The following is a 72,089-nucleotide window of genomic DNA, read 5'->3' on the forward strand; positions in this document are numbered from 1 at the left end:
GGTAAGGTTTGAGACACTTAGTCTCTTTTGAGGAAGCTTAAGTTGGAAAAGTCAATCGGATGTTGACTTATGTGTTAGAGGGCTCGGATGTGAATTCCAATGGTTCTGATAGCTTTGGGAGGTGATTTGGGACTTAGGAGCGTGATCAGAGTGTGTTTTGGAGGTCCGAAGTAGATTTAGGCTTGAATTGGCGAAATTGGATTTTTGACGTTTTCCGGTTGATAGGTGAGATTTTGATATAGGGGGCAGAATGGAATTTTGGGAGTTGCAGTAGCTTCGTTGGGTCATTTGGGATGTTTGTGCAAAATTTCAGGTCATTCGGACGTGGTTTGGTATACTTTTTGATCAAAAGCATAATTTGGAAGATTTTAGAAACTTAGGCTTGAATCCGATGTGTTTTGGTCGATCGATGTTGTTTGAGGTGTTTTGAAGATTGGTATAAGTTTGGATGGTGGTATATGATGCGTTTGTGCTTTGGGTTGAGGTCCCGGGGGGCCTCGGGGTGATTTCGGATGGTTGGCGGAAAGATTTGGAGTTGGCTATGATAGCTGAAGTTTCCCATTGCTGTCATAACCGCACATGCGGCGAGGGGACCGCAGGTGTGGTTTCGCAGAAGCGAGATTGTAGTCGCAGAAGCGGAAAGGAGCTAGGAGAGATGGAACCCTAGAAGCGGTCAAGGAGCCGCACCTGCGATGGCGCAGGTGCGGATTTAGCATCGCAGATGCGGATCTGGGCGACTTAAGTGAGGACCGCAGATACGGTTCAAGGACCGCAAAACAGGTACCGCAGAAGTGGTAGAAGGGGGCTGCAGATGTGAAATGCCTGGGCCAGAAGGTATAAATTATTTCCTTCGCGATTTTTGAGCTATTCCACCATTTCAAACTCGGCTTTTGGAGCTTTTTGGGCGATTTGAAGAAGGATTTCAAGGGAACTTCATTGAGGTAAGAATTTTGGACCTGAAACTCGTTCCTATAGTATTATTTCACATATTAGAGCTATAATTAATGGAATTTAAGGGTCAAAATTGGGGAAAACTAGGGCATGGTATTGGAGACCTAGACTTGAGGATTTGAGGGACCATTTGTGGTAGGATTTTGGTACTTTTGATATGTATGAACTCGTGGGGAGATAATGAATCTATTGATGTGAATTTTATCAAATTTCGAGATGTGGGCCCGGGGGTTAGGTTTTGGTAATTTCGGGATTTATGCTGTCAATTGATTATTTTTGCATGGGCTTCGTTCCCTTAGCATATTTTGACATCGTGATTCTGATTTTGGATAGATTTGATGCGAGTTGAGGCCGATTCGAGGGGAAAAGGCGTCGCGGGCTAGAGTTTGGACCGGATTGACGTGAGTAATAATTGTAAATGTTGTCCTGAATGTCCGGATTGCACATCGTTGTGCTATATTGAAGTGATGCACATGCTAGATGATGAGTGTGGGGTCATGCACTCTGTGAAATTGTGACTTAGTCTGTCCCGAATGACTATTTTACCGCGTATTTGTCTGAAAGCTATTTGCTATCATCATGTTTTGGGCTGAATGCCGTATTTGGGCCTCGTGCTAACTATTTGAACCCTTAGGAGATTTTTACTGATATTTCCTCAATGTTTTGACTTTATACTTGTACTCAGTCATGCTATAATCTATTGTTTTCATAACTCAGCCATGTTTACTCCGCTTTAACACTTAAATGATATTTTGGGTTAAGCATCATGTTTTAATATTGCCCGAGTGGCTTGTGAGAATTTTGACTGAGTATAGCCGAGGGCGTATGTTGTGAGGAAACACCTGATTATGATTATGAGGACTAGGACCTGAGATTTGTATGCCACGAGGTGGCTTGTTGATATGAGGCCGAGAGCCTAGTTATGATGCCACGAGATGGCTTGATATTGTGCTTGGGCCGTAAGGGCCCCTCCGGGAGTCTGCACACCCCCGGTGAGCGTGGGTACCCATTGTGATGTGAGATGTAGCCCGAGGGGCTGGTGTTGTTCTATGATATTGCCCGAAGGGCAGATTTTGTTGACATTGTGCCCGAGGGGCGATCCTTTATGTATTTATCATTTCTAGTTGACTGTCATTTACTTGCTTAATTGATAAAAAGGCATTTTATGAAGTTTAAATTGAACTAAAATGACTTTACATATTTTCACTGTTTCACTATTTTTACTGGCTTTTACTGCTTTCTTATAGCCTGTGATGTGCCTTACGTGATTTCATATTTCTCAATCTTTATTTATGATTATTACTCACTGAGTTGGAGTACTCACTTTACTCCCTGTAACCCATGTGCAGATTAAGGCATTGCTGATCCTGCTTGCGAGGGTTGAGAGCTCCCAGTAGATTTCGGAGTTCATGAGGTAGCTACTCGGCGTTCGCAGCCCCGTGCTTCTCCCCCTTTATCTCATTTCTTTTCTCTTGTTAGTGATTCTGTAATAGATTGGTAGACTCTTCATACTTGTAGTATATTGATAGATGCTCATGACTGGTGACACCCCGGTATCGGGCTGTGTTGGTTTTAAATTCCGCAAATTGTATTGTTCACTACTTATTTTGGGATTTTATCATGTTTAAGGCTTAATACTTAGTATTTTAATTGCTTAAAAATTAAAATGGAAATGTGTCGGCTGGACTTGTCTTCACGAGAGGCGCTATCATGACCGGATCCGGGTTTAGGGTCGTGACAATAGGATAGGTACAAGACAAATGTTTGGGATCTAACTCTAGATTGTTGATACCCAATTTTGCCCTCATATATTTTAAAAATATATATATACTTTCAAAACATCATTTTTTGCATTATTATTTAGTTTACAAATCTATACAAGCATTTTTTGTAATTTTCTATAATTTTTAGAGCTTTTAAATTGATTTTCCTGCATTTAAATTTCTTGAATAGTTATTAATTACTCCTTCAAATTACTTTGTGATGACTTAATCATCCAAAATTACTATTTTTGCATCCTCATATATGTTTCATAATATTTTTTACTTTATTTCGTTTAGTTATGTTTGTATTTTTAGGCTATTTACCTAATTTTGCAATAACAGCCTATATTCATATATAATTGCTTTTTATCTATATTATTTGTGTCAAAATAGCCTTCCATATTTTTATAGTGCTAAATTATTATTTATAATCATTTTAGTGCATAAAAAATATTTTTTACTTATTTATTAATTATTTTATAAATTACTTTGCTAAATTGTATGTGTTTAAAAGGGCAAGCCCAATTTTCAGTGATTTTTCGGACCAAATTGGCCCAACACTGTAGCCAAAAACCCCATCCCAAAGTCAAACGACCCCTGTCTAATACCCGATTGGTACCCATTTTATTTAACCCGCCCCGTTCATTTTTAAATCTAGTCGTTGATCTTTCAAGATCAACAACCCTCATTTTTCCCCGTCTTAATTAACCTAACCAACACCTAAACCCTAGAGACCATTGTCTCCGCCCAGCCGCCTCTGTATCCGCTCTTCTCTTCTCTTTCACGAACCCAAGCCGCCTCCCCTCAATCCCTCTCCAAATTCCACTGATAATGGGATTCGATTACTATTCTCTTGCCATATTTGAACCCTTTTGGTACTGGTTGTCCGTTTCTGGTGTTACCTAGGCGCTTGCCTAAACATAGCAAGCAATATCTTCTGAAATCGAACCTGTCATGACCCCAAATAACCTGGTCGTGATGGCGCGTATCACAGTACTAGGCAAGCCAACCTAACAAGTGACCACAGTGAATTCTCTTTGTAAAACTTTTTTTCTAAAACTGATTAAATCTCGAATTTTCATAAGAAATATATATAGCAACTGAAATGTGCGGAAAACGGTATAAAAATATACCAACATAGCCCAACAATCTGATTGTCACAAGTCAAGAGCCTCTAAATACATCCCAAACTGATTGAATAATACATCATAAGTCTAAAATAACAAAAAACTAAGATAGGAAGTAGGAAAGCCGTGCAGGTACCTTGCAGTCTCTAATAAGCTTTGAAAATGCTGGGGACCCTCACTTTGCCACCCGGGGCACCTGGATCTGCACACAAGGTGCAGGGAGTAACGTGAGTACGCCAACTCAGTAAGTAACTAGAGTAAATAAGGTCTGAGTGCACTGACGAGTAGTTAAAAATCATATATAAGAGTATACAATAGAATATCAAGTCAAACTCAATAGTTTAAAAGCCAATTACTTCGTAAAACTTCAGTTTCAATTGAAATACTTTGAAATTATTTACTTAGCAGTTTTTCAACAGAGGCTCATTATAAAAGAAGAGTGAAATCAGCAAAAATGTTACAAAATGGGCCCCTCGGGCAAGGTATCACTCATAAATATAGCCTCTCGGGCAAGCCTCTCAGTTACTCATGACTCAGCTCTCGTCACACAGTACTCACGCTCAGCACTCCGGCTCAATAATATCTCATAATTGTAATAATCATAATAACTGTTGCGGCGTGTAGCCCGATCCATAATTTATAGTCGACTACGCTCACTAGGGGTGTATAGACTATGGAGGGGCTCCTACAGCCCAAGCGTCATATCGCCGCGGTGCGCAGCTCAGTCCAATATATATCGCTGCAGCGTGCAGCCCGATCCATATGTATATCGCTGCGGCATGAAGCCTAATCCACGTGCAGCCCGATCCATATAATAATATCGCTACGGTGTGCATCCCGATCCATAATAGATATATAATCCTCACCATTAGGTCCTAAACTTCTCTCAGTCCTCAACCTCACGGCCACTCGGGTGTATCAGTAAAAAAAAGTCAGGGAACTCAGCCCAACAGTTTCATATATAGAGATAGAGTGATAAAACTGGTTTTTGAACAAATAACAGGTAAAACATGATTGAGGATACGCTTTCAAATCAAACAGAGTGAGGAAAAATAGTAAAAATACCCCTAAGAGTCTAAGCAGGTCGGCACAAGGCCTCAAACATGGCATACAACCCAAAATATAGTATCAATCTCTAAAACAGGGAATATCATATGATTTCAAATCAAATACGCGGCTTAATAGCCGCTACGAGACGGACCAAGTCACAATCCCTATCGGTGCACGCCCACACGCTCGTCACCTACCATGAGTGTCACCTCATTTATCAAAAACAATATGAAATACTGGGGTTTCATACCCTCAGTTCAAGATTTACAATGGTTGCTTACCTCAAACCGGATGAAATACTACTCCGCGATGCCTTTGCCTCTCGCCTCGGCCTCAACTCGCCCCGAATCTACCCAAATCAAAATCATAACATGAGAATATGATAAGGGAACGAAGCCCATGCAAAAATAATCAAATTATACTAAAAATCCTGAATTGGCCAAACCCGACCCCCAGACCCATGTCTCGAAATTCCATAAAAATCATATCAATAGAGTCCTTATCCTCCCACGAGTCTATTTATACCAAAAGCATCGAAATCGGACATCAAATGGCCCCTAAAATTCCCACTCAAAGCTCTCCAATACCAATCCCTAAACCTTCAATTTTCTTCCTTAATTTCAACTAATATCATGATTAAACAATGGAAAAATGGTCATAAACACAAGCAATGAAGCTTAGGTAGCTTACCCAACTGATAATCTTCGATTTCCCCTTGAAAATCACTACCCTAGCTCACTTCCCGTCTTCAAAAATGGAGAACTTAGCGAAAATTCGCGAAGGAAACCTTATATACCTTTTGACCTAGGGATTTCGCACCTGTGGTCCCTTTTTACGCTTTTGCGCTACTGCTTTTGCGGTCAAGCTACCGCTTCTGTGGTTTTCACTTAACTTCCTGGAACTGCACCTGCGCCCTATCTTCTGCATCTGCGGTCTCGCAGGTGCGCTCAAGATTTTGCACCTGCAACTTCTGGTCCTCTAGCCCGTGGCTTCTTCTGCGGCATACCCAACGCTTCTGCGATCACACACATGCAGTCCATAATCAACAAGTGCGGTTATGATAGGGGCAGCAACTTTAGCTACTCATTTCCACAGCCAAACTTTCCGAAAATCTTCTGAATTCATCCTGAGGCCCCCGGGACCTCAACCAAAAGTACGAACAAGTCACATAAGAATATACAAACTTATACCCACCTTCAGAACACCCAAAACAACATCGAATCACCAAAACACCCTCGGATTCAAGCCTAGGGATTCCAAAACTTTCAAATTCCGCTTTCGATCAAAATGTCTATCAAACCTCGTCCGAATGACCTACAATTTTGCACACACGTCACAAATGACACAATGGGCCTACTCCAACTTCCGAAATTCCATTCCGACCTCTATATCCAAATCTCACCTATCGACCGGAAAATGCCAAAATTCCAATTTCACCAATTCAAGCCTAAATCTACTTCGGACCTCCAAAACACATTTCGATCATGCTACTAAGTCCCAAATCACCTCCCAAAGCTATCCGAACCATCAGAATTTGCATCCGAATCCTTTTTCACATAAGTCAACATCCGGTTGACTTTTCCAACTTAAACTTATTCAAAAGAGACTAAGTGTCTCAAGCATTACCAAAACCTCTCCGAACCCAAACCAATCAACCCGATAACATATAATACAGCTGAACACAACAATAAGAAGCAAAAAATGGGGGAAACGGAGTGGTAACTCATGAAACGACCAACCGAGTCGTTACATCCTCCCCCTCTTAAACAAATGTTCGTCCTCGAACGAGTCAAAAAACATACCTGAAACCTCAAACAGGTGAGGATATCTGCTCCGGATCTCCCGCTCGGTCTCTATGGTAGCCTCCTCCACGGGCCAACCTCTCCACTGCACTTTCATTGAAGTTATATCCTTTGACCTTAACTTTCGAACCTGACGCTCCAAAATGGCTACTGGCTCCACATCATAAGTCAAATCACCATCTAACTAGACCGTGCTGAAATCCAAAACATGAGACGGATCACCAATATATTTTCGGAGCATAGAAACATGGAATACCGGATGCACACTTGATAAGCTGGGTGGCAAAGCAAGCTCATAAGCCACCTCTCTAATCCTCCGAAGCACCTCAAAAGGCCCAATGAATCGAGGACTCAATTTACCATTCTTCCCAAATCTCATAACACCCTTCATGGGTGAAACCTTCAATAAAACCTTCTCACCAACCATGTAGGACACATCCCGAACCTTCTTATCAGCATAACTCTTTTGTCTCGACTGCGCTGTATGAAGCCTCTCCTGAATCACCTTCACCTTGTCCAAAGCATCCTGTACCACAATGTCTTTCTTCATTCTCTTCCACCAATAATGATGTTTTAGGTCCTAATACATCTTCGCGGCACCCGGATGAATGGAATATCGTGAGCTTTGGGCCTCTTCCAGAATCAACTCTCGAAACCCATCCACATTGGGCACGCATATCCGGCCCTGCATCCTTAATACTCCATCATCACCAATAGTCACATCTCTAGCATTATCGTGCTGAACTCTATCCTTTAGGACAAGCGAATGAGGATCACCACACTGGCGCTCTCTGATGCGATCAAATAAGGAAGACCGGAAAATCACACAAGCCAATACCCGACTAGGCTCCGAAATATCCAACCTCACGAACCGATTGGCCAAGGCCTGAACATCAACTGCAAGAGGTCTCTCCCCAAGTGGAATATATGCCAAAATCTCCATATTCACCGCCTTTCTACTCAAAGCATCGGCCACCCCATTGGCCTTCCCCCGATTGTACAAAATAGTAATATCATAATCCTTTAGCAACTCCAACCATCTCCGCTGCCTCAAATTGAGATCCTTCTACTTGAACAAGTGCTGGAGGCTACGATTATCAGTAAACACCTCACAAGACACAACGTACAAATAATGCCTCCAAATCTTCAACGCATGAACAATGGAAGCCAACTCCAAATCATGAACAGGGTAGTTCTTTTCATGGGGCTTCAACTGAAGAAAAGAATAAGCAATAACTCTACCCTTCTGCATCAACACACACCCAATACCAACTCTTGAAGCATCACAATACACGGTATATGAACCTGAAGTTGATGGCAAAACTAACACTAGAATGGTGGTCAAGGCAGTCTTAAGCCTCTGAAAGCTCTCCTCACACTCATCCGACCACCTGAATGGAGCACCCTTTTGAGTCAACTTGGTCAAGGGCTATGCGATAGATGAAAATCCCTGAATAAACCGGCGGTAATAACCCGCCAAACCAAGAAAACTGCGAATCTCTGTGGCTGAGGACAGTCTGGGCTAACTCTAAACCGTCTCTATCTTCTTTGGATCAACTTGAATACCCTCGTTGGACACCACGTGCCCAAAGAAAGCCACTGAACTGAGCGAAAACTCACACTTGGAGAACTTTGGATACAACTTCTCCTCTCACAATCTCTACAACACAACTCTCAAATGCTCTGCATGCTCCTCTTGACTACGCGAATACATCAGAATATCATCAATGAAAACGATCACGAACGAGTCGAGATAATGCCGAAACACACTATTCATCAAATGCATGAATGTTGTTGGGGCATTGGTCAGCCCAAAAGACATCATCAAGAACTCATAATGACCATATCGGGTCCTAAAAGCCGTCTTAAGAATATCTGAGTCCCTGATCTTCAACTGGTGATAACCTAAATGGAGATCAATCTTGGAGAACACTCTCGCTCCCTGAAGCTGGTCAAACAAATCATCGATATGAGGTAAAGGATACTTGTTCTTGATTGTTACTTTGTTCAACTACCTATAATCAATACACATCCTCATCGTGCCATCCTTCTTCTTCACAAATAGAATAGGTGCACCCCAAGGCGACACACTAGGCCAAATAAACCCCTTATCAAGGAGTTCCTAAAACTGCTCCTTTAACTCCGCTGGTGCTATACGATATGGTGGAACAGAGATGGGTTGAGTGCCCGACACCAGATCAATACCAAAATCAATATCCATATCTGTTGGCATGCCCGACAGGTCTGCAGAAAACACTCGGAAAATCCCTCACAATAGGAACAGAATAAATACTAGGAGTCTCTGCACCGACATCCCTCACAAAGGCTAAGTATGAAAGGCAACCCTTCCCAACCATCCGCTAGGCCTTCAGAAATGAAATCACCCTACTCGGGACAAAATCAGTAGAACCTCTCTACTCAATCCGTGGCACACCCAGCATAGCCAATGTCACTGTCTTAGCATGACAGCCCAATATAGCACAACACGGAGATAGCCAATCCATGCCCAATATCAAATCAAAGTCCACTATTTAAAGCAACAATAGATTAATTTGGGTCTCCAGACCCCCAATAGTCACCACACATGACGGTGAGCACACATGATTTTTGCCCTATATGAATTACTCCCATAGATCCAAGAAAATAATTTTCTCCCTTTATTTGCAATTTCGTAGATTTTTGTAGCATTTTTTGTTAATTGTTTGCATTTGTCTGCGCGTGTTAATTTTGTTTAATTAATGAAAAATACAAAAAAATAATGTTGCATTTGCATTTAGGATTTAATTTTACATTTTATTAGACTAATTAGCAAATTAGTTGTCCTATAGAAATGGGAAAATTACAAAAATTAGTTTATTTTTTGCACTTTCAACTTTAGTTTTGAATTTTAGTTGTTTTTCTTTAATTTGATTTTTAATTAATTGTGGTAATTATTAATTAGAGTTAATTAAGTTAATGTGTTAGCATAATTTGATTAAGGAATTAATTTAGGCTATTTTTAGTTTTAATTTGAAAGAATTTAAAAAAAAAGTGAAAAGAAAAGAGAAGCAAAAGAGGATTAGATTTTTGGGCTGTGCTTAATTCCTAGTCTTTAAGCCCAAACCAAATGCCCTTGTACCCATCCAAATACCCGCAACCCAGGCCCAAAACCCGCTCAATACCCGGTACCCTCATTTAACCAAACGGCCCCGTTTCTCTTAGCTTTAATCACAACCATTGAATTTCAATTATCCAACGGCTCAGAACGCATCATCTATTTACTATAAAAGTGTCCGAAATCCTCAACCCCCCCTCTCTCAGTCGTCTCCCTCACCTTGTCTCTTCAGAGATAACCTCCTAACCCTAACCCGCCGCCCTCGTTCTCCACCGCTTTAGGGTGGCAGCGCCACCTCCAAACACCATCAAAATCACACCCCAAACCCCCCTCACTCCCCTCTTTCCGAATCCTCACTCTGTTCCCCTCGAATAGGGCCAGAACCTCTCGAATCTTAAAATCTAGGGTTCAAGCCTTAGAGGTCAAAGTCAACTTTATCCATGCAAGATCATCCCTCCATGTTTCTCCGAGTGTTCAAAGTCTGGTTCACCTCAGAATGGTGTTATTCGTGTGTTCTTGACAAAGAATAGGCGATTTACACCATTTTGAGGGTTAAATCAGAACTATCCGGTAATTTCGAGTTTAAATCGGTAAGTCTCTTTTCTTTCTTCACCTTTTGTTCGTCTTTCTGCCTCGCCTTTTATTTTTCTTTTTTCTCTAGCATGCCCTGACTGAAATTAGTTTCGAGCCTAGTTTCCCGTTTCGGGACAGTTTGTTTTCGTGTGTGTTTGTGTATTTATTCCCGTTTTATTTCTTTAGTTTTTCTTTTCAAAATCTTAACCAATATCCTCTATTTTCTTCTTGGTTTTATGACAATTTTTCTGATAAATAGCTTAGGTTATATTGTTAATAAATTGGTAATTTAGTATTAATTCCAATTTGGTATTCTAGCTTAAGGAACATTATCACTTGTTAGTTCAATTTCTGAGTTTTGAAATCACTCGAATATTTCTCTTTTCTGCTCATCATTAAGTTGGTTGTATTTCTGACCCCTTTTTGGTTTGGGCTTTAAGTTCATCTGATTCATTTAGTTGGATTTGAGCCTTTGGGTCATTGACCCATGACCCATTTGTGGTTCAGGGGTAATAACATGGTCATGGGGGGGAGGTAGTCTAGGAAATTGGCCTAGGGAGTCTTGAGTGTAACATATTAGGAAGTTTCTAAGAAGCTGGGTTGGGGGATTAATATGAAAATCTGGTATTTGGCTAAAAGGTCTTTAAGCTAAAACAAAAATTCCAAAAGGGCTCAAATGCAAATTTGATTTCTTTTAGGCTGCCCTAATGGCTTGCCTATAAAGGTGTCACGACCCAATCCTCGAACCCGGTCGTGATGGCGCCTCTCGCGGAGACAAGTCCAGCCAGACCAAAACGGAACACCTCTATTAAACAGTTAATCATTATAAACAATAGTAACATATAATATAATATTCATAAATTGCGGAATTTAACGATAATAATAGCAAGAACCATCCCGACACAGCCCAAACCGGGGTGTCACATGTCATGAGCTACTACAGAATCTGCTATAGGTCTACAAAGTACGGAATCCGATACAACAGTTTGAAGAAAACATAAATGATAGAGGATAAGAGAGACAAGGGGCTGCGGACGTCAACAACTACCTCGTAACTCCAAATCACTGCCTAGCTTGGAAGGAATCAGCGCTCAGGTGCGGACTCTGCTATACCTGAATCTGCACACACGGTGCAGGGAGTAATGTGAGTACTCCGACTCAGTGAGTAATAATTACAAATAATGGTTGAAAGTATGAAAACACGTAAAGGCACAAAACAATTCCATATCAAGCAGTAAAATCACTTAAAACAGTAAATCAGTGAAGGAATCAAATGATATTTCTTTTTAAAACAAGTAAAACAGGTAGTTTAACAGGTAATTAACAAGTAGAAATCCGCTCCTCGGGCACAGTATCAATCGCTCAGCATAGTATCCGCCCCTCGGGCTCACTCTCAGTACAGTATCAGCCCCTCGGGTTACCTCACAATCACTCAACATAATGGTCAGACATTGTTACCTGACCAAATTACATCATACAGTGTCATTGTTACCACTATTTTAAATCACATGAGTACCCGCGCTCACTGTGGGTGTGCAGACTCCGGAGGGGCCCCTTATGGCACAAGCACTATATCAAGTCACCTCGTGGCATCATCACTCAGCATATCCTCACATCACTCAAGCCACAGCATGGCATAAATAGTATCTCAGATCCTCGGCCTCATATCACTCAACATATCCTCACATATGGCCCTCGGCCTCACTCAGTCCAGAAATCATCATATGCCCCTTGGGCATTAGTAAAACAGTAGTTCTCAGCCCAAAACATGATGTAGAACTATCATTTAAGTTTCAAATCTGAGTAAAAGTGGCTGAGTTTGTAAAACAGTAGATATCAACAGGACTGAGTTCAAATAATAAGTCAAGCAGTAAGGAAACAGTGATAAAAATCTCTGAAGGGTTCAAATAGTTGGCACGAAGCCCAAATATGGCAATCAACCCAAATCATGATGATAACAAATGAATTTCAGTCAAATATTCAGTAAAGTCATCAATCGGGATGGACCAAGTCACAATCCCCAGTAGTGAAAGACCCCACACTCATCATCCAGCGTGTATCTAGCCTCAATATAGCACTACGATATGCAATCCGGGGTTTTAAACCCTTAGGACATCATTTAGAACCATTACTCACCTCGAACTGGCTAATTCTCTAGCTCGCGACGCCCTTTGCCCCTCGAATTGGCCTCCACGCGCGTCGAATCTATCTAAAATCAGAACAAATACGTCACAATATGCTAAGGGAACAAAGCCCAAGCGAAAACATTCGAAAAAATATCAAAAATCCCGAAATAACAAAACCCGAGCCTTGGGCCCACGTCTCGGAATCGAGTAAAATTTACATTTTCAGAATCCTCATACCCTCATGAGTCTAACCATACCAAAATTATCCAATTCTGATACCATTTGGTCCTTCAAATCATCATTTTACATTTTTAAAAGGTTTCACAATTTTCTTCCCAAATTCCATCTCAAATCACAAATTAAATGATGAATTCAGTGATAGATTCATGTATTCTAGCCAAATCTGAGTTAAAATCACTTACCCCGATGAATTTCTTGAAAAACCTTTGAAAAATCGCCAAAATCCGAGCTCTCTAGGTCAAAATATTAAATAAAACCCAAAACCTCGTATTTATAGGTACCCCTCAGGTTTTAGCTACCGCGAGCAGCACCAAAACAATCGCGGTCCGCGCAAGCCAGTGCGGTCCGCGCAAAGGCAACCGCGGCCGCATAGGCCTCCCTCTGCAGTGACAGGATTTAGTGTTTTAGCCATAACGTTTGCTACAGATGTCCAAATTGCAATATTTTTACCTTTCTGGAAACTAAACACGAAGGGCTACAACTTTCGTTTTTGAATCAACTCAAAATTCCTTTTAGTTCAAAGGATATGAGCTTCCGAAGTAGGACTAGCGGGAGGGTTCTTCACCGCGGCCACGCCCACTTTTGTGCGGTCCGTGCGACGCCTACCGCGCCCGTGCCCGCTTTTGTGCAGTCCGCACAGCACTCACCGCAGGTGCACTCATTTTTGTGCGGACCGCGTGAGTGAGTTTCGGGGCCTGCACCCCCTGTAGACCTGCTACAGCTATGATTTTTGCACTAAAACATCCCGGAACTCCCGGAACTTCAAACCAATTGTACCAACACATCTCATGACATCGTTCAAACTTGCTCAAAACTTTGGAACGCTCACAACAACATCAAATCACCAATTTAACATAGGATTCAGGCCTAAGAACTCCAAGAACTCTTAAATTATGCTTCCGATCAAAAGGTCTATCAAATCTCGTCCGAATGACCTAAAATTTTTGCACACACATCCCAAATGACACAATGAAGCTACTGCAACTCTCGGAATTCCATTCCGACCCCTATATCAAAATCTCGCCTATCAACCGGAATTTGCCAAAATATCAATTTCGCCAATTCAAGCCTAAATCTTCTCTACAACTCTAAAACCTATTCCGATCGCGCTCCTAAGTCACAAATCACCTCCCGAAGCTAGCTGAACCATCGAAACTCACTTCCGAGCCTTCTAACACATAAGTCAATATCCGGTTGACTTTTCCAACTTAAGCCTTCTTAAAAGAGACTAAGTGTCTCATTTCTTACCAAATCCTCTCCGAACTCGAACTAATAAACTCGATCACATAAAACACGGATAACGAAGCGTAAAGAAGCTGAAATGGGGGAAATAGAGCGGTAACTCATGAGATGACTGGCCAGGTCGTCACAAAAGGCATTGTTACTTGGGGTGGAAGTCAGATTTTGAAGGCATAAAATTCAGGAAAAAAAATCAAAAAACAGCAAACAATTTCATAAAAATCACTGTTCCATTAAAACTTCTTCTGTGATTCTGGAGGTTCTTAATTTCTGAAGCAAAATTCTGATTCGTTTGGGTTTGAAATGGGTTGAATCTGGGTTTGTAAAAGTTTGGTTTGAATTTTACTAAGCTACTGTTCGATTGAAACTGGTTGTGGATTGTTGTACATCATCTTTCTTGGTCTGAAATCGATTTTGCTAGGTATTTTACTGTTGCTGGGGTTCTGCTTTGTTGCTGCTTGGCTGATTCCCCACTCTTTTGTTTATATTTCTCTTTTTTCAGGTACATATCCCTGATCTTAAGCATGCAAAGAAATGGTTCATGAAGTATTGTGAAGAAAGAAGAAGATTTATGTTTTCCTTTATCAGATGTTCATTTTCTTTATTTTCTTTCTTAGCTTGCTATGTCAATTTCTTTATCTTAGCATGTTTAAAGTGAGGTTGTGCTTAGAACCTTGAGTCTTATATTGAAACTGTAATGGGGTTGTTGTTTAGTAGTTATTGATTTCCATTTGTTTAAATATCTAGGTTTGTTATTGATAGAAGTGTCAATTGATTTTTAGATCCATGATATGTGTGTGAGTCCAGATTACATGAGCATTTTGTTAATTGCAAAGTTAATATAATCAGAGTTGAGCATGCTAGGGGTTTGGATCTAAATAATCTGTTTGCATGAAGTTTTTTTTGGCACTTCTGGTAAGGGATGCTGAATCCATGTGGTAATTTGCTCATTGCATTTACCAGTTGGTTGTTTTCTTCAAATAAACCAAGGTTTTGGGTTAAATATATGTGGAGGTTAGTATAATATGGGAGTCCTGAATGACAAAGGTGTTGGGTTTCTGTTAAATCAAGCTGATGTTCGAATCTTTTGGTTTCTAGTAGAATGCCTTTGTTAAAATAATTTTTTGGTTTCAATTTCAATGTTATACATGTAGGTTTAATTTAAATAGATCTTGTGTGGAGTCTTCTGTTAAATCGACAGTCTCATTGATGCATTCGTGTATGGGTTATGTTCGATTGATGTCCATTAGCCAATTAGTAAAATCTGAAATTTAATCGTTTATATATGGTTTGCCAAGTTTGGGGCTCGATGTCAGGCCAAAAGGGACAACCTCCCTTCTCATTGGCGAGTGATTGATCCTCGTTTGAGGAATGGGCTTACTTTCGAGCCCAGTATTGTGAACCTTCTGTTTTTCCTATTTAGCTGTTGCTTAACTTATTTCTGATTTGGGTAATCAATTCTTCAACTGCCTCACCATATGATTATAACTAGGTCTTAGATTAAATTTCAGGATTTGATTAATTTCATAATTGGATTAAGCTAGAACTCTACATCTTCCCAATGGGAATAATCAATTAGTTGAGGTGTGTCATATTAGCCGAATGTATAATTTATGGCCATCGCAAGCTTAGCTAAAATTTCCTTTTAAAATTGAAAATCGAGGTGTGTGGTGCCAAACAAAATCTTGAATTGCATGGCCCTCATTGAATTATTTCTTTTAAACCCTTAGAAATCGAGGCGCGCCATTTAGTGAATTTTCTGTGGCCCTCGCAAAGTTGCAAACGCGTAGTTGCTTCAGGCACGTTATTTTAATAATTTACCTTCCTAAACTCGGGTGCGCATTTATGTGACCCAAATACAAATCTCAATAATGTTAGATAGAATATGTCGAGAGCCTCGGGTGCATTTATGTGACGTAGTTCAAGATGTGTTTTAAATGACGTTGCAATTTTTTTCTTAAAATTAAATAAAAGCGGTTATAAAGTTTAAAATTGCACTATAGGCTAAAACATGTATTAAAATCGGATAATAGGCCAATTATAACAGTTGAGCGACCGTGCTAGAACCACAGAATCCGGGAATGCCTAACACCTTCTCCACCACAGAATTCGGGAATGCCTAACACCTTCTCCCGGATTAACGGAATTCCTTACCCGGATTTCTATGTTCGCGGACTGTAAAATAGAGTCAATCTTTTCCTCGATTCAGGATTTGAACCGGTGACTTGGGAAACCATAAATTATCCCAAGTGGCGACTTTGAATTTTGAATAAAATAATCCCGTTTCGATTGTCACTTTAAGTTGGAAAAAACTCTCTTATATACCCTTTTACGGGGGTGTAGGTAAAAGGGAGGTGTGACAATGATCGATACACATAGCCTACAATAATAGTATCTCCCACCGGAGTAGATACACAAACAGATGAAACAAGAGACTCACAGGGCGTATCCAAATAATGAGCAAAGTATGATGACATATATGAATAAGAGGAACCGGGATCAAATAATACATAGGCGTCTCTACGGTAGACTGAGACAATACATGTAATCACAACATCTGAAGCAATAACATCTGGTCTGGCTGGAAGTGCATAGAAACGGTCCTCACCACCACCTGATCGACCTCCCCCTCTGGGGGACCCCTAGCTGACTGACCTCCACCCCTAGCTGCCTGAGCGGGTGATGAAGTAACTGGAGTTGAAGTCGAGGGCTGACCCCTCGGTTGAGATGGACCCTCAAGAAGACGAGGACACTGCCTCCTCATATGCCCAAACTCTCCACACTCGTAACAACTCCCCAGTGCTGGAGACGGGGACTTAAGGGAACCCTTGGCACCGGAATAACCAGTAGAAGGACCTGGCATGAAAGAACCCTGAACTGATGGAGCGTGGGACGAACTCTGGGCTGGAAGGGCACTGAGTAATGAATGACCCTAATGAGAACTATGAGAACCATGACCTGATGTTGCCCCACGATAACTTGGGTGAGCTGACTGAGCCTGTCTGAATGGATGACCTCACCGTGCTGAAACTGACCCCTCAAAGGAGCACTACCAAAGCTACTAGATCCTCGATGCCTCTTGGCCTCCCTCACCTCTCGCTCCTGGCGACGAACTGACTCAATCTCGCGGGAGATGTCAACAGCCTCCTCAAAAGTAACACCTGGAACCCTCTCCTTAGTAATGAGAATCTGAAGCTGATATGTGAGGCCATCAATGAACCTCCAAATCCTATCTCGATCTGTGAGAACCAACCAGACCGCATGCCGAGATAACTCAAAGAACCTCATTTCATACTGTGTCATAGTCATATCTCCCTGACGCAACTGCTTGAACTGTGGAACATATTTCTCTAGAAAGAGAGCGGAGAACTACTGCTAGGTAAGGGCCGCTGCACCAACATGCCTACACCTCTCATAAGCCTCCCACCAAGTAAATGCATCTCCAGAAAATTGAAAAGTAGTAAATGCTACACCACTAGTCTACAGAATACCCGTTGTACGAACAATCCTCTAACACTTGTTCAAGAAACCCTAGGCATCCTCGCCCTCTGTACCACTAAAAGTCGGAGGCTGAAGTCTACCAAACCTCTCCAATCAACATTGCTCATCGTCAGGCATAACTGGCACCACATACTCCTAAGCTTGTGCAACCAACTGGGCTGGAGGTGCCCCCGGTGTCTGAAGTCCCTGCACAACCTTCTCAGGTGTCCGAGCAACGGGAGTCTGAGTACCTCCATCAGCCTGAGAAGTAGTTGCGACCGTAGTAATAGAGACTGCCTGAGCCAACCCAGTGCATACTGATAGAATCTGAGCTAAAGCCTCTTGAAGACCTGGAATCACAATAGGCACAGCCGGTGCCTGAGCTGGTGCTGTTGGAGTGTCCGCAATTGGGACCTGATCCTGAATTGGGGCAACTGGTGGATCTGCAGGTGCTACCCTAGCTACTGCGCGGGCTACACCCCTACCTCTACCATGGCCTCGACCATATCCTCAGCCTCTGGTGGCCCCAACTGGTGGTACTGGTGGTAGTCCGTCTAGACCGGTAGCATGTGTCCTCACCATCTGTGAGAGAATAGAATAACAGAAGTTTAGTACTAAAATCAACAAATTCGCACGACATGAATTCAAGAATGAGAAGTTTTCCTAAAAGGTTCCACAGCCCCCCGAGGATAAATACAGACGTCTTCGTACCGATCCACCAGACTCTACTAAATCGGCTCATGACTCGCGAGACCTATGTAACCTAGGCTCTGATACCAACTTGTCATGACCCCAAATAACCCAGTCGTGATGATGTCTATCACAGTACTAGGCAAGACAACCCAAAAAGTGACCACAATGAATTCTCTTTGTAAAACAATTTTCTAAAACTGATTATGTCTCGAATTTTCATAAAAAATATATATATCAACTGAAATGTGCGTAAAATAGTACAAAAATATATCAACGCAGCCCAACAATCCGGTGTCGCAAGTCAAGAGCCTCTAAATACATTCAAAACTGACTGAATAATACATTATAAGTCTAAAATAACAGAAAATTAAGATAGGAAGGAGGAAAGTAGGGTTGCGAACGCCGTGCAGCTACCTTGGAGTCTCCGGTAAGCTCTGAAAATGCTGGGGACCTTCACTCTACCTCTTGGGCACCTGGATCTACACATAAGGTACATGGAGTAATGTGAGTACGCCAACTCAGTAAGTAACTAGAGTAAACAAGGTCTAAATGCAGTGACGAGCAGTTAAAAATCATATATAAGAGTATACAACAAAATATCAAGTCAAACTCAATAGTTTAAAAGCTAGTTACTTCGTAAAACTTCAGTTTCAATTGAAATACTTTGAAATCATTTACTTACTAGTTTTTCAACAGAGGATCATTATAAAAGTAGAGTGAAATCAGCAAAAATGTCACAAAATGGGCCCCTAGGGCAAGGTATCACTAATAAATATAGTCTCTCGGGCAAACCTCTCAGTCACTTATGACTCAGCTCTCGTCACACAGTACTCACGCTCAGCACTCCGACTCAATAATATCTCATAATAGTAATAATCATGATAACCGATATGGCGTGCAACCCGATCCATAGTTTATAGTCGACTATGCTCACTAGGGGTATACAGACTCCGAAAAGGGGCACCTATAGCCCAAGAGTTAAATCGTTGCGGCGCGCAGCCCGGTCCAATACATATTACTGCGGCATGCAGCCCAATCCATATGTATATCGCCATGGTGTGCAGCCCGATCCATATATATATAATTTTGGTGCGTCATACAACACAATCCATAATAGATATATAATCCTCACCATTAGGTCTTAAACCTCTCTCAGTCATCAACCTCACGGCCATTCGGGCGCATCAGTAAAAAAATCAGGGAACTCAGCCCTAGTTTCATATATAGAGATAGAGTGATAAAATTGGTTTTTGAATAAATAACAGGTAAAACATAACTGAGGATACGCTTCGAATCAAACAAAGTGAGGAAAAATAGTAAAAATTCCCCTAAGGGTCTAAGCAGGTCGGCACAAGGCTCCAAACATGGCATACAACCCAAAATATAGTATCAACTCTAAAACAGGGAATATCATACAATTTCAAATCAAATGCTCTGCTTAATAGCCACCACGGGACTGGCCAAGTCACAATCTCTACCGGTGCACGCCCACACGCTCGTCACCTAGCATGAGCGTCACCTTATTTATCAAAAACAATATGAAATACCGGGGTTTCATACCCTCAAATCCAGGTTTACAATGGTTACTTACCTCAAATCGGATGAATTACTACTCCGCGACACCTTTGCCTCTTGCCTCGACCTCAACTCGCGGCGAATCTACCCAAATCAAAATCATAACATTAGAATATTCTAAGGGAACGAAGCTCATGCAAAAATAATCAAATTAAACCAAAAATCCCAAAATTGGCCAAACCCGATCCCCGGTCCCACGTCTCAAAATTCCATAAAATCACATCAATAGAGTCCTTATCCTTCCACAAGTCTATTCATACCAAAAGCATCAAAATCATACCTCAAATGGCCCCTCAAATCTCCACTCAAGCTCTCCAATACCAAGTCCCTCAATTTTCTTCCTTAATTTCCACTAATTAATTTCCACTAATACCATGATTAAACAATGGAAAAATGGTCATAAACACAACTAATGAAGCTTAGGTAGCTTACCCAACTGATAATCTTCGATTTCGCCTTGAAAATCACTACCCTGGCTCACTTCCCATCTTCAAAAATGGAGAACTTAGCAAAATTTCGTGAAGGAAACCTTATATACCTTTTGACCCAGGGATTTCGCACCTGCAGTCCCTTTTTCCTCTTCTGCGCTACCACTTTTGCGGTCAAGCTACCGCTTCTTCGGTTTTCACTTAACTTCCTGGAATCGCACATGTGCCCTATCTTCCGCATTTGCAGTCTCGTAGGTGTTCTCAAGATTCTGCACCTACGACTTCTGGTCCTCTAGGCCTTAGCCTATTCTTCGGCTTACCCAACACTTCTGCGATCACGCACCTACGGTCCCCAATCCGTAGGTGCAGTTATGACAGGGGCAGCAACTTCAGCTGCTCATTTCCAAAGCCAAACTTTCCAAAAATATTCTGAATTCATCCCGAGGACCCCGAGACCTTAGCCAAAAGTACGAAAAAGTCCTATAACAACATAGAAACTTATACCCACCTTCGGAACACCCAAAACAACATCTAATCACCAAAACACCCTCGGATTCAAGCCTAGGGATTCCAAAACATCCAAATTCTGCTTTCGATCAAAAAGTCTATCAATGACTTAAACTTTTGCACACACGTCACAAATGACACAACGGACCTACTCCAACTTCCGGAATTCCATTCTAACCTCTATATCAAAATCTCACCTATCGACCGGAAAACGCCAAAATTCCAATTTTGTCAATTCAAGCCTAAATCTACTCCGGACCTCCAAAATACATTCCGATCACGCTTCTAAGTCCCAAATCACCTCCCGAAGCATTGGAATTCTCATCCGATCCCTTCTTCACTTAAGTCAACATATAGTTGATTTTTCCAACTTAAGCTTACTCAAAAGAGACCAAGTGTCTCATACCTTACCAAAACCTCTCCGAACCCAAACCAATCAACTCGATAACATATAATACAGTTGAACACAACAATAAGAAGCAGAAATGGGGGAAAGGGAGCGGTAACTCATGAAACGACCGGTCGGGTCGTTATAGAACCAAAGTGGTCCAAATCTTTGATTTTGAACATTATTTCATCTATACACGTTCAATACCATATTATGTGAGTCCGATTTCATTCAGATATCTTTTGATTTACACTTTCCCTAAAAAACTAGTGTTTACCCGATTTCTCTCTTAAATTGATTTTGAAATGATTTTACATGATTTCATTCCTTATTTGTTGTTTTATTTACTTTGTTTCCTAAAGTGTTCGTTCAATTTTTACTTCTATGTAAACCTTCCCCATTCCCCTTTAAGACAAGACTAGAATCGATATAATCTCACTAAAACTTGAGGCTTTGCTCTGTGAATTCCTTTATTATCTTGTTCTTTGTTTTGTGGTGGCCAGCTGAAATCCAAGGCCATCGAGAATCTACCGATCAAACTCTTCTAGGTGCAAGCATTTCGCGGGGTTCTTTTGAAGCTCTTGGGAACTTTGACGCATCGAGGTTTCTGTGTTCGTGTGGATCTTTTATTCTTATTTGTTGTCCGTTTAACTGGTAAGCTACTTGACTTTGTAATTTCATCCCTATATGTCTTTGATTTGCATGTGTTCTCACCTCTAAAATCCTTGGCTCAATATGTTTTCTAGATTGCTTTTGTACGTGATTCTATTAATTCTACCTTATTCTAAGTATTTTAGCATCTAACTTCCTCTGAATGCTGCTAGTTCTAAGTTTTCTTAAGCCTAACTTGGATAATTTGATCCTCTTAAGTTCGATTAATCAGTGTATTAGTGTCTGGATATTCCTTAAAACATGCTTACTTGCTTTGTCCTTAATATCTATAGTGAATGTTTCATACTTGTGCTAGAACTTCTTGTTTTAATTGTGACATGATCCCCTGCTATTGTCTCACTCAATATGATTCCCCCATACCCCATTAGTGATTGATTGAGATCTTAATAGTTACCTCAATCTGTTTTCCATGCCCTGTTTGAACCATTTTGTTTTATGACGTAACTTAGATCTTCTCTGGTTGATTAGTCTATTGTGTCAATCCCAGAATACCTACATATGATATTTGGTATGAGCTTGCTATCTCACATTATTCTGAGTCCCTGCAATATTTGTTTTTCATGTACAATGTGTTGCAATTTGTATTAAAACCATTTTCTATCGACTATGATCATGCTTCTATGCTAATATGTTTCCCAGTCTGCCTTTGGTTCATTTGATACCCCGTTTTTCCAGTGTTTATCACAATGTGTATCCCCCATTATGTCTAAATACTGGTCAGCATGACCCTAGGATGCATATTTAGCATAATTTGGACTTCTTAGGTCTCAATTGGTTTAGTGTCATGCATGATAAGCTATATATATCCTGCATTCTTTCCCAATTTCTTTCAATATGAGGCTATCTATGTGGTGCTTTGTTGTCCTGCTGAACCTACTAGCATGCTTGATTAGTTACTCTGTATGCTCAATTTGGTTATGTCTATTTTAGGTTACAGGTGTGCCCCTAGTTCTACCCTTTAGCCATTGTCCATTTTCCCTCATTTGCTACTTACGCAATTCTGAACTCCTTATTCTTAGTCGGCTGAAAGCCAAGGCTACCAAGGCTTTTACTACTGATCTCCCTAATGTGAGCACTGCTCGGGGTCCATTTGAGGCCCTTGTGAACTCTGACATACTAGGATTTGGGTCCCTAATCACTTCCCCCTAATGTTGGAACTTGAACTATCCCAGTTCCCTCTTCTTATTGTTCTATGAACATTTAAGTTGGTTGGTTTAAGTAATTCAATGCTTGGCAATATGATTGTGTGATTTAGCTCCGAGAATTTCTATGGATTCTAGGTTGTATTTTTGAACATGTCTCTTTGTTGAAAGTCAGGGTATGCTGTTGAAGGCCCAGATAGTGTTGGGTATTCTTTGGGCTCGCTGTGGGCTTACTGTCGACTATTTGTACCACGTTTGTAACTATTTATTATTGGGCCTGTAATAACTTTTGTAATAAACAATTAGGGAATTAGTAAAATGGGGAAAGGTTAGATTCTTAATGTCTGTATAAAAGGGATATATAACATGCCTATAGGACTCATTGATTTATTTGCTATATGTGTCATTCAATTTATATGTGCATTGTATAAACCATATCATTAGGGTAAGCACACACACACATACTATTTGCTAACAAACATGAATCAAAATGTTGCATTATTGCTACGTGCCACTAGAAAATCCGCCTATAGGAACAAATGTCTCTGAATTTTCCTTCAATTTGCTTCAGCATGTTCACTAGAAATCATGCCTATAGGATTTGGATCACCTCATTTGTTATTATCTCGCATTATTCACTAGAAACCATGCCTATAGAATTTTAATCATCTCATTCGTTATTGTATCGTATTTTTCACCTAGAAAACATGTCTATAGGATTGAGTGTAATGATAAAACCAGCTCCAAGTGTTAAACGTTAGAGATCCCGTCTATAGGACATCCTTGTTCGTCTTAGTAAGAGTCAATATTGCACCTCTCAATATGGCTTATTATGCACTTCTGGGATCCTCCCAATGGTGTTTTCATTATTCCTTGTCACGCAATTCAACTAGACATAGCAGGCTTAACAACCAGAAATCTGCAATTTCATTAATCAGCATGCAAATCGTATAATCATGTCCATAAGCAACGCTTGGCCTCTAAAACTGCTTGCAATCCTTGATGCCTTGTCACATAGAAATCATGTCCATAGGGATTTAAGTTTCTCAATTCTGAATTGCTTAATTTGGGATTTGTCTTGTGTGTATTTGTTGCTTAAGTGTAGAGGCAAAACTTGAGCCTTAACTACTGAAGTCCAATATGTTTTTATATGTCGCCTAGTTTTGACATTTCTGAGCAGCCTAAGTGAGGTCTAGAACCACCCAAATAGAGGTCCAATACCTCTTGGACCATAGGTATGGGACGGTAGTACACGCATAGGATACGACTAAGAATTGAATTAGAAATGCTTTTAGGTAATAACTTTAACATAGTAATTGGGTAGTAAGAGATGATAATCTGTGCCCACTGAATAATCTGAGCAACTCCCTATTCTAAGGGATTTGTGAAGTATTATTTATGTTACACGGGATAATTCTTTAGGCTAAAAATCTTATCCCCCCTTCCTCTTTATGTGTGGTTATTAGATATAAATAATTGTATCCATGCATTCGTGTTAAGACTTGTATTAATTGTTTTATAATAAAATCCTTTGACTTCTGAATTCCTTTTGTTTATTTGATCACCTAGTTTAATAGTAATCCACATAATCTTAAGTTCGGCTGGGACTCACAGTTGTGGACCTCAAACAGTGCCTAACACCTTCTCTCTAAGGTAATTCGAGCCCTTACCCGATCTTTGGTAACGTTGACTAGTCAAATAGAGTTATCTACAAATAAGTACCCTAACACACCTTAAAAATCGTTAGGTGGCGACTCTTCTCCTTTAGCACTCTATCTCCCATTCCAAAAGGAGTTTTCATGACGTCGAAACCCGTTTTCGCGATAAAATGGGGCGCAACATAGATAATTCACTTCTAATGTTCTAGTGAGTTTCTCGAATTCACTTGGTTATTAATTCAATTGTTTAGTAGAACTCCTCTCTCGATTAAGTCTCAACCTCACAAGATGAACCAATTTAAGCTCGTGAAGATATATAAGAATTCGTAGTGAATTGGTCTTTAGGAGAATCTCTCTTGATTATCCTCCTAACGTGGTTTAGTCAACATTTCAACTAGCCTCTTCCGATTACTAAGATGAATTAATGAATTCAACCAACAAAATAGAATGCAAAGATATCACAAGTTATGCCTCTCTCGATTACATGAACAAGTGAATATATATGCAATAGCTAAAACATCCATAACGCTGCAATACATAAAAACTAGAGTTAATATCCACAAACAAGAATCAATACACCAAATCCATCAAATCCTAAAGAGAACTACTCCGTAGATATGGAGCAATTCATCACAAATATGTTTAAGTTAAAGGAAAATATAAATGATCCAAACTCTGGTCTTGAGTGAGGATTGAATGATGAAATCCTTGCATTTTTGCTTCTCCACCTCCTCCTTAGCTTCCTTAGGTCAAAGATGTGTCAAAAGTCCTCAAAATAATATTTTACCATGTACATATATACCAAGTAGGGTCGGGACTAGACGAAAATACCTTTTCCTACACGAAATAGGATTCTAGCTCTGTGAAACATGCACAAGCCCGCCGCATGGGGCGACGCGCCAGGCGGGGCTGTAGTGGAACTTATCAGAGACCTTGCAATTTGACTAGTGGCAGAATTTGGGCAGCCACGGCGTGCCACGCGCCACGTGCCACGGCTGTGGTGGATTCTCAGAGTCTGTCTTTTTGCTTCATTTTTGAGGTCCAGACGTGGTTCTCGACCCCACAACGTGATCCCGACTTAATCCTTTGGGCTTTTACTCAATCATCAAAGTTCAAAATAGCTCAAATTAGCTCCATAACATCTACATCACTCGGAATCACCCCTATAAGGTATAAAACACGCAATTAGTGCAAACTACTAGCGATTAAAACTCAAACTCAATTAAAGTGGAGTAAATTAGAGTGCAATAAGTGACTAAATATGGGATTATAGACTACTATCAACTTTGCATGAACTAACTTAGAGTTTGGACAAATGAAATGCCAAGTGTTGCGATAGCCAAGTACAACAATCTACCAAGTAGCCTTTGATATGGCCCAGGGATCAGCGTGTAGAGTGTCATCAACTACAGAACTTGTGTATGTATCAAAATCAAATGTGGTCATCTTGGAATTCGGTTCCAAAGGAGAATTAACAGGCTTGCAACATGACAATCCCAAATTAACAATTATTTCCAATGCATACTTTCTCTTATGCATTATAATACCTTCTACAACAACAACAACAAATCGAGTTTGAACAGGTGGGGTCTGCGGAGGGTAGTCTGTACGCAGACCCTACCCCTACCTAATGCAGGTAGAGAGACATTATAGTACCTTCTACACTTCTAGCAAATTCAATCCCCAGGAAATATTTAAGCTCTCCTAAATCCTTGATCTTGAAATTATTTTGCAGCTGTGATTTGGTCTATTGTATTATCTGTAGATCATCTCCAGTAATAAGGAGATCATCCACGTACACTAATACCACTACCAATTTTTCTGAAGCTCTTTTGGTAAACAAGGAATTGTCGAGGTGACTTTGTTGGAATCCTGAAGTAAGAAGTGTTGTCGTGAGTCTGATATTCTGCTGTCGAGAGGCTTGTTATATCCCATATGGTGACTTGTTGTTAGAGCCAGCAAAGCTAGGAGGAATGCATATAAACACTTCTTCAGTTAAGTCACCTTGCAAAAAAGGATTGTAGACATTCATTTGATTGATTGTCCAATGCTTGCAGTAGCTAAGGCAATCACACTCCTAACAGTCACAATAGTTTTTGGTAATCTAATTCTTCTTTCTGATAGTATCCTTTAGCTAAATGTCTTGCCTTAAACCCCTCAACCTCTCCAATTGCATTATATTTAATTTTGTATACTCATTTACACTTTATGGCTCTTTTTCCTCGGGTAAAAATACTGTCTCCCAAGTCTTGTTATCCTCAAAGGCATTGATGAGATATGATTCAAAAGAACAAATTGATCGCAACAGAGAATGAGAGAGAAGAGAAGAGGGAAAACTAAATCTTCATTTCATACTTCAGTTATACTGTCACAACCCAGATTTTCCACCCTCGAGAGTCGTGATGGCGCCTACTAGTGAAAGCTAGGCAAGCCAACCATTGGAATTATTTACCTTTTACCCGTTTTAATCCCTTAACAATTAATAGCCAACATTAAATAAAATAGCAGAATTTAATAAGCGGAAGACTAAAATGTGATATTTTAATAAAGATGCCAATACCAATCCATACACAAACTACCCAGAACTGGTGTCACAATTCCACAGACTGTCTAGGAATACTACAAATAAAGGTCCGAAAGATTTATTTCAACACTGTCTCTGAAATACATAACAGAAATAGAATAAAAGGATAGAAGGAGATGCCAAGGCCTGCGGACGTCTGCAGGACTACCTCGGATCTCCGAATAGACTGAAGGCAGCAACCCCAAGCTACGGTCCGAAAGCTGTTGCACCGGAATCTCCACACAGTGCAGAGTGTAGTATCAGCACAACTGAACCTATGTGCTAGTAAGTGCCTAGCCTAACCTCAGCGAAGAAGTGACGAGGCTAGGACCAAACTACCAAATAAACATGTACAGTTAAATCATATACAACGAAAAATAAAGGCAAAATTGTACAATTAAAGATAGGAAGGGGAAATCATGCTGCGGGGATATAACCAGTAACAACTGAAAACAACAGTTAAATGTAAAGAACACCATAACCCAATTATCAGTAAAACTCAGGAAATCAAAGACAAGTGCATGGCATCACCCTTCGTGCTTTTACTCTCGTTCTCACCATAAAATCAATATAAATGGCACGACATCACCTTCGTGCTTTTACCTCACATAATTATGACACGGAATGATCCTTCGTGCATTATTACTCATATAAAGGCACAGAATGATACATTGTGCGGAACGGCATCACCCTTCGTCCATTAACACTCTCTCACAAATATCATCTACGGCAAGGGAGACAATATCATAATCCTCTTTTCCATTTCACATTTACTTCCCAACACAATTCACAATTTGAGCCAATGCTCTATAAGGTTCAATTGCCAATTATACTTCCACAAATTATTTTACAACTTGAGCCAACGCTCTTCAATGTTCAAATGCCAACATTACTTCCACAAGCCTTGCTCAACAATAGAAATCATCACATAAGGCATGAACAATACAAATGGAGTCACATTAATCATAGTATAAGACTCACGAGCATGCTTGACACCAACGTATAGATACTCGTCACCATGCCTATACGTCGTACTCAACAATTAACACATAGCAAATAGGACACGACTCCTAATCCCTCAAGCTAATGTTAGACCAAACACTTACCTTGATGCCACAAATACAATTCAAGCCTCAACTATTGCTTTACCTATTGATTCCATCACCAATTCGCTTGTATCTAGCCACAAGTTACTTAACTATATCAATAAATACTAAATGAATCAATTCCAATGCATGAAAATAGGTTTTTCTAAAGTTTTTCCCAAAAAGTCAAAAATCGACCCCGGGTCCACATGGTCAAAACCTGAGGTTGAACCAAAACCTGATTACTCATTCCCCCACGAACCCAAATATATAATTTGTCTTGAAATAGGACCTCAAATCGAGGTCCAAATCCCCAAAATTTAAAAAACCTGAGTTCTACCCAAAACACCCAATTTCCCCCATGAAAACCCTTGATTTTGAGTTGAAATCATGTGAAAAGATGTTAAAGATTGAAGAAAACAAGTTAGAAATAACTTACAATCGATTTGGAAGAGTACTTGTCTTTGAAAAATTGCCCAAAGTGTTTTGGTTATGAAAGGGTTTGAAAAATGGAAGATTTTTAGCTAAGTTATGAATTTGCAGGTCACGGATGTCGCAATTGCGACCAGGGTTCGCAATTGCAAACCCTTAAGAAACATGTTTTCTTCGCATTTGCGAATAGGGGTTCGCATTTGCGAACCTTGAGAATTTCTGTCCTCTTCGCATTTGCGACCAAGGCAGCCCAGGCCATAGTTCGCATCTGCAATACATTGTTCGCATTTGTGAGCCTGCAGGCCTGCAACACACCAGCAATTTCTGAAGTCCAAATTTCACTCCATTACCTATCCAAAACTCACCCGAGCCCTCGGGGCTCCAAACCAAACATGCACACCAACCTAAAAACATCATACAGACTTTCTCGTGCAATCAAATCATCAAAATAACATCAACAACTATGAATTTAGCATCAAAATCAAAGAAATCTCAAGAACTTTCAAAGTTTCAAATTATACAACTAAGGTTCCGAATCACATCATATGACCTTCGTTTCTCACCAAATTTTACAGGCTCAACTTAATTCACATATAAGACATGTACCGGGCTACAGCGGGCTCGATACCATCAAATTCAAGCATATTTCATTTCCAAAAACTCATATATATTCTAGAGACTAATTTTCTTTAAAAATTTATTTCTCGGGCTTGGGACCTCGGAATTTGATTCCAGGCATACACCCAAGTCCCATATTTTCCTACGGACCCTACGGGACCGTCAAATCTTGGGTCCGTGTCCGTTACCCAAAATATTGACCGAAGTCAAGTTAGATTCATTTTAATAGCAAAATTTATCTTTCTTCACAGATTTTCACATAATGGCTTTCCAGATACGCGCTCGGACTATGCACGTAAATCAAGGTGAGGCAAAAAGGGGCTTTAAGGCCTCGAAACACAGAATTTACTTTTCAAAACGAGTGATGACCATTTAGGTCATCAAATTCTCCACCTCTAAAACAATCATTCGTCCTCGAACAGATGTAAGAAAAGTAGCTGATTTAGAGAAAAGATGGGGATATCGGCTCTGCATATCGGACTCGAACTCCCAGGTCGCTGCCTCAAAAAGCTGACCTCTCCACTGAACACGAATAGAAGGGAAACTCTTTGATCTCAACTGGCGAACCTGCTGGCCTAGAATAGCTACCGGCTCATCCTCATAGGACAAGTCCTTGTACAATTAGACAGTGCTGAGGTCTAACATGTGGGATGGATCACCGTGATACTTCTGAAGCATGGACACATGAAACACTGGATGCACGGCAGATGTGACGACCCAAAGGGTCATCACCTATTTTCTTACCCATTATGTGCTTCCGAGGCCTTGAAAACCTTATTTAGAGTTGCTTCGATTTGCGTGCGTAGTCCAGACGCGTAGCCAGAAAGCATAAATATGAAATTTTGTGAAAAATGCTAAGCTTTGATGTTAAAATGAATAAATTTGACTTCGGTCAACATTTTGGGTAAACGGACCCGGACCCATGATTTGACGGTCCCGGAGGATCCATAGGAAAATATGGGACTCGAGCGTATGCCCGGAATCGGAATCCGAGGTACCTAGCCCGAGAAGTGAAATTTTTTAAGGAAATTGTTTTTCTGAAAATGTCTAAGGAAACTGAAATGAAATTTGATTAGAACGAGTTGGTATCGGGTCCGTATTTTGGTTCCGGTGCTCGGTACAGGTCTTATATATGACTTGGGTCATTCTTGTGAAATTTGGTTAAAAACAGACATCGTTTGACGCAATCCTGACCTTAATTGAGAAATGTGATGTTTAAAAGAGTTTTGAGAAATTTCATTGATTTTGAGGTTTAATTCAATGCTCGTGATGTTATTTTGATAATTTGATTACACGAATATGTGCGTAGGATGTTTTTGAGGTTTTTTGTATACTTGGGTTGGAGTTTAGAGGGCTCGGGTGAGTTCGAGCATGTTTCGGGATGCCTTAGGCTTAGAAAGTCAGATGTTGCAGGTTTAGGAATGTTGCAGGCCTATGAACCCTTTAGTGCGGTCCGCGAGAAATCGCGTGCGACCGCAGAGGGGCCAGCGCGGCTGTGGTCACCTTTGTGTGGGGCGCGGTGGAGACTATGCGGCCGCAGTCGCCTTTATGCGGTCCGCACAGGATGCTGAACTGCAGGTCTTCAGGGAGGCCTGTGAAGTCGCAGTCTGTTTAATGCGGTCCACTGTAGAGGTCCGCGGCCGCGGTCCTTTTTATGTGGTCCGTGGTGAGGGTCTGAGAGAGGTATAAATAGACAGGATTTTCAGCTATTTTTCACTTCTCAAAACCCCAAAAACATAATAGGCGATTTTTCAAACAACCTTTCTTCTCCAAATCAATTGTAAGTCATTTTTAACTAGTTTTCTTCAATCATTAACATCTTTTAACATGATTTCAACTTAAACTCAAAGATTTTCATAGGGGAAATTGGGTGTTTTGGGTAAAACCTAGGTTTTCCTAAAATTGGGGATTTGGACCTCAATTTGAGGTCCGATTTCAAAAAAAAATTATATATTTGGATTCGTGGGGGAATGGGTAATCGGGTTTTGGTCCGAACCTCGGGTTTCGACCACATGGGCCCGGGGGTGATTTTTGACTTTTTGGGTAAAACTTTAGAAAAACTCATTTTCATGCATTGGGATTGATTCATTTAGCACTTATTGTTGTAATTAAGTAACTAGTGACTAGCTTCGAGCAGATTGGTGGTGGAATCAAGGGGGTAAAGCTATAATTGAGACTTGAGTGGTGTTCAAAGCTTCGAGGTAAGTGTTTGGTCTAACCTTAGCTTGAGGGATTAGGAGTTAAGTCTTATTTGCTATGTGCTAATTATCAAGTACGACATATAGGCATGGTGATGAGTATCTATACGTTGGTGTCTAGCATGACCGTGAGTCTTTATATGGCGGATATTCTGATCTTGTTGTATCTTTTATGCCTTAATGATGATTTCTATATGTTGTAAAAAGCATGTGAAAGAAATTGTGATCTTTGAACTTCGAGAAGCATTGGCTCGAGTGGTAATACAAATTGTGAAAGTATATGAGATAAATGGAACCCTTTAGATCATTGGCTCAAGTGGTAAAGTGAGTTATAAAGTAAGAAGTGAAATAAAGAGAAAGAGTTATTGAATTGTTCCCTTGCCCGAATGCTTGTTGCTTTGTTGAGTATCTCCCTTGCCGGGATGTTGAGATTTATTGATATTGTTCCCTTGCTGGGACTTAGCTGTTTAATCGTATTCTCTTGCCGGGATTTCTATTATTATTATTTGTTTAATCCTTTGCCCCTTGTTTGTGATTGTTGTTTGGGTGAGGAAGAGTGATAAAGCACGAAGGATTATGCCATGCATTGATTGCTATTGTGAGGAAAGAGTGTAAAGCACGAAGGGTGATGTCGTTCCGTACGATGTACCATTCCGTACAGATATTCATTGACTATATTGTGAGGAAAGAGAGTATTAGATTTCCTTACCCTATTTGCCTTGTGATTGTTGTTTGGGTGAGGAAGAGCGTAAAGCACGAAGGGTGATGTCGTGTATTGTTTTGGTGAGAACGAGAGTAAAAGCACGAAGGGTGATGCCGTGAAAATTATTGATTTTTGCTTCCTTGTTGATATTCTAGTTATGTTGTTTCCTTCCTTACTTGATGCCTTTCTATTTGGAACTATATTCACCCCCACAACATGTTTCCCCTTCCCGCATTGACTGGTTATTCCTGTATCTCTTTCCGCTGTATATATATATATATATATATATATATATATATATATATATATATATATATATGTGTGTGTGTGTGTGTGTGTGTGTGTGTGTGTGTGTGTGTGGTTTATTTGGAGTTTAGTCCTAGCCTCGTCACTACTTCGCCGAGGTTAGGCTGGACACTTACCAGCACATGGGGTCGGTTGTGCTGATACTACACTCTATGCCCTTTTGCACAGATCCAGGTCTTGGACAGTAGCAATAGCGCGGGAGCCAGCCTTCAGTCCAATTAGACACCGAGGTAGCCTTGCAGGCGTCCGCAGGCCCGGCGTCTCCTCTATCTTTTATTTCAGTTTGTTATCTCATGTTTCCGAGACAAACAGTTTATATTTTTCTTTCAAACGGTTGTATTTAGTAATCTTAGAAGTTCGTGAGTAATGTGACACTAGTTCTTGGGTAGAGGCATATGTTGATTTCCGCATTTTTGTTCAATTTCTTTAATTTACGTCTTCCGCATATTTATTTAATTCTGTTGTTTTCATGATATTACTGATAATTGTCAAAAGAAGTAATTTGTTAAGGAAGTAGCAGCTAAGAATTGGCTTGCCTAGCTCACATTAGAAGGTGTCATCACGACCCCCGAGGGTGGAAAATCTGGGTCGTGACAGCTGATAAGCTCGGCGGCAACGTAAGTCTGTAAGCCACCTCTCGCACTTGATCAAGAATCTCAAACAGGCCAATGAACCTAGGACTAAGCTTACCCTTCTTTCCAAATCTCATCATGCCCTTCATAGGCGATACCCGAAGCAACACCCGCTCACCGACCATGAATGCCAAATCACGAACCTTACGGTCGGCATAACTTTTTTTCCTGGACTGAGCTGTACAAAGCCTATCCCGAATAATCCTGACCTTGTCCAAGGCATCCTATACTAGATCTGTACCCAACAACCGAGCCTCTCCCAACTCAAACCATCCAACCGGCGACCGACACCGCCTACCATATAAAGCCTGATAAGGAATCATCTGGATACTCGACTGGTAGCTGTTGTTGTAGGTAAACTCCACTAAAGGCAAGAACTGATCCCACGAGCCTCCAAAGTCAATGACACAAGCTCGGAGCATGTCCTCTAAAATTTGAATAGTACGCTTGGACTGCCCGTCCGTCTGAAGATGAAATGTTGTGCTCAACTCAACCTGTGTGCCCAACTCCAGCTGAACTGCTCTCCAAAAATGTGAGGTAAACTGCGTACCTCGGTCTGAAATAATAGACACGGTCACACCATGAAAACGAACAATCTCCCGGAAATAGATCTATCTAACCTCTCGGAAGGATAGGAGATTGCCACCGGAATGAAATGTGCTGACTTGGTCAGCCTATCAACAATAACCCATATTACATCGAACTTCCTCTGAGTCCGTGGGAGTCCAACAATGAATTCCATAGTGATAAGCTCCCAGTCCACTCAGGAATCTCAATCTTCTAGAACACACCTCCCAGCCTCTGATGCTCGTACTTTACCTCCTGACAATCCAAACACCGAGCCATATAAGCAACAATATCCTTCTTCATCCTCCTCCACCAATAATGCTGCTGTAAATCCTGATACATCTTAGCGGCGCCCAGATGAATAGAGTAACGAGAATTGTGGGCCTCCCCTAGAATCAACTCTCAGAGCCCAATCACATTATTCACACAAACTCGATCGTGCAGTCTCAAAACTCCATCATCTCCTAATATAACCTACTTGGCACCTCCGTGCTGCACTGTGTCCCTAAGGACACACAAATGAGGATCATCATACTGCCAATCTCGGATACACTCCAATAAAGAAGAACGAGCGACTGTGCAAGCTAACACACGGCTGGGCTCAGAAACATCCAACCGCATGAACTGATTGGCCAAAGCCTGAACATCCAAAGCAAGTGGTCTCTCACCGACCGAAATATACGCAAGACTGCCCATACTGGTTGACTTCATACTCAAAGCATTGGTCACCACATTGGCCTTTCCCGGATGATATAAGATGGTGATATCATAGTCTTTCAATAACTCCAACCACCTTCTCTGCCTCAAATTTAGCTCTTTCTGTTTGAACAAGTACTGCAGGCTCTTGTGATCCGTGAACACCTCACATGACATGCCATACAGATAATGCCTCCAAATCTTCAATGCGTGAACAATGGCTGCTAACTCCAAATCATGAACTGGATAATCCTTCTCATGAATCTTCAACTAACGTGAAGCATATGCAATAACTTTACCATCCTGCATCAACACCGCACCAAGTCCAATATGAGATGCATCACAATAAACTGTATATGGCCCTAAACCTGTGGGCAAAACCAACACCGATGCCGTAGTCAAAGCTGTCTTGAGCTTCTGAAAGCTCGCCTTACACTCGTCTGACCAGCTAAACTGGATACCCTTCTGGGTCAACCTGGTCATCGAGGCTGCAATAGATGAAAACCCCTCCACAAACCGACGATAATAGCCTGCCAAACCCAAGAAACTCTGGATCTCTGTAGCTGATGCAAGTCTAGGCCAGTTCTTGACTGCCTCTATCTTCTTTGGATCTACTTGAATACCTTCTGCTGAAACAACATGACCCAAGAAAGCAACTGAACTCAACCAGAACTCACACTGCAAAAACTTAGCATACAACTGGCTATCTCTCAAAGTCTGAAGAACCACTCTCAGATGCTGCTCATCCTCCTCCCGGCTACGGGAATAGATTAAAATATCATCAATGAAGACTATCACGAACGAATCCAAGTAAGGCTTGAACAATCAGTTCATCAAATCCATAAAAGCTACTGGGGCATTTGTCAACCCGAATGACATCACCAAGAACTCATAATGCCCGTACCGAGTGCGGAAAGCTGTCTTAGGGACATCAGATGCCCTAATCCTCAACTGATGGTAGCTAGATCTCAAGTCAATCTTCGAAAATACCTTGGCACCCTGAAGCTGATCAAACAAATCATCAATCATCGGTAATGGATACTTATTTTTGATTGTAACCTTGTTCAACTGCCGATAATCTATACACTTCCTCATCGATCCGTCGTTCTTCTTGACAAACAACACCGGCGCACTCCACGGTGAGACACTAGACCTAATGAAGCCCTTATCAAGCAAGTTTTGCAACTGCTCCTTCAACTCTTTCAACTCAGGCGGGGCCATACGATACGGCAGGATATAAATGGGCTGGTTGCCCGAAGCCAAATCGATGCATAAGTCAATATCCATGTTGGGTGGCATACCCGGCAGGTCTTAAGGAAATACCTCAGAAAATTCACGAACAATAGGCACGGAATCCATAGAAGGAACCTCAACACTAGAATCACGAACATATGCCAAATAGGCCAAACTCCCCTTCTCGACCATACGCCGAGCCTTCATATATGAGATAACACTATGGATATAATGACCAGGAGTCCCTCTCCACTCTAAATGAGGCAACCCCGGCAAGGCTAAGGTCACAGTCTTGGCATGACAGTCCAAGATAGCGTGGTAGGATGATAACCAGCCTATCCCCAATATGACATCAAAATCAACCATGTCCAGAAGTAACAAATCTACTCGAGTCTCAAGACCCCCAATCACAACTATACATGAACGATGGACACGATATACCACAATAGAATCACTTACCGGTGTAGACACATATATAGGAGCACTCAAAGAAATACTAGGCATGACCAGATATGGTGCAAAATAAGATGACATATAGGAGTATGTAGATACTGGATCAAATAGAACTGAAGTATCTCTACTACAAACCAGAACAATACCTGTGATAACTACATCGGAAGCCTCAGCCTCAGGCCTGGCTGGAAGAGCATAACATGGGGGCTGGGCCCCACCACTTTAAACTACATCTCTGGGACGGCCTGCTGCAGGCTGGACTCCACCTCTAGCAGCCTGACCTCCACCTCTAGCTGGTTGTGGAATACTCAGTGCCTAAATCATGGCACGAGAACCCTGGTGCTGAGAACTGCTCGATGCTCGGGGGCAAAATCTAGCAATATGTCCCATATCACCACAAGTATAACAAACCCTCGGCTGCTGAGACTGCTGACCCTAAAGACCTGAATGACAACCCCGAAAACTCTAGAGCGGCGGTGCACTGATAGGAGCTAGCGGTGGACTATAGGAATACTGATCGGAATACTACATATGAGAACCATGGCCACCTGAAGCACCGTAAGAAACCTGAAGTGCTAACTGAAAAGGCGTAGGAGGATGGACTCTACCATACGAATCCCTGCTTCCAGATGAGGCACCACTAAATCTACCTGAATGATGAGGCCTCTTGTCAGACCCCTGACCACCCTCATGTGATGCAACCATCTCAAACCTCCTGGCCACATTGGCCGCATCCTGGAAGGAAATCTCGCTCGCCGTCTCCTTAGCCATCTGAAGTCGAATAGGCTGAACGAGTCCCTGAATGAACCTCCTCTCTCTCTCTCTCTCTCTCTCTCTCTCTCTCTCTCTCTCTCTCTCTCTTTCTCTCTCTCTCTCTCTCACACACACACACAGTGGGAAGTATAAGAAAAGTATGACGGGTGAAATCGATAAACCTGGTCTCGTACTGAGTAACAGTCATAGAACCCTATTGGAGACGCTCAAACTGACTCCGATAGATCGCTTTCTGAGTGATAGGAAGAAACTTCTCCAGAAATAGCTGAGAAAACTGATCTCAAGGCAAACCTGGTGACCAAACTGGTCTAGCCAAACAATAATCTCTCCACCAAGTCTTGGCGGATCCAGATAAGCGAAAGGTAGTAAAGTCGACCTCATTGGTCTCCACTATCCTCATGTTCCTGAGAACCTCATCACAGCTGTCCAAATAATCCTGGGATCCTCAAAAGATGCACCGCTAAAAATGGTAGTGAAGAGCTTGGTGAACCTGTCCAATCTCCAAAAGGCATCGTCGGACATAGCTGCTCCCTCACTGGTCTGAGCTACCATACCCGGCTGAACTGCTCCAACTGGTTGAGCTGTTGGAGTCAGAAACTGGGGAGCCATCTTCTCCGGAGTGCGGGTAGCAGAAATCTGGGCTCCTCCTCCAGCCTGAGAGACGGCTAGTGCTACAGGAAGCAAGCTTGCCCGGGTGACACTCTCCATAAAGCCTACTAGACAGACCAGAGAATCCTGGAGTATTGGAGTAGCAATAAACCCCTCTAGGACCTGAGCTAGGCCCACTGGAACTGCCTAGGCCAAAACCTCATCATCAAACTCAACCTGAGGCTCCGCCGCTGGTGCTGCTGCTCTGGGCTGAGCTCTGCCCCTGCCCCGTGTTCTAGCATGGCCTCGGCCTCGCCCTATGCCCCTCGTGGGAGCTGCTGCTGGGGGCTCAGGCTGCGGATCAGTGGGTGAGGAAGCGCGTGTTCTCACCATCTGCAAAAGAACAGAGTAGAAATTAAATTAGCATTGAGAAACCAAACCGCACAATAGGAAAGAATAAATGTGAAGTTTTTCCAAACTCTGTAGCATCTGGGGATAAATACAGATTTCTCCGTACCGATCCCTCAGACTCTACTAAGCTTGTCCGTGAATTGTGAGACCTACGTAACCTAGAGCTCTGGTACCAACTTGTCACAACCCGGATTTCCCACCCTCGGGAGTCGTGATGACACCTACTAGTGAAAGCTAGGCAAGCCAACCATTGGAATTAATTAGCTTTTTTTCGTTTTAATCCCTTAACAATTAATAGCCAACATTAAATAAAACAGCGGAATTTAATAAGCGGAAGACTAAAACGTGATATTTTAATAAAGATGTCAATACCAATCAATAAATAAACTACCCAGAACTGATGTCACAATTCCACAGACTGTCTAGGAATACTACAAATAAAGGTCCGAAAGATTTATTTCAGCACTATCTCTGAAATACATAAAAGAAACAGAATAAAAGGATAGAAGGAGACGCCAAGCCCTGCGGACGTCTGCAGGACTACCTCGGATCTCCGAATGGACTGAAGGCAGCAACCCCAAGCTACGGTCCGAAAGTTGCTGCACCGAGATCTACACACAGTACAGAGTGTAGTATCAGCACAACCGATCCCATGTGCTGGTAAGTTCCTAGCCTAACCTCGGCAAAGAAGTGACGAGTCTAGGACAAGACTACCAAAGAAACATGTACAGTTAAATCATATACAGCGAAAAATAAAGGCAAAATTGTACAATTAAAGATAGGAAGGGGAAATCATGCTGCGGGGATATAACCAGTAACAACTGAAAACAACAGTCAAATGTAAAGAACATCATAACCCAATTATCAGTAAAAGTCAGGAAATCAAAGACAAGTGCACGGCATCACCCTTCGTGCTTTTACTCTCGTTCTCACCAAAAAATCAATATAAATGGCACGACATCACCCTTTATGCTTTTACCTCACATAATTATGACACGAGATGATCCTTAGTGCATTATCACTCATATAAAGGCACGGAATGGTACATCGTGCGGCACGACATCACCCTTCGTGCATCAACACTCTCTCAAAAATATCATCCACGACAAGGGAGACAATATCATAATCCTCTTTTCCTTTTCACATTTACTTCCCAACTCAATTTACAATTTGAGCCAATGCTCTATAAGGTTCAATTGCCAATTATATTTCCACAAATCATTTTACAACATGAGCCAACGCTCTTCAATGTTCAAATACCAACATTACTTCCACAAGCCTTGCTCAACAATAGAAATCATCACATAAGGCATGAACAATACAAACAGAGTCACATTAATCATAGTATAAGACTCACGGGCATGATTGACACCAACGTATAGATACTCGTCACCATGCCTATATGTCGTACTCAATAATTAACACATAGCAAATAGGAGACGACTCCTAATCCCTCAAGCTAAGGTTAGACCAAACACTTACCTCGATGCCACGAACACAATTTAAGCGTCAACTATCGCTTTACCTCTTGATTCCACCACTAATTCACTTGTATCTAGCCACAAGTTACTTAACTATATCAATAAATGCTAAATGAATCAATTCCAATGCATGAAAATAGATTTTTCTAAAGTTTTTTCCCAAAAAGTCAAAAATTGAGCCCGGACCCACATGGTCAAAACCAGAGGTTCGAACCAAAACCCGATTACTCATTCCCCCACGAACCCAAATATATAATTTGTTTTGAAATCGGACCTCAAATCGAGGTCCAAATAACCAAAATTTGAAAAACCTAAGTTCTACCCAAAACACCCAATTTCCCCCATGAAAACCCTTGATTTTGAGTTAAAATCATGTGAAAAGATGTTAAAGATTGAAGAAAACGAGTTAGAAATGACTTACAATCGATTTGGAAGAGTACTTGTCTTTGAAAAATCGCCCAATGGTGTTTTGGTTTTGAAAGGGTTTGAAAAATGGAAGATTTTCGGCTAAGTTATGAATTTGCAGGTCGCAGATGTCGCAATTGCGAACCCTTAAGAAACCTGTTTTCTTCGCATTTGTGAACCCTAAGGATTTATGTCCTCCTCGCATTTGCGATGCTACTGTCGCATTTGCGACCAAGGCAGCCCAGGCCATAGTTCGCATTTCCGATACATTGTTCGCATTTGCGAGCCTGCAGGCCTACAATACACCAGCAATTTCCTAAGTCCAAATTTCACTCCGTGACCTATCCAAAACTCACCCGAGCCCTTGGGGCTCCAAACCAAACATGCACACCAACCTAAAAAGATCATACGAACTTGAATTCGTGCAATCAAATCATCAAAATAACATCAACAACTATGAATTTAGCATCAAAATCAAAGAAAATCTCAAGAACTTTCAAAGTTTCAAATTTTACAACTAAGGTTCCGAATCATGTCATATGACCTTCGTTTCTCACAAAATTTTACAGGCTCAACTTAAATCACATATAAGACATGTACCGGGCTCCGGAACCAAAATACGGGTCCGATACCATCAAATTCAAACATATTTCATTTCCAAAACATCATATATATTTTAGAAAATAATTTTCTTTAAAAATTTATTTCTCGGGCTTGGGACATCGGAATTTGATTCCGGGCATACGCCCAAGTCCCATATTTTCCTACGGACCCTCTGAGACCGTCAAATCACGGGTCCGGTTCCGTTTACCCAAAATATACCAAAATCAACATAAATTCATTTTAAAAGCAAAATTTATCTTTTTTCACAGATTTCCAGATAATGGCTTTCCAGATACGCGCTCGGACTACGCACGCAACTCGAGATGAGATAAAAGGGAGGTTTTAAGGCCTCGGAACACGTAATTTAGTTACGGTTACAAGTGTATATATAAAACTTTAACTAATGTAACTAACTATTAACTGTTGGTATAAACTCTAGTTAGTATTGTAAGTTTGTAACTAGGGTTAAGTTATGTAACACTACTTATACTACTCTCAACAGTTTTCCCTTACAATGAATTGTATTTTATTATTAGTGTCACCGTCTTTTTTATATCAATACCTTGCGTGTTACTTCAAGGAAAAGATATTAGGGGACAAGAGAAGAGAAATCGTGAATCATGTTCTCTGGTTGTTAAGACAAAAAAACAAATATATAAGTCAACAATAAAAACTAAATTGGTTTCTTTTTAGTATTTCTAGGAAATACCAATAATTTCAAACTGATATAAGATTGGATCTGTTGAAATAATAAAATAAATACAATGAATATACACTCAGTCTGCATTTGTTTCTTTTATATAAATTTCTTCTGATTTTGATATGACACAATAATTAGATATCCGAAAAAACTATCAATAGTACAGACTTTATTCTTTGTATAATTACAACTTGGAATAAATAATTTCCATGTGCGCAACACTTCCATTCGACATGATTATTTAGTTTTAATGCTGACAAAGAAAACATTGTTTGTTTATATAATTATTACACATCACACATGATTACAACCCACCAAATGGAAACCAAGACTCTTCATATATATTTCTTCTTGGAAAAAAAAAGTCCGTCAAGAAATTAAAGGTCATTTTGATCTTTCATACAATCAAAATGTCCACCAAAATTACTTATTCAAATCCAATTTACAATCTTACATACAACCAAAATATATCCCAAAAATCCCATTTTCCATATTCAAGGTCTGTGCTATGTAGAAAATCCCATCTAAAGAAGATCAACAAGCTTCTCAATTTCGTCAATTCCAATGGGAAAAATGGAATACTCACGTAGGTTTAATTTCTGTTCCCCCTTTTAATTTTCTGTTGTAAAAATTCCATTTATTAACTATTTCAATATGCAAATTTTTTTCCTTAGTGTGAAGTGCAACTCAGCCAACAGTACTGGATCAGATGCTCCACCTCCCGGCAAATCTCCATTTTTTGGATGGTAGAGTTAATTTCTTTTTCCTTTTTTTTTTGCGAATATAGCCTGTCAGATTTAGGACGGGAGCGTTGGCTTAACTAGTAAAGTTGTTGTCATGTGATCATGAGGTCACAAGTTCGAGCCGTGGAAACAATCTCTTGCAGAAATGCAGGTAAGACTGCGTACGATAGACCTTTGTGGTCTGACCCATCCCCGACCCTGCTCATAGCAGAAGCTTTGTGCACCAGACTGCCCTTTTAGCCTAGTTTTTATCATGTATACGTAGATCATACACTAAATATACACAATAATACACATATCCGCGGGCTTGTTTTTAGCTTAAGCTGTTTTATGGGAAGCTACTTGAGTTGATTCTTTTTTTTTTTTTTGGGGGGGGCAGCTATTTGGTTGTCTGTTCAAGTAACTTAATATGATTGGATCAAACCCTAAAAAAAATATCTATTGAAGGTTTTCTGGGGTTATCAAATTTTGAAGTTTTTATATATTATATGCAGGAAATGGTTATTGGGGTTTCTTCTACCTCTAATACTACCTTCATTTAGGAACAAAGTCAGTCCTCTACAACTACTCAAAAGTAGGTAAACTTTTATTTGAAGTATGTGAATCCCTATATTTAATTATCATAATATTTATAGGAAATGGTATATATTTATTTTCTGGATTACGCATTTGAAGATAATGTGCTACAAGCAGTAGAAACAGTGGAAAATATGAGTGAGATAGTAGAAGAGGTTGCTGAGAAAGTAGATAAAATTACTGAAGAAATTGAAGAGAAACTTCCAGGGGATTCAAAGCTTAAAGAAAGTCTTGATTCAATAGAAAATCTAGCTGAAGGGGCAGTCAAATATGCCAATGAAGCTCAAGATATCATTCAAAAGGTCAGTCTCATATTTTTCTTCTTTTTGTTTAAATTCAGTTGTATTTTATTTTATGTGAAGAAGTTTGACCGATACACAGGTTAAGAAATTTAAAAAAAGTTTTGTCATTTTTAAACCAAATATCCACAAAGTACAATTTATCCTTTATATCAAATGAGTCCCAACAAGTCAGGTCGCTTAAAATGAAAGTGTGGTTAGAACAAGGAAAATAATGTTGTCGTTGCCTTCAGAAGCGGATCCAGAATTTAGATTTTATAAGTTTAATCTTTAAGATTTTTAGTATTGAATCCATTTTTTGAAGTTATGAGTTCATATCTACAATTTATTATAATTTTAACAGATATTTACCGATAAATTTATATTACGCATAAAAAATTATGGATTCAGTTGAATTTGTGCCTTAATACTACATACGCCCCTATTGCATAATTAAGTGAAAGGTGATGAGATAGGTATTACAAATTTTCACACTATAATAATAATAATAATAATAATAATAATAATAATAATAATAATAATAATAATAATAATAATAATAATAATAATAATAATAATAGAGTACTCAAATTTGTTTTTGAGCCGAGAGTCTCCCGGAAATAGCCTCTCTACCCTCGTGGGTAGGGGTAAGGTCTGCGTACATTCTACCCTTTCCAGACCCCATTAGTGAGATTATTACTGGGTTGTTGTTGTTGTAAAAGAGTTTAAATTTTATGCACCGTAATATAAGTATATTTACATGATTCGGCTACTCATAAAGTAATTACTAATATATCTTTATGATAAGTATGGTAATATGGGTCTGTATCATAGGTTAAACTACAATGATAATGAAATTATTTTAACTTTATCAGTGTGTATAATTTTAGTACATGATGATAATATTCTTTCTTTTTTGGGATATTTACAGATTAAAGATATGGACAAAGTGATGGACACATTAATTAACACTAACAATGCAAATCAAGTTGAGAAGGTCAGCCAAGAATTAAGCGACAAGAAAAATTAGTCATTACTTTATTTTTCATGCTTAGCCAATTTGCTTGTCCTTTCGAGCTTGTTAGCCATTGTATTAAACATTAGTGCGTAGTTTATTTGCATCAATTATGTTTATTTTATGTATCAACATAAATTCAATAATTGACGGAAATAAGTAGAACTAGAGTCGTTATTCCAGGCTGTGAACTTTCTTGATATATAGTAGTTGTTAGTTGTTACTATACCATAATAATTAATATGATTAATGAGAGAAACAATCTATTTTCCAATACCTTTTTCTTCTTTGCCTTTGTGTTTTAGGAGGAATTTGTGTTGTAAAATTCTTGCTTTTATTTTTATTTAATGTTACAAAGTAGATTGTAACACTAAAAAATTAATACGTAATATTTTATTTTTGTCCCTTGGCAATGCTAAATCTGATTATAAGCTGATAATATTTTGAATATATCAAAATTCTTGGTAAAGTTATTAAAAAATAACTTTATTAACCCTCAATTGTGAAGAATTATGTAGAAAACACTCCAAAGGTAAATGTGATTTAGGAGCATTTAAATAGTCAAACACTTTAGAGTTACATATACAGAGTTGTCTAATTATCTAATGAATACTATCAACTAGTGTACTACTATAATGACATATCTATAACATATATTCTGTTAACAACACTTTACTATAACGGTCTAGTTTTCTTTGGAACCAACTTTTTATGTTACGATATAATATGTTTTCTCAATAATCGTACTTTATTATATCAATCAAAACATATTTGAACAACCAAGGCTGTTAAAAAATGGTTTGACTGTATTTTCTTAAAGAGTTATAAAAACCATACTGTAATACACACAAATTTATGACTATTATGTAAACATATACGTGAAATGTGTAAAGGGGTATTATCACTTTTAGCCTATGCCAGAAACTATTTATATTTGGTAGTCGAAAAAGTGTATAAAATTTGTATAATTTTGTATATAACATACAGAATGTATATATATATATATATATATATACAAAAAATATACAAATTTTATATATTCTTTCGGCTATTATTTTTACAGCAGCTATATAATGCCATTTTTCCATTTATAAAGGTACATAAATGAATTTACATAAGTTGCACATTTTAAAGAAAACTATAACACAAGCATCTTTAATAATTCTGACCTACATGGATAGCAATATCCAAAAAGCACATTATGACTAACTTAATGGTATAATATTCCAAGTACTGCAATTTATTGATTAGCACATGTTTGTTCAAATTAAATATTTCAAGCACATGAATTCCAACCAGTAAATTGCTGGCTTGTTGGATATGACCCTTTTTGTTAAATCAAAAGAAATATCATATCGATCTGGATCTGACTTTTCCAGTTATTGCCAATCGAAATACTTTGATATTTTATTTGCCTCACATAGTGACATAAAGAATATGAGTGTATCAAAACTAATGTGATGATCCAAAAGGTCATCGCTTGTTTTAAAAGTAACTCTTGTGTTTCGGGGCCTTAAAAAACTTTTTCTGTCTCATCACGATTTGCGTGCGCAATCCGAATGCGTAGCTGGAAAGCCAATATGTGAAAATATGTGAAAATGATAAATTTTGACTTTAAAATAACAAAGTTGACTTCGGTCAATATTTTGGGTAAACGGACCCGTGATTTGACGGTCCCGGAGGGTCCGTAGGAAAATATGGGACTTGGGTGTATCCCCGGAATTGAATTCCGAGGTCCCAAGCGCGAGAAATGAATTTTTAAAGAAATTTTTTTTCTGAAATATTTATGAGTTTTTGAAAATGAAATGTGTTTAAAACTTAATGGTATCGAGCTCGTATTTTGGTTCCGGCGTCCGGTACAGGTCTTATATGAGATTTAAGATAAGTCTGTGAAATTTGGTAAGAAACAGACTAGAAATGACGTGAATCGAATCGTATTTGAGAAAATTTGGAAAATTTGAAGTTCTTAAGAAATTTCATAATTTTGATGCTAAATTCACAGTTGTTGATGTTATTTTAGTGATTTGAATATACGAGCGAGTCCGTATGATGTTTTTAGGTTGGTGCGGATGTTTGGTTTGGAGCCCCGAGAGCTCGGGTGTGTTTTGGATAGGCCACGGGGTGGATTTTGGACTTGAGAAATTGCAGGCTTCAGCTGTTTCATTGCAGGCCTGCAGCCTGGCTCGCAAATGCGAGTTCGCAAATGCGAAGGCTAAGTCGCAAATGCGAAATAGCCCAGGCCAGCCCTTCCTCGCAAATGCGAGATTTTTCCTTCGCAAATGCAATACTCCCCATTTGGGCCCGTTATCGCAAATGCGATTGTATGTTCGCAAATACGAGCGTCACTTCGCAAATGCGAGCTTAGCAGAAGTCTGGGTTCGCAATTGCGAACCCTGGTCGCAATTGCGACATCTGCGACCTGCAATTTTTTAACTTAGCCGAAAATATTTTATTTTTCACACTCTTTCAAAACCAAAACACTCTTAGGCGATTTTTCAAAGACAACTCTTCTTCCAAATCGATTGTAAGTCAATTTTAACTCGTTTTCTTCAATCATTAACATCTTTTCACATGATTTCAACTCAAAATCAATGATTTTCATGGGGGAAATTGGGTGTTTTGGGTAGAACCTAGGTTTTTCAAAAATTGGGGATTTGGACCTCGATTTAAGGTCCGATTTCAAAACTAATTATATATATAAGTTCGTGGGGGAATGGGTAATCGGGTTTTGGTTCAAACCTCGAGTTTTGACCTTGTGGACTCCGGGGCGATTTTTGACTTTTTGGGTAAAACTTTTGAAAACTCATTTTCATGCATTAGAATTGATTCATTTAGCATTTATTGATGTAATTAAGTAATTTGTGGCTAGATACGAGTGAATTGGTGGTGGAATCAAGAGGTAATGTGATAGTAGAGACTTGAATTGTGTTCGTGGCATCGAGGTAAGTGTTTGGTCTAACCTTAGCTTGAGGGATTAGGAGTCGTGTCTTATTTGCTACGTGTTAATTGTGGAGTACGACGTATAGGCATGGTGACGAGTATCTATACGTCGGTGTCAAGCATGCTCGTGAGTCTTGTATTGTAATTGTTATGACTCCGTTGTGGTTTATTGCGCTTCACATGTTATTATCATTATTGTTCCCTTGCTGGGATGTTATTATCGTTACTGTTCTCTTGCTGGGATATTATTATCATTATTGGTCCTTTGTCGGGATATTATTGTCATATTATTGTTCCATTGCCGGGATGTTTGTTTGATATTATTGATCCCTTGCCGGGACCTTTTTTTTGATTGGTGTTGACAAAAGAAATGGGAGCGGGTTGCACGCCTGTAACGGTAATATGTGAAATAGGAGCGGGTTGCACACCTGCAACGATAATATGTGAAATGGGAGCAAGTTGCACGCCTGCAACGGTAATGTATGAAATGGGATCGGGTTGCACGCCTGCAACAGTATTACGTGTGTGCCTGTTTCTTCTATTTCCTTATTTTTTGCTGGTAATTGATTTATGGCATTCCTTATATTTCTCTACGGTCGTTCTGTTGTTACCTGTTACTCCCCGCAGCATGTTTCCCTCGCCCAATTTTAATAGTAATTATCTGCTTCTATTTTCAGCTGTATATGATTTAATTGCACAGGTTTATTTGGTAGTCTGGTTCTAGCCTCGTCAGTACTTCATCGAGGTTAGGCTAGGCACTTACCAGCACATGGAGTCGGTTGTGCTGATACTACACTTCTGTACATTTTGTGTATAGATCCAGGTATTTGATCGATAGTAGCTGTTCGTTGCAGTGGAGACTCAAGGTAAACCTGCTGCAGCAGTCATCCGGGGGCCTTGGCGTCACCTCCTCTCTGTCACACCTCCTTTTTCCGCACCCGAGAGGGCGCAAGGGAGTTTTTCCAATTAAAGGACAATCGAAACGGGATTGGTTTATTTATTTCAGAGTCGCCACTTAGGAGATTTAAGGTGTCCCAAGTCACCAATTTTAATCCCGAATCGAGGAAAAGAATGACTTCATATTACAGTCTGCGTACCAGAAATCCGGATAAGAAATTCTGTTAACCCGGGAGAAGGTGTTAGGCATTCCCGAGTTCCGAGGTTCTAGCACGGTCACTCAACTGTTATATTCGGCTTGATTATCTGATTTTATACAAATATGAACTTATGTGCAAATTTTAACTTTTACCGCTTTCATAATTATTATTATTATTATTTCTTACAGGGAATTGCAACGTCGCGAAAACATATCTCGAACCACGTTACATCAATGCACCCGTGGTTGTTTGACATATCTCGACTCGGTTGAGATTTAGATTTAGGTCACATAAATGTGCACCCGAGTTAAGGAAAATAAATTATTAAAGGCGTGCCTAACGCAACTAACGTATTGTTATTTTGGGGAAGGCCGTAAAATTCGCTAAACGGCATGTCCCGAATTCTAAGTGTTTTAATATATACACATTTAGAGGGCCCCGCAAGTTGTGCATTTTTTTGTTTGTTGAGGCTCGTCTCATTCATTATTAAAAGGATTTACAACGTCATGGAAATGCATCTCAGACCACGTCACAATCAATATACCCGTGATTAGAGACACATTTCGATTTCATTGAGACTTGGATTTGGGTCACATAAATGTGCACCCGAGCTTAAGAAAATTAAATTATTAAAGGCGCGCCTAAAGCGACTAGCGTATTATTATTTTTAGGTAAGGCCGTGGAATTTCGCTAAACGGCTTGTCCCGAATTCTAAGTATTTTAATAAGGCTCCTATTAATCCCAACTTTGCTAACGTATTGTTATTGTTATTAAATCCGACTTCTATTACTAAAGATCGAGGAATAAGGCTTAAACGCTAGTAGTCATGATTTTTCATTCGGGTGTTCACATACCTATTACAATGAGAGTACATAATATACGCGAGTACATATGTTCGCAACAATTCACAGGATGTCAAATTGTTCCCTTAATAAACACAAGTATATGCATGGAAGTAGACATTCTCGTAAAAAACTTAAGCTCACGATATGTTCTCACATTTACTTTAAACACATGCAGTAACTAACCATAAGATAAACATTTTTTTTAATAAAACGACAAAAAATTGCATTGTTGACATTCACCTTGAACCATAATATGCGAAACGAACGGAATGAAACAAAGGACAAAGAACACTAACCTTCGAACCTCGACAAACCTAGAACGACCAACAGCGCCCCGACGGAACTCGAACCTGACCTCACTAAACGAGGAACAATGACGAAACCTCGGACAAACACCTCGACGTACCGGACCTCGACGAACCAAAGACGACCTCGATGGAAAATGGAAAGCTCGGACCCAAAAACTGTCAACGACCAGAGATTGTTGGGTTGCTGTTGTATTTTCCGACGCGGCAACTGGTACGTGAAGCTGCAGCAGAAGGGGTCGTTTGGATGTGAGGAAAGGATCAGATATGGAAGGAGCTGGTGGCGCGATGCAGCAGCGCAGTCACAGCTACTGCTCGATGGCGAAGCCGCTGGTTTTCCGGTGGTGCTCGCTGGTCGTTTAGTTGTCGACTGGAAAGTGACGACGAGGGGGTGGAGCTGGTGGTTATGGCGTTTTGGGACGTGAGGGAGTAGGGGGCAGTGGCGACGGGATAGTGACGACGATGAGGGAGTTAGTGGTTTTGGGTTATGGTCGCTAGGGTTTTTCCTAGGTTTTCTTCAGGAAGAGGAGGAAGACGATGAACAGCGGACGCCGGGTTTAATGGAGGATCGCCGGACTAGTTTGACGGAGCTAGGAGGAGGAGGAGGAATGGTCGTGTTTTCCGGCGTTCGTTTGGACAGTGGTCGACGGGCCTGTTTGGTTGTTGACGGAGGTGGCGAGACGGAGAGGGGTTAGCTGGACGGGACGTAAGGAATGGTGGTTTTGGGCGGTCTGCTAGTGTCGTTTGGTTCTTCTTCCTTTCAAGAAGAAGATCAACAGTGCATAAGTTCTTAAAAAATTTCAAAGTCCTCCTCCAAATGTGTTTTGCCCGTGTATTTGATAACCTTCTGCCAAGAAAAATGAGCCCCACGCGTGGTGGGGTTCGAGACTTGTGTCCCCCACGCGTGGTGGGTTCCCCGTGTACGGTGTTCCGTCCGTGTTCCCCACGCGTGTCCCCTCACGTGTGGTGGACTCGAATTATTATGGGCTAGGTCCGAAATTAGGCCTAAAACCGGGTAGTTTGAACCCGAATATTATTCTTTTGCCCGGACCCGAGAAATAGGAACACGACGTTGCTCAACTGATTATGTAAGCAAAATAACTACAAAAATAAGACTGATAATTAACACAAAACTAGATCTTTTTTAATATTTTTTCAAGATTAAAATAACTACAAAATACTAATAAAACTATTTTTTTGTAATTTTCGTTTTTAATATAAAGATAAAATATAAAGTAACATTTTTGTATTTTTCAAAATTAAAATGACTATAAAACATTAATAGAACTATATTTTTGGTAATTTTCGTTTTTAATATAAAGATAAAATATAAAGTAACATTTTTGTATTTTTCAAAATTAAAATGACTATAAAACATTAATAGAACTATATTTTTGGTAATTTTCGAAATTATATAAAGTACAAAAATAAAGTACAATTTTTGTATTTTTTCAAGTTTATGAGAAATACATAAACTAAAATTTATATATATATTTTTGTAATTTTCCTCTTTTGCGACGAAATAAAGCAAAAATAGTCAAAATAGCTATATTAGGCCTAAATTACATATTTATGCTAAAAATGTGAAAATTCTCGGGGAGGGTCAAAAATCAGGTGTCTACACTATCTTTCCTTTATCCTGTTTCCTTTACTAATTTCAGAAATAGTGTATCTTTTATCTTTCAGGCTTTGTATGTAGCATTCTTAGACCGTCTGTGAAACTGTGACACCAGTTCTAGGTAGTCGATACTCAAGGAGTTGTATTGGATACATATTCAGATAGTTCATTGCTTTTCTTCTGCTTATTGTAAATTTTGTTGTCTACAAGGTATTGCTTTATAATTGTTAAAGAATATAAAATGGGTAAAAAGGTAACTTTGTTCAAACAGTCGGCTTGCCTAGCTCACATTAGTAGGCGCCATCACGACTCCCGAGGGTAGAAAATTCGGGTCGTGACAAGTTGGTATCAGAGCTCTAGGTTACATGGGTCTCACAGTTCACAGACAAGCTTAGTAGAGTCTGAGGGATCGGTACGGAGACGTATGTATTTATCCCCCAGAGGCTACAGAGTTAGGAAAAACTTCACATTTATTCCTTCATGTCGTGCGGTTTAGTTTCTCAATGCTAATTGAACTTCTACTCTGTTCTTTCGCAGATGACGAGAACATGCGCTTCCTCATCCACCGACTCGCAGCCTGAGCCCCCAGCAGCAACTCCCATGAGGGGCAGAGGGCAAGGCCGAGGCCGTGCTAGAGGTCGAGGTAGGGGCAAAGTAGCGGCACCAGCGGCGGAGCCTCAGGTTGACTTTTATGATGAGGTTCCGGCCCAGGCCGTTTCGGTGGGCCCAGCTCAGGTCCTAGAGGGGTTTATTGCTACCCCAGTACTCCAGGATGTTTTGGTTCGTCTAGTGGGCCTTATGGAGAGTGTCACCCGAGCAGGCTTGCTTCCTGTAGCCCCAGCCATCTCTTAGGCTGGAGGAGGAGCTCAGACTCCTGCTACTCGCACTCCGGAGCAGGTAGCTCCCCAGTTTTAGACTCCAGCAGTTCAGCCAATTGGAGCAGTTCAGCTGGGTGTGGTAGCACAGACCGGTGATGGAGCAGCTATGTCTGCCGATGCTTTGTGGAGGTTGGACAGGTTCAACAAGCTCTTCACTACTACTTTCAACGGTGCATCTTCTAAGGATCCCAATGATTATCTAGACAATTGTCATAAGGTTCTCAGGAACATGGGATAGTGGAGACCGATGGGGTCGATTTTGCTACTTTTCGCATGTCTGGATCCGCCAAGACGAGGTGGAGAGATTATTGCTTGGCTAGACCAGCCGGATCACCAGCTTTGACTTGGGAGCAGTTTACTCAGCTATTTTTGGCGAAGTTTCTCCCCATCACTCAGACAGAGATCTATCGGAGGCAGTTTGAACGTCTCCAGCAGGGTTCTATGACCGTTACTCAGTATGAGACCGGATTCATCGACTTGGCCCGTCATGCTCTTATCATACTTCCCACCGAGAGAGAGAGGGTGAGGAGGTTTATTGTGGGACTTATCCAGCTTATTCAACTTCAGATCGCCAAGGAGACGGGGAGTGAGATTTCTTTTCAGGAGGCGGCCAATGTGGCCAGGAGATTTAAGATGGTTCTATCGCTAGGAGGTGGTTAGGGGTCTGACAAGAGGCCTCGTAATTCAAGCGGATTCAGTAGCACCTCGTCTGGAGGCAGAGATTCTTTTGGTAGCGTCCATCCTCCTAGTCCTTTTCAGTCAGCACTTCAGGTTTCTCACGGTGCTTCAGGTGGCCGTCGTTCTCATACGCAATATTTTGATCAACAGTCCTACAGTGCACCACTAGCTCATATCAGTGCACCGCCGCTTCAGAGTTTTTAGGGTCGTTAACCCCAGCAGCCGAGGGCTTATTTTACTTGTGGCGACACGAGGCACATTGCTAGGTATTGCCCTCGAGCATCGAGCAGCTCTCAGCATCAGGGATCCCGTGCCAGGGTTCAGGCACCGAGTGTTCCATAGCTCGCCCAGTCAGCTAGAGGTAGGGGTAGATGTGCTAGAGGTGGAGGTAGAGGTATTAGAGGTGGAGCTCAAGCCGCTAGAAGTGGAGGTTAGCCAGCAGCATGCCATCCTAGAGATGTAGTTCAGGGTGGTGGGGCCAGCCCCGATGTTATGTTCTTCCAGCCAGGCCCGAGGCTGAGGCTTCCGATGCAGTTATCACAGGTATTGTTCTGGTTTGTAGTGTGAGCACGCGATTTTTGCCTCATGCGAATTACTCCAAAAGAATTCCCAAATTAGGTCTTTTCTTTAATTATGTGTTATTTTTAGAAATTATTGCGTGATTTTTCTGATTGTTTGCATATATTTGTGGGCATGTTTAATTTTATTAATGCAATTAAAATACAAAAATATAGCATTGGCATTTAAGATTTGATTTTACATTTTTTGGAATTAATTAATAATTAGGTGTTTTACAAAAATAAAAATTCAAAAAAAAATAATAATAACATATTTTTGTAATTTTAGTCAAATTGTGTGATTTTCTTTTAATTTGGCATTTAATTATTTGTGATAATTATTAGTAGAATTAATTAGTATTTTTAAGTTAATTTGGTGTTTTATAATTAATTAGGATTTTAGTTTTAATTGTTGAAAAGAAAAAGGAAAAGAAAATTGAAAAGGAAAAGAGAATAAGAAGAGGAAAATCTGGTTGTGCCAATTTAGCCAGGCACAAAACCAAAACTCAGCCAAACCTATTGAGAATAAGAAAAGGAAAATCTGGTTGGGCCAATTTACTAATTGAGAAGCTCCTAATAGTGGTAGGGTAGTATTTGCATTATCAAATTAACTAAAAGCACTAATTCAGTGGACAATTAAGTGGATGATTAAAGAAATGAAAAGTTGAATTGATAGTGAAAAATGCACTAATTGAATACCCATTTAAGGGAGCTGAAAAAAGAGAAGAAGAAAAAAAAGGGGGAGGGGAGAGAAGGGGGCGGAGAGAGCGGTATACACTCGATATACACTCTGGATACACTGGATATACAGGGGCAGAATTCATTTTGGAGAGAGTAAAAAAGATAGAACCAAATTTTCTGAAATATTGAGAGCGGAAGAACACCAGAGAGAGTTCAAAACTGGAAAGAGAAAACAAAGAGAGATTTCCAGACTATTATTGTTTTTCATTTTTACTGGTTTTCTCCGTGTTGCTGGGATTTCTGGATTGAGGTGTTGAAGCTACTGTATTGGGCTTTCTGCTGCTGTATTTTGCTGTTTGTTGTTGCTGATTGCTTACCCAGTTTTTCTGTTCTACATACCAGGTACATGTCCTGAAACTCGATGTATGAAAATATCCAGTTGAAAATGAATGAAGTGGAGGCCTATTGTTGATTTACTGCTTTCATTATACTGTAATAACCGTACTGATGGACTGTTAATTATTAGTTTGTGAATTTGAACCGTTAAATGTGTGTTAGATATTTAGAAATGCATATGAGTTTAGTTGAGTATTCGTTGTAATAATTCCATGCTGGACTAACAGAATAGTTTCTATTAGTTTAGTTAATTTCCGGTTTTCCTAGATCTGTATAAATGGTATTTTCAAGTTGTGATTAATTAGGCTGTAGACTTTTAAAGTAGTGTGATACTTCTTCTGATAATGGGAGCTTTATATTTAGTAGTGATGATGTGAGTTAATCTATAATTCTGAGTTTGAGTGGTTGTGTGTGGGTTCGAAATCAGAAAGTTAAAAGTAGATATGAGATATGTAATTCGTAAGGTTAATTTAGGCAATCCATTTTTGTCCAGCATCCTTAATTCTCGAGTTTCAATTCTCATATGTGGTCACGTTAGTATTTAATCAAAGTTCATGAGTCAGCATTTTAATAAAAATAAGTCATAGTAGGGAATTTGAAATTTGAACTAGTATGCACCATGTTTGAAATTGTGATCATAGGCAGTTTACGTGGGTCATGAAATCTGAAATCAGTTGCTTTCCAACTCATGTTTAATGTTGCATTGAATTTATTTTACTGGCTAGTTAATTTTAGTAGTAGATTCATCAGATTTGTGTTCTTAATTAAATTGAAATTCCATTTAGTGTAAAAGACAGGGCTTAACAGGCTAGTCCCTAAACGTTTGGGCCTCAGGATAATTGATGCACGGCCCAGGCCAGTTTTGGCTTCTTTCTCATTTAGGCCTGGGCCAAGGTCTGTTTTGGCCGATTTTATGGTGTATATCTGGTTTTAAATTCCTTCTGCTGGGCTCACATCGGATGTTGGTGCAAAAATATTACTTGTTTTGCATCAGTCCAGTAACAAATTAATTAGGGCCTTTCTTTTATTTTAGAGACAAATTAAGTAGAAAACTATAGATTGCTATAGGTTTGCACTTTAAAATAATAAAACGGGATGAGCCTCGCTAAACAAAATACATAAATTGCGGGGCCCTCGATAATTGTATATATTAAAATACTTAGATTTCGGGACGGACCGTTTAGCGAATTTCACGGCCTTCCCCAAAATAATAACGCATTAGTATCTTTAGGCGCGTATTTTAATAACATTACCTCCCTAAACTCGGGTGCGCATTTATGTGACCCAAATCCAAATTCCAACGATGTTAAAGTATGTCCAAAAACCACGGGGACATTTATGTGACGCGACTTGTTTTAATGACGTTGCAATTTTCTTTAAAAATGAATAAAAGCGGTTAAGGTTAAAATTTGCACATAGGTTCATAATTGTTAAAATCAGATAATTTAAGCCAAATATAATAGTTGAGCGACCATGCTAGAACCACGGAACTCGGGAATGCCTAACACGTTCTCCCGGGTTAACAGAATTCCTTACTCAGATTTCTGGTATGCGGACTGTAATACAGAGTCAATCTTTTCCTCGATTCGGGATTCAACCAGTGACTTGGGACATAATAAATCTCTCAAGTGGCGACTCTAAATCTTTAATAATAAATCTCATTTCGATTGTCCTTTAGTTGGAAAAACTCTCGTATGCTCTTGCGGGTGTAGGTAAAAAGGAGGTGTGACAGCTCTGGCGACTCTGCTGGGGTCCGAACCCAGAATCTCTGGTTCAGGATTCAAGAATTCGAGCTTAGAATAATTGTTATATTTGGTTTTATTTACATGGTTGGGCCTAATATGCTAAATGCTACTTTTACCGCTTTGATATTTGGTTGGATTGTATATAAATTGTTACGAAACCCTCCTCTCTCTGAGTCTTCTAAATCATCTAGGAAGTGTGCACTTCGTGTGACTTCTTTTCTGTTAGAGTCATATCCCAATTTTAGAACGAGGTTCGGACAAGTTGCAAAGCCGGTGAAGCTTCTGTATTCCCGGTACGCTGCCCCCTCGGCTCGAGTTGTCCGCTCGGGTAAGCCAAGTCTAGAACAAACAAACCCAGGTTTTTAAACCTAGTATAACAATACCTCATGCCGGATCCCTAGTAGGAACGCTTGTTTGCATCATGTGCATTTTGACTTTGAGGACTCAACACAGGGGTTGGGTCCGTCTAGGACAGGTGTACCCAAAATAACAGACCATCTTGATGCATCCTATGTGCTACATGTTGCATTACTTCGAGGGTAAAAGGGTCATTTGGCGGACTAATGATAGTTGAGGGCAAATGAAAAAAAAAGAAAAAAAAAGAGAGGGTGAAGTGTGAAGATAAAGCGAGTGGGGCCTAATTATGTTTTCTGTTACATTTTGTTAAGAGAAAAGAAAAAAAAAAGCTTGGAAAATTCAAAAGATTTTTATACTTTTTCATCATTTTTAAAAAATCAAAAATCGAAAAAAGGGAAAAAGAAAATAAAAAAAAGAGTTTACATGTTTCATCATTTTTTCAAAAAAAAAAAAAGAGAAAGAAAAAAAACATGTTTTCTCTAATTAGTTGTTATTTTTATTTCTCGCCCGTATCCTATCAGCCCGAACTACGCGAACCTGATTCTCGTCTCTCGGGGCGGGATACGTAGGCAACCCACATAGGGTCCAGTCTTCCTAGTAAATCTTAGGTCCTTGGCTTTGTGGGATCTTAGCCAAATTTTGCACTTCTAGCCACCTTTTGGCCAAATAAGCCATTTTGCAAAAATAGCCTCAATCATGTCTTGCATGTGTCCAGTAGGGAGTGTTATTGTCTCACATAGTGTTGGTTTAAAGTTTTCTCATACAGGTGTGGATTTATTTACCGGAGTTTGAGCATGACAGACACCCCGTGACCATCCAGTCAGGATCGCTCAATCAGGAGTTGCTTAAGGAGATTTGTTTTATTTTTATGTTTTGAGTCCGTTCTTCATTTTATGTCTGTCTTTTACTTTCTAGTTTTGTACAATATTGTCAAGTCTTTTGTTATTGTATTTTCCTCTTTATATTTGAAAAACATGTGCTGTAACTCAAAAATCCAGAAAAAAAGAGATATTGCATTTTATATTTCCGTTATAAGTTTTCTTTAGATTACTAATTCTAGAAATGGGAAAAAGAAAAAAATTTGAGGTTGTTTTTCCTTTAGGCAATCAATATCTAGGACTTAAAATGAATTGTTTTTATGTTTCTTTTAAGTATATTAGGACCAAAATTCCAAAACAAAAAGAGAATTTTCTTTTAGTACTTCTTTAAAAGCTTTATTTAAGGTGTTAATTCAAAAACTAAAAAGATTTTCTTTTGAGAAGTTTCTTTGGGAAATTAGTGAAAAATGAAAAAAAAAATTATTAGGATATTGTACATAGAAGAGAAAAAAAGACAACATACTTTACCTTTGATTTATTTTCGGAGTTTCTCTTTTAGGTAATCAAAATTGAAATCAATTTTTTTTTTTGCTTGTTTCGAAATCTTGCGTCAAGATATCAAATGAAAATTCAAAATATTTTTCTGTGGTTTATTCTTTAGATTTTCTTCCTAAAAAAAAGAATAAAATAAAATAAAATATTTTTCTCTTCTACGATTTTCCCTTAATAATTCCCATAGAGTATTTGTTTCCAAAAGAGAGAAAAAATATGTGTTCGTTAAGCTTGAGTTTGGAATAGGTTATAGAACATTCAGTTTAGAAAATTCAAATTCTTTTAGTTCTTTTTCTCATCAGAGTAGTCATTAAGGTAAAAAAAAATGTCAGTTTGTTTACTTTATTCCCAATCTTCCAGAACTACGCAAAGATCTGATTCATGCGGCGTCATGATACGTAGGGAACCTACATAGGGTTCAATCGAATCATTTTATTTTTTTAAAAAGAAAAAAAAAGAAGGAAAAAAGGGGGGAAAAGAAAAGAAAAAAGGGTGAAATTATGGGACGCGAGAAATGAGAGGAAAGAAAAGAGTGATAATAAGAAAAAAAAGAGGAAGGAAAATGATCAAGCAAGTGCTAGAAAAGCAAAGAAAAGGGAGGTTGAAATGAACAAATTGAGATGATGCCAAGTGACCTTATGACTCTCGAAGTCATTCTAGAACCGTTAATTGTGGCTAGGTGCAGTGCACGCAATGTGATATTTTTGTTGTTAAATGCCCTAACGCTAAAGTGATGGCCTCATTTTGTTATATTCATAGCAGAAGAGTGGTTGGTTTATGGTTTTTAAAGTGGTAACTCTTCTCTATAACACAAAGTCAAAAGACAATGGCAGACAACAACAGAACTGAGTTGGTTGATACCGGTACCTGAAAGCAGTTGGTTGAATAGGACAATGGGTTGGTTGAAGAGGTAGAGATGTTAAGACAACACATGGCGGACATGTATCAGGCTTGGATGAATGGGAAGGCACTACCCCCGCCACCACCTAGCTTCCTAGATGCTGCCCTTACCCAAACTCCGGACACAATGCCAGATGATCCTCCATACTCTCCAGATCTACCCGCTTATTACAACTTTCCCAACCACCCTAGTAGCTCCATCACTCGTCCTCCAACTATCTTTTCCCAAAAGTGCCCTCCTGTCATATCCACTATTCCCAACAATGAATATCCACTCAAATCTCATGACCAAAACTACCCCGTAGAGGTTGCCTGCAAGGTTCCTGACTCATACAAGAAGAGCCCTCGGGATAAGCTTCATGTTGAAAATGAAAGGTTCACAGGAAGAGAAGGGAAAGAAGGGATACCCAGGAGGCTGAAAGTCATAGAAAAATCCTTGAAGAACAAACAAGGAAGGGAAGACCAGGGTAGCATGGCTTACAAAGAACTGTCTGTGTCCCCTGACGTTCGCCTGCCCGCGAGGTTCAAAGTGCCAAAATTTAACTTGTATGATGGGTGTGGAGATCTGGTATCCCACCTGAGGGTATATTGCAGTGAAATGAGAAGCGTTGGAGAGAAAGATGTCCTGTTGAGGGCATATTTCAGTAAGAGCCTAACTGGGGCAGCTTTGGACTGGCATATTTGTCAAGATGTTGGTAAGTGGCCTACATTGGGAGATATGACTCAAGATTTTGTTCTATACTTTCAATACAGATCGAGCGTTACCTCAGACCACTCCTCCCTATCCATAATGGAAAAGAAGCCGGAGGAAAGCTTTAGAGAATTTGGACTCAGATGGAGGGAACAGGCTTTTCGAGTCAATACCCCGATTGGTGAAGAAGAAATGGTTGAGCTTTTCCTACGAGCCCAAGGGCCCACCTACTTCAGTCATTTGATCCCGGCTTTGGGAAAGCCTTTCAAAGATGTGTTAAAAATAGGGGAGCTAGTAAAAGAGGGAATCAAGTCAGGAAAAATCATGAGTTGTTCGAAAGACATTCAGAACATCCCAGTAAGCTTGGGTGGAAGAAAGAGAAACAGAAAAGATGATCCGATGGGCTTTCCCGATCAATACTTCCAGCCTCGACATCGTCCCCATGGATATCCTGATGCACCTGGTGATCCTCCCCAATGCCACTTCTCTCCACAGAACTCCCAAAATCGTACATCACTCTCTCAGTACCCAGCTCCACAAAATGCCTATCCACCCCCACTAGCCTATCGAAAACCCCCTGGATCAGGTTTGCGGCCCAATCAAGCATTTAAGAATGAGAGGTTGCTGAAAAAAGAAAAGGCTTTCACCCCATTGGGAGTATCATACGCCAGTTTGTTCCAAAAGTTGAAGCAATTGGACATGTTGAAGCCGATCCAGATAAAAATGCCAAACCCTCTTCCAAAGAAGTTTGATTTTTCTCAAAGGTGCGCATATTGCTCAGATGCCCCGGGGCATGACATAGAGAAGTGTTGGAATATGAAGAATGCGATTCAGAAGCTTATTGATGCAGGCGACATTGTCGTGCAAAATCCAGATGCAACAGACACCAGCCAAAGTCCATCGCCGTGTGCATAATGAGACGCATATGGTGGGTATGATTTATTTTGAAAAGGAATGTGAGAATTCTTCTGGGAGCCTCGGAGGCTCACATGCTACTAAGCTTTCAGCGCTGTTAGAGGTTGATCTTAAGAACGAGCCGGCGGAAGGAACCCAAAAGCAATTTGTTAAGAACAATGTGATGAAGACGTGTGAAGTTCCTAGTATTGTTGATGCAGAAGTTAGTGGCTAAGATGTTGAGTTTGAGGATTGGAAAGATGCTCTTTTCTTGGTGAGCCAGGGAGGAGCTTTGGTGGCTTAGTTTGTTGTTATTTCTGTTGTCCGGGTTATTTCAGGGTTGTAATCCGGATATTGTCTTGTGACTCAAACCCTTCTATCCTTTTATTTTGTCTAGTTCCTTTAGTCGTAATATCTCATTTAGTGTTGTCTAGGTTTGTTCCAGGGTTGTATCCCAGTTTGTTTTACTTGTTTTGTTATTCGAACCGTTTCACTGTCTGTCTAATGCAATGTCTTGTCTTTTGTTATTTCCAGTCGTTTTCTTTGTTTAGTTCTTTTCTATCCTTTCATTTTGTCTTTTGTCTAATGCTTGTTCTAGTGACATGACATGCATGCAAAATTCTAGGCCTGGTCTTAAAGTTAGTTTAGTTATGAAGCAATGGAACAATTTTGAAGATGATAGGGACATTTGAGGGAAATAAGTAAAGACATTTTGAGATCACTTCCAGCCCGAATTGTGTGAAACTGGGGCAGATAGAACATAGAGAAACCCTATTGAAATGCACCCTTCCGCATCAGGTTGAAGCCAACGACAAGTTTGCCCCAAATTGATAGGGGCCGTTCATGGTAATGAGAGTGAGGGTGTTGTTCAATGGTGCATTGTAGTTAACAGATGTAGAAAGCGAATGCGTGGATATGGTTATCAAGTCTGGTACAATCAAAAGATGATACAAATGTTTTCCTTGGTTTGTTTAATTGTGTAGTTTGCACTTGACATGTTTTGGAGATTGGAATGACGAAGGCATTTTGTTCTGCTATCTAAACACTTTATCCTTCGTTACCCCTTTAAGCGTTATTTATTTTCTTTCATACCCCTCTTTCGGAATCAGTAGCAAAGATCAGAAATGCAAGCATGAAAGATAAGTGAAGGAAAAAGAGAAAAGAAAAAGAATAAAAAAAAGAGAAGAAAAAGAAGAAGAAAAGGAAAAAAAAAGAGAAGAAAAAGAAAAGAAAAATAAAACAACAAAAAGAGAAAAGGAAGAAAGAAAAGAAAATAAGAGGAAGAGGAAGAAAAAGAAAAGAAAAATCACAACAACAAAGTAATTTCTATGTTGTGAACTACGTTTGACCTGATTCCTGTTAAAGATACGTAGGCAGCTTCCTGACTCGGTCATAGTAAAATAAAATATCCAAAGATCCCCAAGCAAGAAACTGGGGCAGAAGTTGTACTTGTAATAAGAAATGTGATTCCAAGAGTTGTAATTTTAAACCCGTGTCGAAATTGCTTTGAGCCTTTGATACCCTTTCTTTCTAACCCCATCCAAAAGCCCACATTACGGTCCAAAGAAAGACCTTCCGATCAGTCTCTGAGAGATGCCAAGTCGAGCAATGTACAGAGAATTTATATCAGGGGCAACACTCCAGTTTAAGTAAGAAAAATCAAAAAATGAGAGAATCTTATTGGTGAAAACCCTCATGGGCACCATGAGGCGACGAAAGCTGAGAGAAAATAAAAATGAGAGAGTCTTATTGGTGAAAACCTTCACGGGAACCATCAGGCGACAAGTAATTGAGGAATCAACAAATGAGAGAGGTTTGTCGGTAAAAACCCTTCAGGGCACTGCAAGTTGAACGAGGTCCGTAAGTTGGCAGAAAGTAAAATTGGGTTGTGGAAATCTTGGAGAACAAAGTAAAACAATTGGAAATGATATTGGTTAAATAGACTGGGCTGATTAATCCAAATGCATACCATGATCATTGGTGCCGGTGATTCCGCTCAGATAAGTCCCTTTTCCTGTCTCCAATAGTCATCCAAATTTGGATTCTTTTCTTTATTCTTAAAATCCTTGCATTTCATTGCTGTTAACTTTACTTCTCTAAAGCTCTACCAAGTTTAGCCTTGTAAGAAGGAATTTCAAAGCTTACTACCAGTTTCGGAATTACACAGAGCAAAATGCAGTTAGAACATGCCAAAGATGATATGATGAAAAATGGGACCTATGACGTAAGCAAAAGTTAAAGCTGCGGAATGGTTCAGTAATGTCGTAGGAGATATACAGTTTCAGGCAGAAAGGTCAGGAGGGGAGAATAGCAGTTGGGGATCTTGCAGTTAAGGATCAGTCAGAAGGTCAAAACAATCTTTTTGATCAGTTCAAGGCAGTTGGACGAAGCAAAGAATGGCAAAGAGAAAACCACCTCCAGCAAGAATGCCACGATGAACCACCACGTTTTAAACTGACGAAATTTTCTTTGATTTGAAACAGGGGCAAAAATGGCATTTGTTTTGGGAAATCATCCGTAGGAAGAGTAAGTACCAGGCAGAATTGATCGCGAAAATTCTCAGGACCCTCCTGGAAAATAGGACTTAGTTTAAAATTCAAAATAATCATGAGTAGCGGAATTTGGCATGAGTGTACCCTAGAAGATTATAAGTGGAACTTTGAAGTTTGTATACACTTTGGACATTACCCCATGAGAACAAAGATTCTGACTTCTCTTCTTTCCCAGATTAATGATTATAATATTTTGTTTCCTCAACATTTTCCCCAAGCAGAAACGCCATCTTTTTTTGCCTTTTCCTAATTTAGTCGGAAAGTTTCAGGACCCTCCTGTAAAAATGGGACCTAGTTTAAAAAAAAATCAAAACAATCATAAGTAGCATGAATATACCCCAGGGAATATAAGTTGGTTTCAAAGTTTGCATGTCTAAGATAGGATGTAATTAGGAGTTTTCAGGACCCTCCTAGATAATGGGATAGCTTTAAGACCCTCTTAGATAACAAGATTTAGCGGAAGTCACATCTTTAAAAGATATAACTTAGATTTAAAATTGTCGTTTAGGTAAGAATTGTCAGGACCCTCCTGGATAATGGGACCTAGCTTTCGAATTCTTAGTAATATTTGGTAATATGATTTAGTTTAACACTCACATATGTGCCCAACCTCCAAACGGGGGCAGAAAGTTTTCTTTGTTTTATCTGTTTCATTGAAGTCAGGAGCCCGCCTGGAGAGCAGGGAATACTTTCAAGCGCAGCAGTCAGGAGCCCACCTGGAGAGTAGGTAATACATTCAAGTTCAGCAGTCAGGAGCCCGCCTGAAGAGCAGGGAATACATTTCAAGTTAGCAGTCAGGAGCCCGTCTGGAGAACAAGGGAGTACAATTCAAGTTTTAGTTTTCAAGTTCTTATTGATATTTGGTAATGTGATTCGTTTTACACTTACATATGTTCCCAGATACCCAAACTGGGGAAGAAAAATTTCCTTTGTTTTCGTCTATTTTGGTTGAATTCAGGAGCCCGCTTGAAGAGCAGGGAATACATTTCAAGTTAGCAGTCAGGAGCCCGCCTGGAGAGCAAGGGATACATTTCAAGTCTAGCAATCAGGTACCCGCTTGGATAACAGGGAGAAGCAGTTCAAGTTTAGCAGTCAGGAGCCCGCCTGGAGAGCAGGGAATACATTTCAGTCTTTACATTTTTCAAGTTTTGAAGTTGGGAGCCCGACAATATAACAGAGGAATACATTGAAGTTTGAAGTCAGTAAAGCGGAGGGTTACAACAAAAATCCCCAGCAGAAATCAGAAGGAAGACCACAAGTCGAGCCAGAAGTAAAGAAACAGCGGAGGAAGCACAAATCGACAAGGCAACATCAGTCACAAGATCAAGTTTGGAAATATATCTTTGTAAAGCATAGATTATAGCTTAGTCTAGCTTCTTCATTTTTGTCATGGTGTAATAAGGAGGTCAGTATGCAGTATTATCAGCAGCAGCAGCAGTAACAACAAAACCGCAGCTTCATGGTAGTCCCAGCTACCAAAACTTCCCGAACTACATTGACCTGATTTCTTTATAGCCAAGGATATGTAGGAAACCTTTGAAGCAGAGGTTCGGTCAAATCTTTCTAAAATGCTTCCCCACGGAGTTTTCAAACAAGCAAAAATCGCTCGTATCCGCACACTTTATCTTTGCACGAAAACTCTTCTTGTTTCCGGACAAAGAGGGGCAGTTGTGAGCACGCGATTTTTGCCTCATATGAATTACTCCAAAAGAATTCCCAAAATTAGGTCTTTTCTTTAATTATGTGTTATTTTTAGGAATTATTGCGTGATTTTTCTGATTGTTTGCATATATTTGTGGGCATGTTTAATTTTATTAATGCATTAAAAAAACAAAAATATAGCATTGTCATTTAAGATTTGATTTTACATTTTTTTGGAATTAATTAATAATTAGGTGTTTTACAAAAATTAAAATTCAAAAAAAAATAATAACATATTTTTGTAATTGTCACACCTCCTTTTTGCGCGCCTGCCCCGAAGGGTTAAATGCGCGAGGGAAATTTTTCCAATTAATGTGACAATATTCGAAATGGGATTATTTATTTAATTCAGAGTCGCCACTTGGGAAAGGTTTGGCTTTTGGTGTCCCAAGTCACCGGTTTATCTTGAATCCCAAATCGAGGAAATTTTCGACTTTTCCAAATGAAGTTTGCGAACCAGAAATTCTACGTAAGGAATTCTGTTGACCCGAGGGAAGGTGTTAGGCACCCTCGAATCCCGTGGTTCTAGCACGGTCGCTTAAATTGTTATAATGGCTAAATATCTAATTTAAATACATGTTATGACTTACGTGCTTTTATTAAGTTTAAACCGCTTTTATTATTATCATTTATTTTTATAGAATTGCAACGTCGTGAAAATGTATTTCGAACTACGTCGCAATCAATGCACCCGTAATTGTTAAACACACTTCGACTCCGTTGAGATTTGGATTCGGGTCACATCAATGCGCACCCAAATTTAAGAATATAATTTAATCGAGCCGCGCCTAAAGAGTTTAACGCATTCTTGTTTTTTTTGAGAAGGCCATGAAATTTGCTAAACGGCCTGTTCGAATTCTAAATATTTATTATGGTTAGTTATTGAGGGCCCCGCAATTTGCATTCTTACTTGGCGAGGCTCGTCTCATTATTTTAGAAAAAGGATATCCTGAAGCGACTACATTTCTATTACGTTTGTCTCTAAAAAATAAAAGAGAAAAATATCAAACTTACTTGTTTAAGCAACTAACATACTAAATCTCTACTATATATGACGAATCCGAATTTTTGCTTGATTGCCTAATTGGTTATTTATGAGGTGAGAATTATTTCATGCCTCATCTTTAAGGAGTGAATAAGTTCTGTTAATTTGATAGGAGGGATTGCAAGCAACAGATAACTCATACTAAATTTACATTAAACAATCCTTAAGTTTGAACTTTGTAATTAACTTATTTAGGCTTGATAAATGAAATCGGCTACTTATTAAGAAAAACTACTGTTAATTGGATTCGAGAATGCCTATTAGTTTTCCTCGAAAGTCATCGCATTATTCCGAAACGATGAATCTATATTGAAACCCATATCGAAACTATGTAGAAACAAGTAGTCTAACAAAAAGGGTTGGCGTACATTATTACCCTGTTAACGTAACGCTGCATGAGAATTAGTTTGGGGTACACTTATCTTGAAGTCAAATAGAACCGAATGTAGCAGATTCGATAGTTCAGATATCTAGGCAAAATACATACATATGCTCACTATGATTCTATGTTATGATGTCATAACTGAAACAAAACTAACGGTCGTATGCATTAAGACATATCTGATCTATCAAGCCAATGCTATCTAATTGTTCATCTCAACTTAGAATGCATGTTAATTTATACAGAGTATTTGCAGTTTGTACTTAAACAAATACAGGCCAAACTAACATTCAACCTGTTTTTGAACACAAGTATTATAACATAAACAGACATTCGTTTCTTTATTTCTGCTTCAACTTCAAACTTTCAACAACATATGGTTTCAGAAGTTGTGTACCTGGAAATGTTTGACAATTGAAGAAAAAGGGAAGTCAGCGGAGTAACAATGGCAACAAGTGCAGCAGCAGTAACAGCAGGTAACCAAAATCCCAGTGCAAGATGCAGTTATAGCCAATGGGAAGAGGCAGCAAAATGACAACAATAAGCAGGGGAGTGGACTCAGAATTCAGACGATCCAATTCCAAGAGAAAGCAAACCAATACGAACCAAACAAACAAAAACCTAGCTGATACTTGATAGGAAATCAGCACTTATTTGAACAGGTTAAACAAACTGGGAATCGAACAAACAGTAGGAAGAAGAAAACAGTTTCTGCTTTCTGTGTATCCCTCTCCCTATCTCCTTTCTCTCCAGAATCCAAATGTCAATCTTCAGTTTTGAAACTATACTTGAGTTATCAAAAGAAATCTTTTCCAGTTTTCTGTTTATCTTCTTGAACTTCAAACCCTCAATGATTCAGTCTGAATCCCCTATGTCTGTCCCTCTAATATCAGATGGTATTCTTTTCCTCTCCCCCTCTCCTATATGTTTTGTGTGTATTAATATGTATGTATTTCAGCTCTTTTTTCTCCAATCCCTCCTCTGTCTGTGTCTTCTCCTCCTTCCCTTTTATCAGATGGTCTCCTTTTATAGGCCCTAACCTCAGCCCTTTAACAGCCTGTTAGACCAAAAGAAACCCCTCTCATGTGCCATCTTCTTTTCAGTTTCCACTCAGCTATTTAAGTATTAACCCCATGACATCCCCTTGGCAGGCTTAACTTTTTAGTAATGTTTATTATTTCTGAAACTTAAAGCAGAATATGGGTAGCAGGATGTAGTCTGACAGCACATGCTGTCAAACTATTTAATTCAAAAGCACTTAGGCAGGGCACAGGCTGTGCACAAAATGCACATGTTGTGCATAAGTGCACATGCCCTCCAATTTCAGAACTAGACTAAACAGAACATTGATTTTTACATTTCTGATTCAAATTAACAACTATAAGTAGACAAACTCAGTTCCTAATTGATTCAAACAAATGCTTAGCAGAAGTAAGTCGATTTGTTATTGTTCGGACAACTGAAACTAATTGACGACATATGTCGACTCGACTATATTAATCATAACATGCACAATCGTAGCCAAAAATCAGACATTTAACAGTATCGACACATGATTTGAATTATACTGACTAAACAAAGTGGTACTCGAGGAATCAGTTGATCAGTCAAAATTTGAAGCTCAATTATTCGCACAGCACATACATACATACGCATTATCAGAATAAGAGAGGGATTCAAACAAACACAGAGGTTCAGGTAAAGTGGACAAACAACAGTTGATAAAAATTCAAAGACACAAATTAAAACAAAACATGAACAGACCTTTAAAACAAACAGATGAACCAAAACAAATAAAGAAAAGAAAGAACTCACCTCAAACCCCGAAAAATCAAAAGACCTTAGCTTGGATTCGAACAGACCTTTCTTAAGGCTGAACAGACTTTAATCGAAGTGTTTCTCAGATGAGAAACACTTCGATTAAGGTCCATTAGACCCTAACCTCTGGGCTTAACAGGCACGGACCAGGCTTGGTTTTTTTTAGGTTTTGTGGAAGGTAGATTTGGAACTTGGGCTTCCAGGGTTAGATTCGGACCAAACCAAGCATGGTTTGGTCACGAGGGGGGTCCGGGGATTGTCTGGTATGAATCTAGGACAGATCGGCATAGATCGAGTTTTGCTCGAATCTTCAAGTGAAGATTCGAGGACTTGGAGGATGATTCAAACTAAACGGTCAACAGGTCCGTGTTTAGGGGGTGAGATGGTCCTATGGTGTTAAGGTGAAGGCCACCGACGTTCATGCCGCCAGCTTTCATGGTAAAGGTGTACAGAGGCGGCTCTAGGGTTTGGGGTTCTGGTGAAGACGATGAAGGCTGGGGTTCGGATAGGGGGGGGCAGGGTAAGGTTATGAGTTTATATAGTTAGTGGGTAGGTGGATCCTGGCCGTTGGATGAGATGTGATGAAGGGCCAGGATCCTTCGACTAACAGGGAACGACGTCGTTTCAAGGGTAAAGGGTTGGGGTCGGTCCGGGTGAGACGGGTCGGGTCTATTAGTGGGTACGGGGTGTGAGATTTTGGCCGTTGATCAATCTGAGATCAACGGCCTAGATTAGACCAGGTTGAAACAGTGTCGTTTGGAAGCTCTGGGTATCAGCTGGTCTGGACCGGGGCAGGCTCACTCTCTGGGCTTGATTTGGGCCTCAAATTTAATAAAAATGAGCCCAAGCAGATTTTCTAAACAAATTCTGCATTCTCTTTTATATTTTCTTACATATATTTTTATTTTATTTTTTAAAACAAACCCAAGTAAATCAAATTAAAATTAAATAGACACTTAATACAAATATTTACACACATATCAAAATATTTGAAGCAGGTAAAATCAAACAAAACAAAAATCACGGACCAAGATGCCTATTTATGATTTTCTATTTAACAACCGGATTACGGTTCAAATTACGCATGACACATACATTTTTTGTATTTTGTTTTAATAAAAATAAAATGGGCAAAAGTCATAAATAATTAACAAAGTGCCATGTAAAAAATCCAAAAATTGTACAGCAGGACCAATTGTTATTATTTTTTATTTCTTTTGGAGCGATTGTCGCGCGAAACAAAAATCACGTGCTCACAGCTGCCCCTCTTTGTTCGGAAACACGAAGAGTTTTCGTGCAAAGATAAAGTGAGCGTGTATGAGCGATTTTTGCCTATGGACTACTCCGTGTGAAGCATGTTTTTGAAAGATCTGATCGAATCTTGCTTCAAAGATTTCCTACATATCCTGGGCTAAACAGGAATCAGGTCAATATAGTTCGGGAAAATTTTGGCAGCTAGGACTACCATGGGATTGCAATGCTTGCTGTTACTACTGTTGCTGTTGTCACTGCTGCGTCACTGACCGCCTTATTACAACCAAAGAAAAATTAAAACTGAACTAAACACTTATATGCATGTCAACTACTAGTTACAAGATTCCTATCTATGATTCTTTTGCGACTTGATATTGGGTCTTAGCTGATTCTGCTTGTAGACTCCGATCTGAATCTTGATGCTTGCAAGTTGTAGGCGCCTATTTATTTCTGCGATACTGAATAGGGCGGGGTTGGTAGAACTCGGGACCTTGATCAAACCTTTGAATGATCCGCCTCTCGCCTTTCCGAATATCTCGGGACATCTTCTTTTTGTCATTTTCTTCTTAGATTCTGAGTTGAGACTCATCTCGTGGGTCATTTCGATCTGTGTGGCTCGAGGTTAGACCTGCGGGAAAAACAAACGAACGAAATATTTTTCCCCAGTTTCACTAGGAAAATTTCGTGAATTATTCGCCAAGAAGTTCATAAAATTGATGAAAGAGGATATGAATGCCTAATTCAGGGTTGGAGCCCTAATACCGACTAGCTAGGGAGAAGTTTAGTTTTAGAGTTGAAACTCTAATACTAACCAACTGGGGAAAAGTTCAGTTTGGGGTTTAAAACCCTAATGCTGGCTGAATGGAAAAAATTCAGTTTAGGGTTTAAAACCCTAATGCTGACTGCATGGAAAAGCTTAGTTTAGGGTTTAAAACCCTAATGCTGGCTGAACGGAAAGAGTTCAGTTTAGGGTTTAAAACCCTAATGCTGATTAAAGGAAAAAGTTCAGTTCAGGGTTTAAAACCCTAATGCTGATTGCATGGAAAAGCTTAGTTTAGGGTTTAAAACCCTAATGCTGGCTGAATGGAAATAAGTTCAGTTTAGTGTTTAAAACCCTAATGCTGACTACAGGAAAAATTCAGTTTAGGGTTTAAAACCCTAATGCTGATTGCATGGAAAAGCTCAGTTTAGGGTTTAAAACCCTAATGCTGGCTGAATGGAAAAAAGTTCAGTTTAGGGTTTAAAACCCTAATGCTGACTAAATGAAAAATTCAGTTTAGGGTTTAAAACCCTAATGCTGATTGCATGGAAAAGCTCAGTTTAGGGTTTAAAACCCTAATGCTGGCTGAATGGAAAAAGTTCAGTTTAGGGTTTAAAACCCTAATGCTGACTAAAAGGAAAATTCAGTTTAGGGTTTAAAACCCTAATGCTGATTGCATGGAAAAGCTCAGTTTAGGGTTTAAAACCCTAATGCTGGCTGAATGGAAAAGCTCAGTTTAGGGTTTAAAACCCTAATGCTGGCTGAATGGAAAAAGTTCAGTTTAGGGTTTAAAACCCTAATGCTGACTAAAAGGAAAATTCAGTTTAGGGTTTAAAACCCTAATGCTGATTGCATGGAAAAACTCAGTTTAGGGTTTAAAACCCTAATGCTGGCTGAAAGGAAAAAGTTCAGTTTAGGGTTTAAAACCCTAATGCTGACTAAAAGGAAAATTCAGTTTAGGGTTTAAAACCCTAATGCTGATTGCATGGAAAAGCTCAGTTTAGGGTTTAAAACCCTAATGCTGGCTGAAAGGAAAAAGTTCAGTTTAGGGTTTAAAACCCTAATGCTGACTAAAAGGAAAATTAAGTTTAGGGTTTAAAACCCTAATGCTGATTGCATGGAAAAGCTCAGTTTAGGGTATAAAACCCTAATGCTGGCTGAATGGAAAACAATTCAGTTTAGGGTTTAAAACCCTAATGCTGACTAAATGAAAAATTCAGTTTAGGGTTTAAAACCCTAATGCTGATTGCATGGAAAAGCTCAGTTTAGGGTTTAAAACCCTAATGCTGGCTGAATGGAAAAAGTTCAGTTTAGGGTTTAAAACCCTAATGCTGACTAAAAGGAAAATTCAGTTTAGGGTTTAAAACCCTAATGCTGATTGCATGGAAAAGCTCAGTTTAGGGTTTAAAACACTAATGCTGGCTGAATGGAAAAAGTTCAGTTTAGAGTTTAAAACCCTAATGCTGACTAAAAGGAAAATTCAGTTTAGGGTTTAAAACCCTAATGCTGATTGCATGGAAAAAGCTCAGTTTAGGGTATAAAACCCTAATGCTGACTTGCATGGAAAAGCTCAGTTTAGGGTTTAAAACCCTAATGCTGGCTGAAATGGAAAAAATCAGTTTAGGGTTTAAAACCCTAATGCTGACTAAAAGGAAAATTCAGTTTAGGGTGTAAAACCCTAATGCTGGCTGAATGGAAAAGCTCAGTTTAGGGTTTAAAACCCTAATGCTGGCTGAAATGGAAAAAGTTCAGTTTAGGGTTTAAAACCCTAATGCTGACTAAAAGGAAAATTCAGTTTAGGGTTTAAAACCCTAATGCTGATTGCATGGAAAAGCTCAGTTTAGGGTTTAAAACCCTAATGCTGGCTGAATGGAAAAGCTCAGTTTAGGGTTTAAAACCCTAATGCTGGCTGAAATGGAAAAAGTTCAGTTTAGGGTTTAAAACCCTAATGCTGACTAAAAGGAAAATTCAGTTTAGGGTTTAAAACCCTAATGCTGATTGCATGGAAAAGCTCAGTTTAGGGTTTAAAACCCTAATGCTGGCTGAATGGAAAAGCTCAGTTTAGGGTTTAAAACCCTAATGCTGGCTGAAATGGAAAAAGTTCAGTTTAGGGTTTAAAACCCTAATGCTGACTAAAATGAAAATTCAGTTTAGGGTTTAAAACCCTAATGCTAATTAAAATGGAAAAAGTTCAGTTTAGGGTTTAAAACCCTAATGCTGATTGCATGGAAAAGCTCAGTTTAGGGTTTAAAACCCTAATGCTTGCTGAATGGAAAAAAGTTCAGTTTAGGGTTTAAAACCCTAATGCTGACTAAAGGATAAATTCAGTTTAGGGTTTAAAACCCTAATGCTGATTGCATGGAAAAAGCTCAGTTTAGGGTTTAAAACCCTAATGCTGGCTGAATGGAAAAGCTCAGTTTAGGGTTTAAAACCTTAATGCTGGCTGAAATGGAAAAAATTCAGTTTAGGGTTTAAAACCCTAATGCTGATTGCATGGAAAAAGCTCAGTTTAGGGTATAAAACCCTAATGCTGGCTTAATGGAAAAGCTCAGTTTAGGGTTTAAAACCCTAATGCTGGCTGAAATGGAAAAAAATCAGTTTAGGGTTTAAAACCCTAATGCTGACTAAAAGGAAAATTCAGTTTAGGGTTTAAAACCCTAATGCTGATTGCATGGAAAAGCTCAGTTTAGGGTTTAAAACCCTAATGCTGGCTGAATGGAAAAAGTTCAGTTTAGGGTTTAAAACCCTAATGCTGACTAAAAGGAAAATTCAGTTTAGGGTTTAAAACCCTAATGCTGATTGCATGGAAAAGCTCAGTTTAGGGTTTAAAACCCTAATGCTGGCTGAATGGAAAAGCTCAGTTTAGGGTTTAAAACCCTAATGCTGGCTGAAATGGAAAAAGTTCAGTTTAGGGTTTAAAACCCTAATGCTGACTAAAAGGAAAATTCAGTTTAGGGTTTAAAACCCTAATGCTGATTGCATGGAAAAGCTCAGTTTAGGGTTTAAAACCCTAATGCTGGCTGAATGGAAAAGCTCAGTTTAGGGTTTAAAACCCTA

The 72,089-nt window shown here is 39.6% G+C and overlaps 1 protein-coding gene across 1 annotated transcript; it reads left to right on the forward strand.

The window, feature by feature from the left end:
* The first annotated feature begins 41,231 nt into the window (after positions 1–41,231).
* LOC107769288 (uncharacterized) lies at positions 41,232–43,750 on the forward strand. The gene is made up of 5 exons (XM_016588494.2): positions 41,232–41,542; positions 41,631–41,702; positions 42,194–42,273; positions 42,375–42,577; positions 43,485–43,750. The coding sequence occupies exons 1-5, from the start codon at positions 41,367–41,369 to the stop codon at positions 43,581–43,583; spliced, it is 630 nt and encodes a 209-aa protein (XP_016443980.1). The 5' UTR covers positions 41,232–41,366; the 3' UTR covers positions 43,584–43,750.
* Positions 43,751–72,089: the final 28,339 nt, after the last annotated feature.

This window comes from Nicotiana tabacum, chromosome 11 (genome assembly GCF_000715075.1).
Source record: "Nicotiana tabacum cultivar K326 chromosome 11, ASM71507v2, whole genome shotgun sequence".
Lineage (NCBI taxonomy): Eukaryota > Viridiplantae > Streptophyta > Magnoliopsida > Solanales > Solanaceae > Nicotiana > Nicotiana tabacum.

Excerpts from the sequence above, each read along its gene's own strand:
- LOC107769288 (XM_016588494.2), top strand. The coding sequence starts at position 41,367 with ATGTCCACCAAAATTACTTATTCAAATCCAATTTACAATCTTACATAC. Across the intron at positions 42,274-42,374 it reads TCCTCTACAACTACTCAAAA|ATAATGTGCTACAAGCAGTA; the intron begins GTAGGTAAACTT and ends ACGCATTTGAAG. Across the intron at positions 42,578-43,484 it reads CTCAAGATATCATTCAAAAG|ATTAAAGATATGGACAAAGT; the intron begins GTCAGTCTCATA and ends GGATATTTACAG.